This window comes from Trachymyrmex cornetzi, unplaced genomic scaffold, assembly GCF_001594075.2.
Source record: "Trachymyrmex cornetzi isolate Tcor2-1 unplaced genomic scaffold, Tcor1.1 scaffold61, whole genome shotgun sequence".
Taxonomy (NCBI): Eukaryota; Metazoa; Arthropoda; class Insecta; order Hymenoptera; family Formicidae; genus Trachymyrmex; species Trachymyrmex cornetzi.
Window position 1 is genome coordinate 2359507 of NW_017299926.1, and position 63482 is coordinate 2422988.

Here is a 63482-nt window from a genome sequence, read left to right on the forward strand (position 1 = left end):
ATGCTATTATTGCTCGTTATGAGCAATACTGACACAACGAGTTCAGTCGGCAGTACTCGGACGTATACTTTCATCTGCGAAAATTATCCAGGATTATCGAAATTTTCAGAGATGCTCTTTCGTATTTTATTACACACAAAATGATTATTTTCTTTTTATTTCGTTAAAAACTTTAAAAAGTATTTTTTTTTTTTGCCAATGTATCGAGGCGGAGCTGAGGTAATTGAAGTTGAGATTTTTGAAATAACATTATTGGCTATTGAATGCAGCTGCGTCTCTCGAGAAGTAGGCAGCGATGCATGAAACGTCGAAAGGTTCGCGGGGACCCATAAGTTTGCAATTTTCATTTTTCTTTCGTTACAATCTGTGATCCAAAGTTTCCTTTCGAGATCAGTGCATCACGACACGACCCGCGTTCCTTTTCCGCTATATTGAGCAATGTTCCGCCTCGAGACAGCCACTCCAATCGCTATTCAACTATTTCATAAATAGCCATTATTGTTCCGTTTACTATGGCGATCAACTCTTCAGAAGAGTAAAATTCGACGATCGTATTTTCCGGATAGATTTTACCAATCAAAAAATATGTCCTGTTTGCTTGTCACATGTCATACCTACTTCATTTTAAATTTCCGTCTCTCCCGAAGAAACGTAACGAATCAACCTTTTAAAGGATCGAAACGAATAAGATTCACAGCTGAAGGACGATTGGATATGGAGAAGAAAATATTATATTCACGGTTCATACACACTTTCACTTCTTAATATAGTAGGGTAAAGTCCATTAAGTTTGTAAGATCTTTATGGTACTACCTGTACCATCAATATATTATGTGTAGATGTTTTATTTCCATTCTATTATTAATCGGCAAATTAAACAGGTGGATACCAAAGCAATCGATGGAAATCACGCAATTGCAATGAGGAAATAACCTTTAAACCTAGTTCGCTCATACATATTTCTGAAGACATAAATCTACAAGCGCACTAAAAAGCAAAAACCATTCAAATGAAAAAAGTTCAAAACCGTAATATCGTGCACGTTCTTCGCGCCTCGTCAGCCGTAACATAAATTTATAGAAATCAACAATTTTTAATTTCTACCGTGACTATTAATTCATTATTTCATCTCAAATTTATCATCCATTGTATTTGATATTAGCCACAATGAGCAAAACGTTTTGATTAAAACCAACAAAATGTATCAATAAGAATAACATTTTAGTAAGACTAAACAGAATATTATAACCATAAATTCTGATCTCACTAAAATATTATTCTTGTTGAAACATTTCGTAGGTTTAATAAAAAAAAAGTTGTATTTCATAGATTATGATTGAATACAATTAAATAAATATTTCTTTCGCACAAAGTTAAGTCCGAGCGAATCGGAGCAAGTCAAAGCGAAACACAGCATCCGTTCGAAGGGCATTCGCGTGCCCATTTGTATCGCCTGTAGGCGCCGTGGAATGCTGTATCCATCCCCCCAGTCCCGATTATTTTCGAGCTTACGAGAAAATTACACATTCCTCCCACCCCGTCGCGAAGACACGCACGCCAGGATGTTCTCTCTTTCTCTCTCATGGTTGTTGGAGGACGGCACGGTAGAGTACGTGATCACCGGCAGCCTCCATGGCAGCAGACATTGCCCAAGGGTCGGAGGTCGTCCCGCCTCGGCTTACCGGGCAAGCTGCAAGTAATTGCAGCCGATTGCAATCCCGGGAAACCGCATCCTGTTCTCTCGATTCTCGGCAGACGAAAAATTCGACGCTCCGCGTGAATGGACTCGATGTAGGTACATGCACACGATACGCCGATTGCTTCGCGGCAGGATGAGAAAGTCGAATGGGATCCACCGGCAGCCGCCGCTGGAACAGGTCTAAAAGCGGATTATCGTGTTCCACGTTATACGGATTATATAAGGCGGCGCGCATTCGATTTGCGAATGTATGTTAAGAAGCTAGGTGATTACGCGAGTTATGCTCCACTGCTATTATAAGTACCTCAATTGCTTTATTGTGATTATAATACGCGATGTTCGATCAGTGTAAACCTTGAAGCTGCAAGAATTTTTTTCTAATCTTTTAAATAATCTCTAAACATATATGATGTACATAATATTTTTAAATTAGTAAAATAATAGTAAGCTTAAATTAAATCATATAATCAATATACATATATATATATATATAACCATCCGTATTAAAAATTTGTTTTTGTGTAAAGTATAATTAACATTAAAGAGGACCTAATAAAGATAAAAACATTTGTTCTATATAAGATTCGTTAATAATAACACAACACACAGCTTTGGCTCATAACCGTGTTTGTATATTAATATATATAATATTTATGTAAAGTAAATATATTATGCTATATTACGATAACTATATATTTTTTATTCATTGCTGTTATATACACTTCTTTTATCTTATTGCATTTAATAAAGTCATCATTGTTACTATTATTCTCTTATCATCATCATCATTATTATTATTATGAAATAACGAATATTATGCATTCAAGATCGACACCAGATTTCCTCCTTTAAGCGCACCATATCGTTAAACAAAAACAGACAATCCGGGCCTTCGATACTTATCCTGTAAAAATTGATTGGATAATGAAAAATAATGTATGCAAAACCTTGTTCTCCTTGCAAGAGAATATTCTGTAGTAAACCATCAGGAGATAAAGCACACCGGTCATGATACCAAGCTCACGAATATCCGTCACTAAGTACGAGCCTATCAGCGATTCATCGTGCTTGAGAAATTGAAATGCGCGTATAATTTCCAATAACTACCGGCGGCGCGAACTCGTCACAATGATGCCCGCTAAATAACAAGCTCTCGATAAGCCCGCACGATTGACCGGCCGCTGTAATCAAGTAATTCGCACGATGCGAAGAATCGCTCGGAGGAACGGCGAGCAGTACCCGCTGTGCGAATACGTGAATCCCCCGATGCGACTTAATCGACCCCCTAATGATATCTCCCCTCTCGCAGTCTCCGATATCCGGCAACGTGTATATTCTTGGAGTAAGTAATAATAATTATCGATCATTTCCGTGCCGACGGCTCCAATGTACCGAGGAGGTCAGAAGTTAATACAAAACCAACGTCAATTCAAGCATGCCGCCGCGCCGCGCCTCCTTAATGGCGATTTCCGATGAAGCGATGAAGCAACGTGCGTTATTTCGCATATATCATCCATTATATTATTATCGCTGGATATATCGCATGATATTATACTTCTTTAAATCCGTCTCAACAAAAGTTATTTCTTGAAGCGGCGATGTATCGAAACGTAAAAATTAATAACGCTTCGTATCGGATGACTCAACGAAGAAAATGTTTCCAAAATATCCTTCGAATATCAACGTACTTACTAAGCTGTTTTCAATCCTAGAATTAGTTCCAGAGTATCTTGGATTTCACGCGTCACTTCTTTGATGTGTCAGAAAAGTCGACGATGACAATAGAAATATCTGCAAACGATGTCGCGCATTGTGATGTCCGAGGGCTCGAACTTTAAGAATACGCCAAAATCTGATTTTCGAAACGCGTGATGACACTCGCACAAAGCTCTATTAATGATCGAACATCTGTCGCGTTAGTCGGCAAAAATAAACGACATCACGACATAATGTCTACTGGTAGTGTCAGGATTGAAGCAAACGATGTACACCCACGAAAATTCGAGATTTATCAAAGAGAGAAAACCACACTGAAAGAAACGATTGGGTGCTGCAACAAATTAGATGGTTAAATATGGCATAGCATTTTTAATTGGCTGTAGCAACCAATTGTTGGTTGCGTTAGCCAATCGAAATCCAATACTGACATTGCGGATAGGCTAACACAACCAACAAATGGCTGCAGCATCCAAAAATTGGCTGTTGCAACCAATTAAAAATGCTATGCCATATTTTACCATCTAATTTGCTGCAGCAGTCAATCTTTTCTTTCAGTGCACCTGTATCATTTTAAAAGTTTGAAAAGCGGTACTTTTAATCATATCAAATGAAATTTTATTATAGTACATTAGCATATAATTCTCGATACGATATTCAAGAATATGATTACCCATAATTAAATTGCGTACATTTACATACGCAATTAAACCTTAATTAATCTGGTGAAATAATACATTTCTTATGTAGACCAGGCTTTCATCGAATCGGAACTTATAAAGCGAAATTTGCTTTCTTCGATATATACCGTCCATCATGCTGCAGCTTATCAGAAATTTAAATAAGTCGCGCGCGAGAAACTCGTATAATTTGTATTCCAATTAAGAATCATCTTACATATATCGCCGACGATCTTTAATCGCGGTGCTCGTCGTATTCGGAAAGGCCTCTCGAACGAATAATAATTAAACGGCGACGCTCAATTTCGCGAACGGTTAATTCAACAACGTTCCGCAACGAGCGCGAGGAAAACAGTTATTTTTACAACGACGTCGATAAACCGCGCCACGAGTTATAACGCGCGTGAAGATTGGCCAATCGCGATTGATATGCAAATCGCTCGCATCATTAGCACTCTGAACGTGCGTCGTCAAAGAGAGAGGCACCAAGGAGGTGTGACCATTACAGGAAGAAGAATTCAAAGGGTGCCATGTGCATTCAGTGGCGACAACGATGACGACGACGACGACGACGATGAAGAGGAGGAGAAGGCCGCACAACCGGTGGTCATCCGTCATTAAGATGAAAAATTATGCTCTCCTACGATTGTCCTCGTCGTCCACCGTCTCTGCCATGGATCGAAACGGTTGCATCTGCGCCATGGTCAGCTGCGGGTCAGACCAATTAGACTCTCTCGTGAGAAAGTGTCGGGGAAAGAGTGAGCGAAATGGAACTCCTTCAGTACAACGGATGTATAAATAACTCGTGACTGTAAATTCCAAGTACTGGGATTGGGTTGGGACCCGGCATACTTTCACAATTTCGATTTATATGCCAGTCCAAGTGACTTGTAGAAGATGCATAAAACAAGCACTGTCCCTTTTTCCGTTAATTTTACTCGCTCAAGTGTATCGGGTACGAAGTATATTGCGTTCAAAAGAACAAAACAAGCAATTTCAAACGATCCTCATTTAATCTTTAAAGCTGTCAATTCCTTCACGGTATGATGTATGAGGCTGTACTCTCGTTAAAGCACTACTTTAAAAAGTATCTAATTACAAAGTGCCATCTTTGCACGACGCCACTGGTTCCAACGTGGCAACGTGAACGAATGAACGAACAAGACATCGGGAAATTTACGTAACTTCGTTTTCATCAGAACAGATAAGAGACGGGAGTGGCAGGAAATAATCCTCGGCGAAGTTACCTTCGCGAGAGCTGGCCATTATCTCGAGCTCGTTCTAGATCGCGGGATTCCAGTCGGCTAGAGCGTAATTATCGCTCCGCTTTTGCACGGTATGCCACCGCACGGCTTCATCCCGGATCCAGCGAGATAGCCGGCGCGCAGCGGGAATAATGAACGCACTTCTGGTATTTAGCGTGAGGGATGGCGTACGTCAACTTGATAAATAAACCCAGTTTCCAGCCGTATTTTATCGCGCGCCAAAGGCGGAGGCGAAAATACAGGTGGCCGCGACTACGAGTATTATTCGTGCCATACCGGCACCTGAGCGAGAGCTCCCGCAGGAATGATTAGAGATATTCGTTTCTGCGTTACGAAAAACTTAAGGAGGTTGTAAGGCAAATGCAATATGTTAAGAACTACTTGAAAAAATTACGGACTATTCTAAATTTCATTTAATAATAATACAAAAAAAATAGAAACAATTGACCATCTGAATCAAAAATTATTTAAATAAGTAATAATATTTTTTTAATTTGTACTCTAATATAAATATATGAAAATGTATTATAAAATAATGATAAAAATCTCAATTTTTTTATATAAATACTCTAGGAATTCAACAATATTTTTGTAAAGTTATCTTGAGATGCAGACATTAATTGTTCGGTAAATAAATAAAATTTGTTATTTGTTATAAACTAATGGTGAATCTCAACGAAACTTTGCATAAGTCATGTTTAGTACTTAATATATTTATATAAAAACATTTAGATTTTTCTTATTATTTTAACAATTTTTGTTTGTAACGATAAAATTAATAACAAATAAAATAAATAACCTATAAAAATGTGTTGCTCAATAAAACCAGAATATTATAAACACAACTTTCACATGTATGTAGTTTGTTTAAAGAGAAAATATTAATATATGTGTTTTATGCCCTTACAACCTCCTTAACTGCTTTTCGCTCACACCAGTGGCGAGAAAAAACGAATCCGGTGAACCAATGTTCAAGTCGAATGATGAAACGGAAAGAACGATTTTATTAAAGTATTTAAGAATTTAGCTAAGATCTAAAAATAGTTTTGTCTAAAGAAATTCTTGCGAGAAGATTATAACATTATTATATTATTACTAAAATTATTACACAAGATTATATTCTTATTCGACTATTTATATATTATTACACGGGGAAAGAACCATCTTGCTAAAGTATTTAAAATTTTAATTAATTACAGATCTGAAAATAGTTTTGTTGGACCATCAAGATAATTACATAGAAAATTCAAGCATGACGAGCAATACTGTAAAAAGTTTTAATATTCTAGCAACCTAGTGGATGTTAAAATTTTTTAAACATTTTTTGTGCTTTCTATATAATTTTAATGGTCTAACAAACGTATTTTCAAAATTGTATCTAGCTAAATTTTTAACTTTAACAAAACCATCCTTTTCGCGTATTTATTATTAAAATAAGCGAAATCAAAGTTAATATGAAATAATCATTGAGATGCATGACGTAAGAGGATTTCTCAGAAATCGTCGTGAAGTCAAAATCGGTTTCTTACTCGAATCACTTGATTATACTAATCCTACATATTTTAAGCTCTGTGGCCAAACGGTTGACCTACTTTGTGGCAGACCGCTACACGCCGCTTTCCCCATGGGTATCCTGACAGGATGACAGGATAATGAAGCATCCTGCGAGCGTCGAATTACGTCGAAAGAAATGACGGAAAACAAATCGATATGGGCCTGCAGTTATTCTTCCACCGCAATTCGCAGTTATAAAATAAATTACCACAACATAACGATGTATCCCTGCTATTTCACGATGTTATTACTGTTGTAATTTCATGTCAAGGTATCGCATAAATATACCATGCTTGGAAAATTCTACGGAAAATTCTTTTCCACTGATTAGCAGCGAACTGCCGCAAATAAGACGCGTGTTAAAATCACTACGAATTTTATTGTGGACGGAGGTCGTGAGAGGAAGTATAAAAAAGGGAAGAGTCTCGTCCGAACAAATCAGATCAAAAAAGCGGCCATCCGGGAGAAAGCCGAACAATAAGCAAAAGGCATTGAACCGCTCGATTGAATAGGCGCTTACGGAATAGATCAATAAACCACTCGATATCTTTTAGCGTTCCTATGGAGATGCGAGATCGGTCGGAGGGAAAAAAATTCAGCAGAGATGACCGGATGTGAATAATCCTCGATCGTGTTCTCAGTATGAAGATGCGAGAGAAAGAAAGAGCCTTACTAGAACGTCACTAAAAAAAAAAAAAATAGACGACACACGTTTTGCAGGATCACAGGAGAGAAAAAAAGGGAGGGAGAGAGAATGGTGTACATCGTTCTTGAGATTTGGAGAACGCCTAATCCTGTTTTGAAAACTCGGTCTCGCATGACCGTGACAAACTCGACACCTTAAGATAGTTTATGACGATCCCTTGATCCCCTCGGCCTGCGCACCGCTATTATCTTACACAGCCTGTCCGGATCTTACCGCCAAGGAGAGAACGATGGTCTCCCTCTATCAATATTAATCTGCCCTCTCTTTCTCGACCATTAATTGGGTCGCTATCTGTTGAAGGTAATCAAGCTCGTCGAGCTGTGCTGTTGACCAAATACACGCAGTGTTTTACACTTTTTAACAAACTCCGCTATAAATCCTATATACAAGATTTAAGAAAATTGTTTTCTATGCTTCTAAATTTGGAATATTCTTAACTACAGCCGTAAAAAATAATTACATCCATATAAGTTCTAATGCGTTCTCTTTGAAGCACAAAATGTTAGTAAACCTCCACCATACGGCGATTGATAGAGAAAGATTCAGTTCTTTGTACAATACTAATTGTACAGATTGTATAATCGTCCAAAAATTTTTGTCTCAAGTCCAAATGACGGTTACCAGTCGAGGTAATTAATAATCCTTTAAAAGTACTAATATAGAACTTCTTGCGGATTTTGATATTCTTAAGTACTTAAATAAAAATAATGAAGTAAATAAAACAAAATGAATAGAAAAATTAAGGAACGAAATAGAAATTCGACTGACAGTGTTACAAAGCGATGGATGGCAACCACTGGTCCGTTCTCGAAAGGCGGGCATTGTGTCGGGCATCATATTTGTAAATTTTAGCCGTGCGGTTATATCCCTCGATTTGCAAGGCGCCGTGGAGAAAATTGAATCCGGCTTGAAAGGAGAAACAAACGAGTGGAAGAGCTGGGCAGTTGATTTAATATGGCCGTCCGTCAAGGCGCGTACGCGTCACGCTCGATTCACGTGTAAGAGACGGACGTCTGCTTTCTTCCCTCTCCGAAAACTGTCTAGTCGCGTGGCACGACGCGGGCGTTACCCGCCGTGCCTTTCAAAGATCCTATCGTTGTTCGCTGACGTTCCTTCGCTCGGTTTGCTAAGCTGAACTAACCACCTCGATGGAAAAGAAATTTCGCGAGGCCGACTGCGTCGGTCGAATGAGAATTGGATTAATTACTACGGCATGACCGCAATGCGAAATTTACTCTCTACTAAAGACCGTCTCTCGTAAAATTACCTTATGATCCTAAAAAATTATTTTAATGGAACGGACGAAGATGAGAGATGCTCTTGGGATAATGTGCATAAAGATTGTTGTAAAATATTGTAAAATATAATTGGATAAAGCGGGGTAATTTAGATAATAGAAATTTGCAAATTGCATAAAGGATTGAAGCCGCATAGTGTATTTAATTAAATACATAAAACTTTATACATTATGTTGCACCAACCTCAATTGCATCAATCTTTACACAATTTGAAAGTTGTTATTAATCTATTCAAATTAATTCATTTTATTCTTATATGTATAATTCAAGTTTCCATTGTATTGTATATTGTGGCAATTGTATGAACGATTTATAATATCTAGAAAGGATGATTTTGCCAAAACATCTAAAAATTTATGTACAAAGCTAAAAATAATTTCGATGGATGATTAAAATAATTTGCAGTATTTTTCTAATCGATGTTTTTTTATTTTCTTCTGAATGACTACACAGTAAATCTGACAATTAGATGAGCAATGTGTTCTACTTTTTGACATAATGTATTGAACTCCGTTCTCATTTTATGTAAGTTTATATCATTGTATAATTATTTCCAAATTGACGTAATGTTATCTACTTGAAATTCATATTATTTTATAAATTAATATTTCCATGCGGTTACAATGTATTTGACTTAATTCAGGTAACTTTACATTTGAATTAACTTTCAGTATTTCAATAATTAACGCATGGTTTTTGACTCTAATCGCAATTCACATATTTGTACAAGTTTTTATTTCAATTTGATGTAATGCATATGACTTTATTCTTAATTTTTAATTTTTATAACTTCAATTTTTTAGTATTAGTACGCCAGCTTTGATTTGAGGTTTAGTTTATGTAACGTTTTATTTATATTAATTATTATGCTAGTATGAGTTGTTATATTGATGTGACTACTTCGTACACAGCCAACTTGGAAATTGGATAAAGAAGAACGAGCTGTATCGTCACGTATCGCAATGTTGGAATTTGCGTATAGTATGTAAGCGGATTTAGGTTTTATATTGCATCAAAATAATTTGTGTAAAACACTCAAACTGGTTGCTAGAATGTCAAAACTTTTTACAGCATTATCATGCTTAAGATTTCCATGTAAATATTTTGATGGTCTAACAAAATTATTTTTAGGTCTGTACCTAACTAAATTTTAAGATACAAAATTATTCTTTCCGTGTATACGGAAACAAACAAATTGCTGAATTCGTTAACAGAATGTTCAAAACTTCATTCGTCCAGTACCCATGTCAAGGCAGATCCCGCTGTTCTGACAAGATGCGGTGTCATGTTCGCATGGCGTGACCTCAGGCCGCGGTTCCCAGTTTCTCGTAACTGGACGACACGTGGCGTATCTTGGCGTACACACGGCATCTGCATGCTTCATTGAACATTCCGCGCACGAACCGTTGCTCAAGCAAACGGCCCCACGCTAGACCACATAACGTCGACATCGGTGATATTTATGGATGCAATTCGGAAAGGCGACTGTACAATTGAACACACCCGTCGATTCCTTGCATTCACCTCCATTCGAGTACACGCGCATACTCCAAGTTATCGGCACGTGCTTTAATTAAATTTATCGGTTTCGCGAAACCGTGCAATGTGCACACGGGCGTGGGATATACGGTTCGCTGTAAATCTCGATGTTTGCGATCATTGTGCCTCGACAATGTGTACTGTACGGCTTTAGTTGGGCCTTATAGCGCATTGTTTGCAAATAAAAGCCGAATGGGAATTAAACTTGCCGACAGGTCTGTGTAAATTCGTATCGGGTTGCATCTGCCGTAAAGTTGAATAACTGCCTCTTTAAATCCCGACAGAGGCTAATACATTCTGATTAATGCAAAGGCTTAAATATACAGGAAAGATAACACCTTTACGGGTTTAAGAAATAAATTCAATCTATATGGTGGCTGGATTTTTGTTTTCTTTTCAAGAATTTTCTCTCTCTCTCTCTCTCCTAGCGATCAAGCTCATATGAATATTCGGCTAACAGAGCTGTTGTAGGCTTTAGCGCGATCAACTCAACCAAGTCTCTCTTCGTGGATTTATCACTGGAAAGAGACTCACATTTTCGTGATCCCGTCGTCGGTCCCTTTGATGCGTGGGCGTGGGCCGCGCGCAAATCGAATCGCCCAGAGTCTCATCACGTTCCCCGTTGTAATCATGGCTATCCCGCGCTTGATCCGGGGCTGATTATAATTTATGTTTCGTATTCAGCCGCGTTGCATATACCGCTTCCGCCGTTCACGGATCCGCTTCTGCGGCTTATTCCGTGCCGTCGGTGGCTAGATTACGTGGTAACATACTGCCGCTGCAATTTCAGCCTCCGTCAAAGGTAGAGACTCGCCATGAACGTTCACGAGAAAGAGGGACGGCTCGCTCGTCTATATTGCCGTTCTCCCGTCTGCCATCGTTTTTATATACACGCTGCCGTTATTATTACGTCTGATTGAAGTTTTTGTATCTGTCTCGCTAGAGATATTTTTCATCTCTAATAAAATCTGTCGCCGAGAGTAGCAAGACTCACTGAAAGCCGGAGTACAAACGGACTTAATTTCCCGGCGCTACGCAGCTCGCAATCATCATCGCTCTTTGCAATCGCGCGACTCTGATTATAATTTATTAGTTTCCTATCCGAGTCGCTCTCGGCCGTCAGCGCAATTCGTGTTTGTCCCTTCAGGCGTATGCCGGATTACATGCCAATATATGGCGACCGTAATCTCCGCCAGTAACCAAATATAATAAATTTATCTGTCTCGAGACAAGCGGCGCTTTTTCGAAACCCGCGAAAAAAAAATCCACGTTCTATTCCACTGTGCTCTTTTAAAGGAATTTCAGATCGACAATCGTTTCTAAAAATCAGATCAGATCGGTTCGTCAATCCGCCTCTTTTCGTCGACTGGCACACGCACGCGCTCATATATACGTGAACATCTCGTCGACACGCCGCGGGCATGTTTTCTCAGCTGGTGCCCCTAACCCTCGGTGGTTAGGTTGTTCCCCTCCCGTTGTTCCCCGCCACCCCCACAAGCAGATCCTGGAAGATCCTTTCAGGACACGGTCGGCTACCCACAAAGGATCCGGCCTTTCATACGCACGTTATTATACTCTTTACACAATATCGTTCCAGCTCGCCCCCACCATCGGCAAGGAAGAAATACGCGTTGCCCATACACCTCGGTACTGTATACCCTACGCCCACGTATTGTAACAGGGAACCATAGGCAACGAGAGACGTCGGCGTAGCCGACGAAAGCCTCAAGACTTTCTCATTTAATTTGTTGTTGTAGCTGCTTGAGACGCGGATCGGGCCATTCGTCCGTCCTCGGAATCCCTCAAACATTCATTATGTTTTTTCTTCTTCTTCGTAACGCGTACGACCGCGATTCGCGGTGGTGGGGTTGCGCAGCAGCCCATCTCGCTCGCAAGAAAGGTCTATATTTGTTCCGTATCTCACGAGCGGTCTCTATTAATCGAATGATCGCGGAGCAGGTGAACCGGCATGCGATCCAAGCGATAGAAGAACAACCGAGTAGATATCCTTCGAGATCCCCTTCTGTGTTTCCCCCTTTTCGCGCTTTCAGATCGTATTATCTTTTATCTTACAATGTTTTTACAATGTATAACTAATAATACTTTGCAAAAATACCGTCACGACCGATGTATCACGATAAATAGCACGTGCGCGGATATATGGATATCGATCATCTATTTACGTTGATCATAGTAATAAGATTTATGACGATCGCGAGGGTTCATTAAATGATCGATTCAAGTCGCCCGTGGTGATCGTATCGCGGATGCAGCTTGATGCGATTAGGATGTGGCATTATCGCGGTCCATTAGCTATTGTTTGCGAAGAAAACGAACGAGTCAATTGCCATCGTTCGGTGAATCGTAAAAGCCGTACGTTGCGTCGATGGTCTTGAAAATTTATTGGAGCGTCACTCGTTCAGGAGGATTTTTCTGTCTGATTTGACGCGTTTGCTTGTCTGCTGCATCGAGATGCACTTTTGGGTTTTCTAGCTTGAATAGTTCCTGACAATATAGTCCAAACAGTCTGTTCATATTTTTAATATACAATATTATTGTTGCAATATTACAGTTTTGACAAGATGAGAATAGACGTTACCAAGTATGCAATTATATACAAATGATAACTTTCGTGAAACGTACGGAAAATCAAAATCGTCCAAGGCGATCCGTAAATGTGCTCAGAAATGTTCGTCGCGCTACTCTAGATGGGAACACCGGTCCCAAAGATTCTAGCAACAGTAGATTTCTCTCTTTTACGGCCCTGTAAAATTCTTCTTCGGATATTACACCGTCGCGATCGACGTCGAGCTTTTTCAACAGTGAATCAATCAAATCCTATGACACCATAAATATTATTATTTTATGTAAACTTTATGCTTGAAAGATACGCATTCTAGTGTCGCATTGATAATTGATATTTTATTAGTAACACTAAGATCAAGACTTATCTCTGCTGTTGTTAATTAATTAACCTTCACAGCTTCATCGGGATCTTCGTCTGTTTGCAGTTTGATCAAACAACCTCGCATTGATGGAAATATTTGCTCTTTCTTTAATTTGTTCGTATGCATAAAATCATATATCTGCATTTAATAAATATTATAATTAAAAATAATTATTTTTAATTAAAAAAAAATTTAGTCTTTCGGAATTAAAAAAATTAATTTTAACTTTGTAAAAAATTTAGATGCAAATTAAATTTTTAAATAGTTAGAATAATTATAGAAACATTAAGATTACACTAAAAGCAAAATGTATCTTTTCATTCAGATTGCCACGAAGAATTGTGGAGAGCCCTTCAATCCACTGTTCCAGATGAATCTATATACTCACATAATTATAATTTTAATTATTATAGAAATATAAAATCTTATAAATTACTTTATATTAATTTCTCATACTTGCAACACGTTCTTCTTGTCAAATGCAGAGAAAATTCTGTCGATATATAGATGCCGAATGTTTTCAGTAAAATCCAAACCAGAATGCAAAACATCTCTAAATACCGATCTTGTCATAGGACCCAAAGTTTGTGTTATTTTTCTATGTATAACAGCTAACGCTGTAGTAAAATTAGAATTTATCGAACATATATATAGAAATTACATTAAATCTTTAAAAATGTATGAAGGTATGTGTGTGTGTTTATTTTATTTTATTATTGAATAACCTTCGACTTCTCTCACATTGAAATGAGTCTTTCGAGCTAATTTCTTGAATAAAGCATTATTTTTTCTTCTGAAAACAATCTCCGACAAAGGTTTATTTAACATATCAACAGGCAATTCGACCGGCATTTTGCTCTTGTAAATTAATTTAATTTATACTTATAAATTTATCTAATAAATTTTGAAACAATTTTGATGGCCAGAAATGCCAATACATCTGAAAAAGAAGACTATCGATTCTTGCAATACATTTTTTAATCATTTTACAGAATATCTCTGATTATATATTCTTAATTATATGAATATTTTGATCTATTTATATTGATTTCACGATTATTATTATTTAGTAAATTGATTCTCTAATAATTGCATTAACGTTTAGATGACAAGTATATCATAATCTGACAAAAATTATTTTACAGATTGTCTTAGATGTTTATGTTCCATTCTATCAATATTTTGATCTACTTATATTAATTTCATGATGATTATTATTTAATAAATTGCTTCTTCAATAATTGTATTAACATTTAAATGACAAGTATGTCATGATACATCTATGTCGGAGAGGAAATTACTAAAGTTGTACCTACCATTCAACAGGCCCATTAGCTCAGTTGGTTAGAGCGTCGTGCTAATAACGCGAAGGTCGCGGGTTCGATCCCCTCATGGGCCAAGTTTTTTTTAAATTTATTTTGTAATATTAGTATCTTTTTGATAATAGCTGTCTTCACGAATAAAAATAATTAAATTAAAAAATTACATTTTCACAGCTAACCGAGATAAATACCTACTTTTTTTATGAGACTTTCGAAAGAGAAAAAATGAAGTTATCGTGAGTTTTGAAAGAACGTTCAAAATACGGATAAAAAGTATCTAAACAGAGATAAGAATATCAATAAATATTTTTTAATAATATATATATGTGCTACGCTGTGCTATCACAGAGATACAAAACTGTTTGCAATATTCTACTCTCGTCAAAGTTTACTTAATTTACTTATTTTACTTAATTAACTTACTATAAACTTTATTTATTTCACAATTCACACCAGCTTCGTAGCAAGTCATTGATCGGACAACCGCGTTAGTTTCTCATATTCTAAAATCCATGATTCATCATCCATGGATACTTTGGACTGACGTTTTCTCGCATTCGAGATGCATGTAACGTACAAAGGCTTATCGTAAAAAGATACGCGTGTACAAGACGCATAGTTTCACATGGAAAGCTGCCACGAAATATTCGGCAATAAAACAGTATATCTGGTTCTCACGTGGTCGTGAGAAGAAAGAGAAAAAAGCCGTGAGGCAACCTGTCCAAGGAACGTGAGCGAGACAGCAAACAAATTTCGGCGTGATAACCGATGAGTCGTGAACGCTCAGCACGAATTCGTTTCACGGAAGCCGTCCGGCATAAAAGACGACAATAAAGCCCAGCCTAAGTATATCTAATGACATCATTTGGTTGGCAAACGTAATAAACGGACACAAAGCCGCGGGGATTTCGTCGAGAATGTAAAAACGCGGGAACGGCTTAAGACGACCGAGAGAGGGTGAATCCGTATCTGCTCGCGTATGTTTTGCGAACCGCGCGAGAGGACATGGAAAGGCTGTTGGACGAGAAGGAGAGAAAGGAAGATGTTTGGAATTTCGTGTGCGAGACCAAAGTCCCTCGCGAACAAAAAAACCAAGGGAATACCCACCTCCAATCCTTTCTGTTGCCACACGTGAACGCTCGCGTCGTTTTAAGAGAAATATGAGAGAGAAAGAGAAAGAAAGAGAAAGAGAGAGAGAGAGACTTGGCTCTGATGGCGCGCTTCAGGGCGTATTGTTTGACCGGCCGGGAGCAAATCCTATCGGTAAACGGAATACGGTTGATCCTCTCGAGATCATCAGGCCTTAGTTCGTAAATAATGGCCCGAGATCTTTACACGAAGTCGCGTAATACGGTGAATTTTCTTAATCTTTTCAAGTGGGAGATAAGAACGGGGAATCCTGAAGTGAGCCCCGCTTTTGCGTGGGATTTTTCATCTCAAATAAACAAGTAGATAATATTTTACATTTCGCGTGAGAGCGGCTTAAAGATGTTCAGTCGGATAACGATGGTGAGACATACAAATCTTTGTTTTGGAAACATCATGTATACCCCGTAATAATTATGAGAATCCTCTCGAACCCACGTCACTTTGCTAAATCTAATCGAATCCGACGCATCCACGCTTGATTCCGGAGCCACGGAAGGCCGGTTGCCCATCGTATTCATCCTACCTCGTCGGGGAAAAAGAAATCGCGTATACATTTTAGGCGCAACAACGAACGTGGAGATATATCACCAGCGTGAACATCATCGTGCATTCGCAAGAACGCCCTTTTTTATCCCCAGTCCCTATAATCACGAGCTCATTAGTCCCCGCCGGCGGATAATTTACGAGCTGGACGTTACTCGCGCGGCCGATCGCCGAGGGACCACATTGTTTCGCTTTAAGTAGGCAACGAGTCCGCGAGAACGGCGAGGGATCGCTTTCGCGAAGGGCGCTGTAATATCCCTCGCGAGGGAAAGAAAACGAAGGGCGAGAGGAGAAGCGCCTTGCGTTCCTACAGCGTAGGAACGAGCTTGGAGAACGACTGTAATCTTGGGCTATCTAACGTTGTAAATGTAGCGAGGTGATGATTTGCGACCTCCCTGCAGCTCCGTGGGGAGGACTGGCATGTGGGGATACACTCGGACCTTTAGATTCAATTTCGCGGGGCGTCAGCCGCTGACGCGACGTCCGCCCACCTTCCGCGAGACGTTGATGTACGACACGGTAGACCGTAGTAGACCTCCTCTGGAAATTTTCAAACGCTGGATCTCGATGGTGTAAAATAGGATAATTCTGATCCATAATGATCCATAAATTTGATGGACCTTGTAAGAATTAATTTTAATTTCACATTTTCAAGAAGATTAATTTATACCATATCATTCGCTCAAACCAAAGCAAAACTTAGCAACCTGTTTTTTTTTTATTTATTTCTTATCCCTCTTTCTCTGCATATTTAGAGAGCAAAATGTATATATTATTGCCGCGTATTTTGAAAGAACGCAAAAAGAGGGAAAAAAATAAATGTATCTGACAGATATGATACATCTAGTGTGATACTATCATTTAGAGATTACGATGAGTAACCGTGAGAATCAAGCACGTTCGTTCGGCATCCGTGCTTGAAAATATCTGCATGAGAATCACCCTCCATCGATGCAGCCGATGCGGACGCATCGATTTCACTTGGTATGCCAGGAATGCGAAGCAGAGATGCAACGATCCTCTCGCGAAGCTCGATCATCGAGAGGATCGGGAAAGGCTATTCGAGTTAGCCGAGCGTTACGCAAGAGTCAGACACGGCAAGAGGCATGTCTATCACTCGACGTACATACATAAATATACGCGTCAACACGCCGCTAATATACACGTGCAGGTAGAACACGATATTAAAGTCGCTTCAGACGCGTGACTTAATCTACGAGGTTTCTCTTTACTTTATTATTCACGAGTTTCAAAGACAATGCTAGATAGAAATTTAACGAAATTGATTAAAATATTTGAATTAATCTATTTGATTCGAAATTTAACGAAATGATTAAAATATTTGAATTAATCTATTTGATTCGAATTCGTGCAAACTTCTTAATGCACGCTCGACTTTCGTGCTCCGCTTCGAGTGGCAATATTCATAGCTCGGCGCGCGCGAACGAGCTCTCTCCTCTGCGTCATTTACAAACGGCAAGCGGTCCATCATAAATTTAGCTCGCTATCGCCGGCTGCGATCGTATTTATCTAACAAATAATTATTCCTGATTATCTCGCGGGTGATGCATGCCTCGGCAAACAGAGATCAAAGATACGGCGCCCGACATCCCGTGGGCCTTTGTTTAACGCTTAACCAGCCGAAAGGTACCGGTCAACAATTTCGTTTTATTTACGACGTAGCGGTGATGGTAGTGGCGGAGCTGGTCCGAAGCTTAGTTCGAGAACGGAAAGAGCGTGGGTGCGAGGGTTGAGGGCCTATTACCACAGTTGCCTTGGGGGTAGCCCCTATCCCGATGTCTGCTGCAATCAAATTTTAGAGTTATTGCCATATGAAAGACTCCACGTGGGTCAGCTCGGAGCAACCTGGACCAGAGAAGCATAGACTATTTTAGAATATTTTGTGTCACGAATTATTCTCGTATTAATTTCGATGAATAAAATAATGAAGCTTCGGGATTTAAAGATAGGCAGGAATAAAACGCAGGGATTAGGACTATTAAATGACGGTTGGGATATTATAATTATATTGTGTGTTATATATTTGAAAAAGAGATTATATAACTTCTCTAAAATTACTTTTTTCGATATTAATTATATAGCACTCATAACAAACAAACCTACTTTTCTCACGCAAGTTTTTTATGCTTTACCATCATTTAAAACGTCTTTCTATTGAGTTCACTCGGGACTATAATTATGGGCAGAACCGGCCGCGACGCGACGGAATCCGATGGTGGTAGCTCCGAAGAACTACTACTAGATTCGAGAAGAAAATGAAACGGACTACCCATACAGTTTACGTTAACGATCAAGAGCAGTCCGAGGAAAATATATGCCGGTTTACCGACGACGGGTGGGATTTGATGTCTCGTGGACAGAGAATCGTTATGTAACAACATCGAAGTGAGTTGTACGACAAATGTCGAGGGAAGACTCGAACTAAGTGAACCGTGAATCGATGGGATCAGCGGGCAGAGGGGACCATAAGGGATTTCTTTTCCATGCCGTATTCCGCTATTGTCGATGGAACACCTTGGACGTCATGCCGCGGCTTTGTGCAACTGCGAGACTCACGAGCAGCGATGGACCAAACATCCGAGCTTTTCGGAAAATTGAATACGTGGGTGGCGGAGTCACTCCCTGGCTGATACCTGAAATCCATCCTAATCAAGGAGCGGAATCCGAAAACGTGACCGGACAGATTTGTGTAAGATGATGATTGAGCAAGAACATTTATATTCACACGCGCCATCAAATATTGATAAATGTAAATATGCTAGAGGCGAAAAAGTTGAGAAGATGGACAAGCTAATTCATTTTTGCGAATACAAAAAGAACGATTTTGCTAGAAAATCTAAAAATTTTGCTAAACGCAAGTAATAATTTTTTTGGACTATTAAAATAATTATGTAGGACGCTCAAGCATAATAAACAATACTGTAAACAGTTTTGGTATTTTAACAACCAACTTGAGCGTCCCACATAATTATTAATTATCCACATATTTTTAAATAAAATTATTTTCAGATCTATCTATATCTACCTAAATTGTTGAATACTCTAGCGAAACTGTTCTTTCCATAAAGTAATGAGAAGAAAGAAATTTTCCGATAATCAATATGTAAAAATACAGAATATATGTTTTTGTTAAAGGGACGATTTTGCGATAAAATATTATTTTCTTTTTTAAAAATTGATGATGTTTCGTACAAACATAAAACCAAATGTTATTTCTGAAATCTCTAAATATCTTCGAGATAAAAATAAGCCTGACCATGTCGAGACACGGATGAATGTTGAATAATTTCCGGTTTATATTTTTATCCGTTGCAGGAATTTGTTCAACCCTTTTTATAAATGAGCGAGAGATACCGACAAATGGGGTGTTAGATGCTTGTTATCCCGCATCTTGGGGAAGGATAGCTTAGCTCATTCCAGCATATGGGGATATTTTTTCATATCACCCTCTATCGATGTAGCTGAAAAATCACGTCACCTTTATCACCACACGCTTGACTTGACTAACGCAGACGTGTTTCTTAAATAGTAGTAGGCGTCGACGTGTAACATGTCTAGTTGCGGAGAAGCTCGTGAACACGAGGGAGAGCTGAGGAATGGATAAATCGCTTAAGTCAGCGAGAAAAATGAGAAAATTATTTTGGACCTCTTAAACACGCATTCGTGTTTGCCTTCGCATTAACTATCCTGTTACCACTCTATACTCTCCCTACTTGTTATTTGTATACGCTAAGATTGAGGTCCAAAAAAAATTTGTATTTTCTCTATTTTTCAATATTATATTATCAATTGTATATATCTAATATAAAATATTTACATTTTATATACATATATCCATCATTTAAAAATAATAAAATACTAAACTCGATAAGAAAATTTTAGCGCTTTTTCTACGAGATCTTTTTGATTTACAATAAATCTCACGAGACGAGCAGATAGCAGATGTCCTTCCTTGAAGGAAATATTTAGCATACGAATGAAAGGAACACGTTTCTAATTTTCAGTCTGGCCTCCCAATCCATGTATCCGAATGCCACAATAGCGCTCTATTTCCTTGACGCGTATACAATCGCGTCATAGTAATCCTGTTAGTAGACGCTTCGCTGGTCAGAAGACTCCCTGCTGAGAGGGTAAAGAGAGGGTGTTTTCTCAGTCGTATCCAATCGATATCACAATCTGCATTGCTCGTTGCGATTTTTCGCAAAATAAATTTTAGCTCCCTGCCAATTTAAATCCGACGTTGGAAATTGCTAACTTTAAAAGTCCATTTCTATAAATCAAATTATTTGAGAAGCGAATTTATATTTCAATTGCAGATATATAATCATTTCATCCATCTGATCTGATATATTAGCAAATATTTCATGAATTTTTCTTAAAGATGCTTTTCAATGTGCTCAATCACGAGATTACCGATACGCTTTCAGTTTAATTCGCATATTGTGAGCGCGTAAAGAACGCATTTGGCAGGCGTCTGGCGAGAAGCTTTACTTGTTGGATGGATTCTCTGCGCCGTATAATCCTTTCGTATAGTAAATTACACTTTGGAGAAGACTTTCGCGGAAATCGACCCGGAGTCGCATTAAATCCCTTACGTCCCGTATTGTGGAATTTGCTTGTAAACAAGATTTAGGGATTTGTCCCATGGTCAGAAAAATATGATAAGCCTTTCGTTTTTCTGGCGTCTTCTCTTCTATACCTCGATCTCTTTGCATGTCCTGCCGCTTCGTCGCCGTGTTTATGAAACGTAAAACCGTGAAAAAGCTTTCAAAGAGGATTTTGAACTTAACCGCGAAGATCATCGCGAACGGAAGGTGAATCGTAGGGGGTTCGGGGACAGTGAAGGAAGCTACAGGATTCACCCTACGACTTGCCCGCCTCACGGCGTATAAAAAAAAAATGTCCTGGAACATAATATTTTTAATCCACTTTTTTTATCGAATATCAAGCACATTCAAGCCAATTCAGGAAATTCAATATACGATCGACGGTGTCGTGTTCCGGCCGCATTCGTATTATTTTCGCCGCGCGAGAAAGGATTACCGTGAATGGCTGAATTTTTTAATCCCATCAGCGGCGGCCTGCATCACGTAACTGGATAGGCTCGATAGATCGAGGTTTATCGATCTTAAATTACCGATACACCGTCGAAACTGGGTCGTGCATTCGTATCAACGCGTTGCGTGGATCTTCTTTTCCTGCATATGAGTGTTCCGGGAGGAACCCGAGAGCGGCTTTATTGAGGATTATCGTTGGTGAACGTCGATTAGTGTCGAAGAAAGGCCGGTTACAAAGAATCCTTTTTAAGGCCGACGAGCCTATCGTCAGACAGAGATCTCTGGATTAAGCTTTTGCTTCTTAAATTGCAATCGATGTAATTCTCACCGGATGTACGTAACTTCAGTTTAGTTCTAAGGCTATGACACACACATAAAATTTAAGTAATACGTAAGCAAATTAATATTTTGGATGTCCTATTGCTTTCGTTATTGCTCTATTATGATTGGTTTATTTATTTAACATTTACGTCTTACTGCTTACGTTTTTTGTGTTCCGTAGTTTTACGAAATAACACTTCGTCGTTAAAAAAAAGTATGTCGTAAAAAACATGTCTGAAAGAAAAAAGCGAAGCGAAAGAGAAATACGGATGTTCATATACGAGTAATCGTAATACGGGTTAATTCGTCGTAATGGCTTTCATCCGAAGTTAACCTTCGATATTCGATAATTCGTATAATTGCGACTTTAGACCGAAACTTTCAAATTAATGGTTATTTCGCAATGGTTACCTGCCAAGAAATAAATCGATGCCCGGATCGCCAACCTTCGCCACCGAGACTATTTATCAAGCGAATACGTGTGTGCGACCGAGTCCTTAATTAAACCTATGCATATGGAATAATTAGAAATACCTCCGCGCCTGTGCTTGCCATGCTAGGCAAACAATTTGTCTTGAGTCGGTGTTAACGAGCGTCTGCGAATTAAATATCGCAGAAATTTATTTGCATACTTAATCACAGTGATGCGGTTGAAGCTCATCTCGATAATCTGTACACGTTATTAAAACAATCATCATTATATATTTCGGCAATATTACATCTCTAAATAGCTAAATAATTCTATTTAATTTATATTTATATCTAAATGACGAAACATATTTTCTTCTTTAAAATATTATGTAAACTGCTTTTACATTAAAACGATTTTATACGCTAAAATATATGCATGTTTATGTATGCACTTATATGAGCTTCAAAAGGCCAGAGAAATGTTGCTGAGAAATTTGTACCTGGGCCACGAGTATAAAATTAGTGGGACGTTATCGAGCGATCGTTTAATTGACGGCTAAAACAAGTGTTAATTTGATGGTGCTAAGCAGACGTCGGTCGATACGCATCTTTAATTTCGTCCCTATCCGTTGGTAATTGCTTCGACGAGATAAGCTCGGTACTCACAGGTCGTGTATCTTCAGCTCTCTGTTTGCTTTGTTAATGTAGTATTTGTCTCGATAGGCACATTGTACCAATACTATCTTACAATGTCCAAGTCAGCATAATATTATTATCAAGATGTTGCACAATGACTAGCAGCATAAGTCAAACCTAATTATAAGCAATTATCTATTGCCATTATTTGCAACACTGTGCAGTATCTACTAATATATTTAAAAACTAATTTAATAATTATTATTAATTATAAAATTGTACTATTTTGTTGAACATATGTCTTTTCAATGGAAAGTGTCATTAGACACAAAAGGTGAAGAAAGTCCATTGCAGTGTTCTCTCTTATGACTGCATATAAATCGATGAATTAATCATTCCGTGTACGAAAAAATCACAAATCATTGATACATAATCCAAGCTTCGCTCTGATTTCGCGAGGATCCGGTCAGTCGCGTGAAAGTTTCTTTAATTTTAAAGGTGACACTACACACAACACTACGCGAATGAGAAATATATCAAAAGTGAAATTCGTCTGGAAGCAAGGCGCGGCCTTTCCTTTACCGCCTTCTCTGTGCGGTGCCCATTCCGCCTCCCGTTTCTTTTTTTGATATTTATGTACTGGTAATCACGGTCCGGCCTAATCTCTCACGGTGAGCGGCGCCATTGATCGCCTCGATGCAACCAACGCCTTCAGGGTCGCGGTACGTTATCCATGGCCAGAGTGGACCGGTGCCATCTCGATAATTTAAAATTAATGTTTTTGATCCGGGACAGGCCAATGTGATCTTGATTATTTCGAAGCACGATCGCCTTCGCTGTGAGAGCGCCGCGGGACGGACTGCAGTGGCGCTCGTCGTATTTTTTTGCGAAGGGCTATACGTGAGAAAGAAGACGTGCGAAATTCTCCTTAGCTCAGAACAACTTTATATGTATATATAATAATTTTTTTAATAGTGAATTTAGATTTTACATTAGAATTAACTACTTTTATTTATTATAAACACTGTGACTTTATATACTACATAAATGTAACTGATTTTTAAATTTTTCTATTACATAATAATATATAAATAATTATTGATTTTATTAAAGAATTTTTGTGATAAAAAAAGTATCGATTTACATGGTAAAATGAATATCCTTCCCATTCCAGTGAGAACCTCTGAAGACCTCGTGGAACCTTAGTATTACATTTGTGGTTGTAGTACCATAATGCAGTTTTATTGACCGTATTAAACAATAATAACCTTCAATCTCGCGGTACATGACCGCTCGACAATGGATTTCATCGAAGCGAGTGCGTGGGTTGTCAGGATTGCACATGAAAGAAATCTCTCGATCGAGACGAAACGAATGAAAATTACGGCTAATGGAATCGGCAACAAACACGTGTATCACACGCGACGCGAAGCGACGCCATGAAACTCGATCGATCGCTGATCGATGAGATTGATCTTGGATTACTCTATCATTACTTCTCCTTGACCATAGTAATAGCACGGCGAGATAATTTCGCTTATTTCTAGTCTTCTTACCCTTCGTTCAAGATATATCTTTTTTCAAAATAATGAGATATCGATGGCTGAAACATATACTATCACCGATGGCTATCATAGGAAATTGCACCTTTTATTAATATTACATTCATGAAACTGTTTAAAAAAAACTAGTTGTTCATAACAATTGTTTTCCATAAACAATATTACAATTTTGTTAAAAAATAAAATCGTATTTATACACTGAAAAGAAAGATTGATTGCTGCAACAATTTAGATAGTAAAATATGGCATAGCATTTTTATATGGCTGCAGCAACCAGTTTTTGATTGTAGCAACAAATTTTTAGTTGCATTAGCCTATCGAAATCATATACTGACATTGTGGATAGGCAACTAAAAATTTGCTGCTACAACCAAAAACTGATTGTTGCAACCTAACCTAACCATATAAAATTGCTATGCCATATTTTACTATCTAAATTGTTGCAGCAACCAATCTTTTCTTTCAGTGTAGCCTAAAAAGATAAAATGCGCAAAGAATACTATCATCGATTGCTACTATAGGTAATTGTATTTTTTATTCATATTATATTCATAAAACTATTTAAAAAAACCTAGTTGTTCATAACAATTATATTCAATAAACAATATTACAATTTATTTTGTTAAAAAATAAAACCGAATTCACAAAGCTTAGAAAGATAAGTGCACGTAAAAGGTATTTTTTCTTTATCTTTATCCTCATTTTTAATAATAATTTCTTTATCTTATGATCAACGTTTGCATTGTTCATTATAATAGAGAAGATATAAAATAAACAGATCTTCTAAAGATTATTCAAAAATACGTAATCCGTTGAAGATCTTCAGGCCTTGTAGAAACTAAGCGGTAGAACAATAAGCATTCTTGCAGAGATTCTTTAGTTATGAATGCGGTGGTTATAACATTCTGGTTTCGAAACTTTCCAGATTTCGACGCGAACTGTGAAATGCATTTTGTTTGGAAGAAATCAGGTAATATTTTGAAATCCCGTCTCTCGTGTTATCTCTCTTTTAAAAATATCTTTCCCAGTTATCCCAGTTATCTGCAATCAAATTGACGCATTTCTCCAAAAGATACAAAACACTGGAGATAAACGTTGGGAATAAGCGAACGTATCAAGCTGTGTTTATTTGTTTTTGCCGCTGTAAATCAAACGGATCTTGAAAAATCGTCGAATACTGCACAATGGGAATTGTGTGAAGTATAAATGAATGGAGAGAAAGGAGAGTCTTTTCGAATGATGGCGTTTACTGCCATAATATAATCGCAAGGAGACGTCTATAGATCGCAGAGAGATGTCCCGACTTTGTTGATTTATGCCCATTTATTCTCGCCTCTTCGCAATCCGCTCAAGATGGAATCAATAATTATAGATCCGTTATTATAACCCGTCATTATTCCGACCGAGAGATGCACAAGAGTTTTTATTTCAAGCAATCATGCGTGAGCTTTGTAAAGCTTCTTTAGCTTCTGAGAAAACTATAGATTCGATCTTGCAAAAACAATATGACGCTATAACAGTATTAGTAAGAGGATTGTATAGAATTGTATAGAGTTGTACATTGCTTAACATCGTATCGCTCTCCTCCACACAACTATTTTTTAATTAAATTCCAGGTCACGAAGTCTTATATACTATCTTACTTTTCCCTTTGTTATTTTTCCTTCCCTGTATATAATCTTCAACAATTCTATTTTTCCTCCCATTATTTGCAATCTGGGTCTCTTAACTCAAATATAAAATTTTAAATTATCTTTATTTAAACCTTTATTTAATAAAAATTGAAATTTGAGCAAAAATGAGGTAAAAATGGAAATTTGTTTGGAAATGTATAACTTAGATTAGTAATAATGTTTCAAGCAATAGCAATTTCTTAAACAAAATTAAAAATCTGAGAATAAAATTTCATGCAAAAAAGATTTACATTGCAGACGAAAAATTAAAAGAAACTTATTTTTTGTAAATTGCGAAAATGCATAAGACTCCGCGATACGCATGAATCGCATCGAACGCCGATGACGAACGAAAAGAAAAACTTTATTTCTATTCTCTATGGAGAACTGGTTTTGCTATTGGGAAGAGAGGCAAGCGCGCGCCGCGCGTGCCACTCGCGTGTGTCACGTGTCCCTACGTGGAGGTAACAGGTAAGAGGCTAAGAGGTAACAGGTAAGCGGTGAAGTCTAGAACCGCAGCTCAGGTAGAAACGCTCTCCCTCTCGATAAAACGCAAGTGATCATAAACAAAGCCTCGACGGGCATAAATTAACTAGTACTATCCATACGTATTTCTAGCGCAATCGATTTAATTAATACTGATTAATGGTCTATTACCGTGTCTTAACGATAATCTAACGCGATAATCTAACGCGTACGATTTACGATCTTTTTTTGCGAGCGACACATAGACGCAGAATTCTCTTTTTCTTTTTCTTTCTACGAATAGATTCTGCACAGTTTGCGATTCGCGGAAGAGGTGCGATCGAGACACGATAATCATTATTCCAGGTAGACCAGCCTCGTAGGTACCTACATGCGTACCGCAACCGTGGGAAGCTACGTACGGCGCCGGGGGAATGCTAATTTTATGCGAATTCACGGACTCGACTCGGCTACGCCTTCACCTGACCGGCGCGCTGCTTCGCGCGTGCTTTGCAACATTACGCAATAAAGTCGAGCGACGGATGTGAGAAAACGCGGAGCCGGAGAACGCAACCGTTGCGGTTGTCGTTACGACGCGCGACGTCGTGTCGCTTCGATGGACGACGTTTCGAGTTCCAACACGGAGGAGAGATTGCGAGCCTGTTTACGAGGACAGGAATAAAGGAGAGGCGTCCTTCGTCGTGTACGAGATTTCGCGACACTCGATCGTCGCGTGAGTGAAGTAAACGCTACCGTATCTCTTCATTAAATGGACCCGTTGTGGAACGCACGTAAATCGACGCTGGCGGGTAAAAGCGAGTACCAAAAGCCGCGCCAAAACGTCGGGCGAGCTTCAGAAGCAATATTTCGTTTACCTTAATCGAAAACTTAACTTGGCACGAAAGTCTCCTGACATACGCCGCGCCACGCGTTACACTGGCAATAAACCAGGGAACTCTATAATATACTGGAACGAGATTCTCTATTTAAATAGAAAATTACGACGGAGGAAAGAGTTGACAAATAAATACTTTTCGATTCCTTTCTATTTATGGTAATAAAACGACATTAGCCAATCAGCCCTGACGCTTCTGACAAAAAAAAAACAGTAGGCCTGTTTTTTTGGCTGAATTTTTGCACCAGTTCATCTTTCTTCCCCCCTCCCCCTCTCTCTCTCTCTCTAAATCTGAATCAGTGGATAATCACTGATATCAGTGCCAAGTATGCCACTGATAATCAGTGAATTAAATGTGAGATCCCCCTAGTTAGCTAATCTTTATTATGTGATCTAACTAACCTTGTTTTAGTGCTTAAATTCAATAAAATATGGTATTGGAAGATTAAAATTAATTAACATGCAAATATCAGTATTTTAGTTATATAATGCTTAAGCATTCTTCCTTTTTTAGTTGAACTTCACCGATTATCAGTGCCAAGTATGCCATTAGGTAATTAGTGACTATCCACTAATTCAGAGAGCTTCCTTCCTGGAGAGAAAAGGAAGAAAGATGAACTGGTGCAAAAGTTCAGCTAAAAAAACACAGGCCTAGTGTCATCTTTGCATCAGAGTGTCCTTGTTTAGGAAATGAGACACCCCCATTCTTCGACTTGCTCCAGTATATTATAGAGCTCACTACAATAAACTCGCGTGATTATACGCAGTATCTAGAAAGTAGTAGGTACCTTCCTGTATTTTTGATCGAATGTATCGTGAGATGAACGACGATTCGCTTCCAACGGCTTCTAAGAATGCCCCCTTTAACTATGAATATGCATGAGATCCGCGCGACGGGGAAGGGAAAACCGAAGTGCACCCTTTATGGCGCGTCTCCCGCGGCTTCTATAGCGGTTTTATTTTTCTATAATAATAGCGTTTCGAATGGGGGACGAAGGGCACGACGGCGCTTAAACATTTTATCAGATCATTTATATCTCATGAAGAACCATAAAGACACGCGCGGAGGGGGGCGTTTTGCATGAGAAGTGGCCGAAAACACATAGGAATTAATTAAGCCTCCATAAATAGCGGACCTACAGTTTTTTACGGGCACACTTCGTCGATTCCCTTCAACCGCCCCTTCACGTCCGAGGGCGCATTGTCGCAAACAGGGACAGAAAGAGGGTGGCGTGACTTTTTGGCACTCGAGAGTAGGCGCAACGCTTCGCGACGAGCGGTTAAGTGCAATTTGTTTAAGGAGATAACGAAGGCCAATCTCTATCTGTTTCTGACTGGAAGGGTTCACATTCTTATAAGGGTCCTTGTACTTTATGGATGATCGTTAATGCACGCGACAACTAATGTGTCGACTAGCGACATCAATTTTAATATGTCTTTCGCGGTTGCTCTTAATTTGCCCGAAGATCTCGGTCGAGCCGATAACATTTTGATTTGCACCTATATGAAGAAGTGCAGAAATATGTCTTCGCGATTTCGCGAGCGATACTCTTCCACGGAAGAAGTCGATCAAAAATGCGCAATTTGATTATGCAGTAGTCAATAATCAGAAGTTCCTTACAGACTCAATAATTACATAGTCACTAATATCTTCGCACCGCAATATTCCCTTATTCTCTTCGATCACCTTCGATTTCGCCGTGTTAATGCATATTCTTCACAGCATCACGCATGGTTCATATCTCGCGTGCCAATCAATTTAATTACAACTTATCATGTACGGTGGCAAGACTACCCAAGAATGTACAATGCGGTCGCTCGCTCCTCCCTTATTGCGATGCAAATTTATCCTTAATATTGTTAATTACAGATTGCCGTTCAAACACTTTCGTTATCGACGCTTCAAATCAGCTATCTGAGACCTAAATCAAAAATGACAGCCATGACGTCTATCTCGACAGACAGATTTTTCTTCGCTCTACCATTTCTTACTTGCATGTTAAGCTTGACATGGGATCGATCGAAGATTCCTAAATTTGATATGCGAAAATGTGTGAGATGAGATCGTCCTGGAGCTTTTTAGATAGACATCTTTAAAATATGTTTTTATGGTATTAATTATAGATAAGTGTGATCTAAGGATGCTTACCTAATTATCGAAACATCAAATCTCAAAGAATCGAATAAAACATCAAAAACTCTGAAATGACGCATTAGATTTTTAGAAAGAAGCCTTTCAAGCACTCCGTCATCGCTGGATCATTCTGTATGTTAAAAAGAAACTAATTGAGATTCTATCTTAATTATTGTGCATTAAATTACAATACAATTATTACACATTAAATTCTAAAGATCATTGGATTTATGTATGCTATTTTTAAATTAGTGAACACATTAAATGCAATGCATACTTGAGAATCGTTAAAAATAATAATATATTTTTTGTCTCCGTAAAAAGTATTAAAAATATATATCTATTTTTTCCACTGCAGCTCCATCAACTTTTCAGAATAAACCGCAAGGATCTGATACTAGTCTCCTGCATTCTACTCCCTGCTGAAACTATCGTGTTGCTAAACAAACGTCGTGCTTCCTTTCTATCTATTTTTTAACAGCATCCGCCGCCGCAGGCATGCCGAGAAGCGTGTCATTACGGGAGCATAAAAGAAATCATCGATAAGGAAGGTGTTGAGAGCGAGATCGAGATACGCAAACTGTCTTAAACCGTATGGCGTCCGAGGTGCTAAGCGGCTCACGGCGAGGTGTTATATGCATAACGTAAGAATATTGGATACAGTAGGTGTTCGCAAGGTTTTCTTTATCAGACCGGCACACAAATCATTGCTAACCGCGAGTTTACGATACTCGATCGACCTATGAAATTCTATAATATCGAGATAATTTTCAACGATAAAATAACGTGGCGAAGTCAATATAAAACTATGAGCGAAAAATGCATCAACATTTATATATTTAAATTTAGATAGCGATATTTTATATTAACAGCTTTAAAAGAATGGAACTGATATAGTATGAAATTATATGTTAATTTTACATATAATTCATAAAAATATTTATGTAAAAATATTAATTTGCTATTAAATTTGATAACCTTTATTCCTTCTTCCAACGTTTATATCTTTCTACAATATTGACATTTTTGGAAGTCTAAAATTTGATCTACGTTCTGGTTTTAGCTGAGATTCTCACACAGCGCGTCGCCTAATTTGAACAGAGGAACTCGTAGCCTCAGGCGGCTTTTTGCGCGGACTACGAAGCGTGGAATTAACCGGTGCTTCCCCCTTTTCTAAAACCAACACGTAATTATCTCACCGGCGGTTGCGTTCGGCAATTCCTTTCGCCCTGGCCTCTTTTTCCGCCGACAGGTTCGGCAAACGACGATACCCGATATTTACATGGCAGGTGATATCAATTATCGCCCATGAGCCGCCAATGCCCCGAAGCCGAGATTGCGGCTGAATCCGAATCTTGAATGGTTCCTCACCAATTTGCTCGATTCGCGCCTACGTCATTTTTTTTTTTTTTTTCGTATCGCTCTAGTATAGTTTGCACGATGTATCATAACTAGTGGTTTCATCGACCATTGCAACGAATCACAAACTTGCATAGCAGAGATCAATGATGAAGGAACGCTCTGTATGATTTCCTCCCGAAATTTCTTGAATATAATCCTGCACAAATTCTCAATGCACGTTTGTCGATTAATAAACAGTGAAATAAGATAGAGGAATTATCTGTCTTAAAATATATATGCCATTATGACTCTCATGAGAAAAATATAAAAAATAACTTTAATAGACATGTCAATCAATGCTTTTCAAACGCAAAAAGTGTATTATCATACTTTAGACGAAGGAAATTGCGACCCCCATGAATGTGTTCGTAGGGACAACAGGACGATTTTTCTTGTTTTCTTCGAAACTGGGCGTAACGTTCCGTTGTAGCTGAAGCAAACGGTGACTCGATAAGCACCGTGATGGTCCCCCGGGGCAAAAACAAATAATAATTCGGCCACGAGAAGAGGCCCACGGTTAGCTACAACGTCCGGCTGTGGTGCCCATCTCTTGCCTTATTTGTAGGCGACTATCGCAATTTTGAAAATGGTTGTCTCATCACGAAGGGAAGAGCTCGGTCTGGGACGTTGTCGATTACAGGGCGCGCCAATGCTCGTCGTATTTCGGTGTTGGTTTTCGAGCCTTTTGTGTTAAAAAGACGCACGTAATCATCTCTCCCCCTCCTCTCTTTCCTGTTCCCTTCGATACTTTTGCGGACACGTAAAATCGAGTAGGGATCCAACGAAGTGGGGAAAGAACGCCCATAGTCTGCCCCCCTTTCGCTCATCCCGTGCCGCTTCCGATCGCCCCCAAGCGGCCCCAGGGCCCACATTGCCCACAACGAGCCGACTGGCCGACTTTTTGCCACGTCGCGAGCTTAGCATAGGGAATCATCAAGCTTATACTTCGACAACAGGTGTCAGGGTGGCCGGTTTTCGAACGAGTGCGCGAAATTGCAGACTCGCGCCGCCGTCGCCATCAAGTCGGTCGCGTGAGTGACTTTGCATGCACACGCGATTACGCGCTCGTGAACGAGCCCATGTCCGGCCTCATTGCGCGGTTTCTGCAACGGAGATGCAATTCATCCGAGGTGGCGTGATAGCTTTATTTAAGGGCCGGCGATGCCACGAATAAAAGGGAACATTAATCTCGAAAATCACTGTTTTCAACAAGCGAAGATCGATATGTTCGTGAAGATGATATAAATCAGTAAAGATTATTCATAAAAAGTAATCTTTGCGCTGATTTCGCGCGATTTATGTATACAACTATTTTGCGATGTTTCGTTATATGTCTTGACATAAAATGAAATGACTTCTTCGAATTGGTGGCCTTTGTCGAAATACAAATTTACAAAATCGTAGAGCGATTTTCAAAAAAAGTATCTTGAGGCCTAAATACCCTACTTTCACATCCTCTTCAATTTTGTTGAACAGCACCCTTTTTACGTTATTATGAATTCAAGTGCATCGAAGAAGCATCGTCGAAAAAAAGAGTAATTTAGTACCTTCGGACGAGAGGGAATTTTTCGGCCGCGTTACGCTACGGTACGGGGTCTAAACGCGTGGTTTGTTTTATGATTTATAGGATTTGTCATTGCGTGACCGCGCACCGCGGAAAGGAGAGCCGTTGTTAGCGCGACACGCCGACAAAAGAATGCACGCACACGCGCGCACCTGTGCACCATCAGGCGGAAATTGCGGACGCTTCGTCGGGCCTCAAGTATGTTTTAAAAAGATGCGATCCGTTTTTGCACGCCAAATCGGTTTGTCCGCAGAAACGTCCTCCGTTGAGCGCGCACACGTGTGCACGTCCAAGCGTGTGAGCCAAAAATGGGCTCGTTTGGGGCTACAGCAGAACGAAAGAGCGAACGGGGGTAGAGGGAAGCCAGGAAGTGATTCGATGAGACAAAAAGGTTGAGCACAGCTACAAATTCGTTTCTCAGCAAAGTGGCAGCTGTGCTCACGGTCGTGGCCATATCAGCTTTTGAATCACGATAATAAAGATGGTACCGGCGACGTATGTATTATTGATGAATTCGCATTTATCAATTTTTTTGTTCATTCTCTTTCGAAGTGCATTTTTTTATAATCTGAGACTATATCGTTTTCAGCGCTTTAAGTGTATATGCGAGTTAATCGCTCGTGTGCAGACGCTTATGAAATTTAAATTACTATCGTTTGCAATCGGAAACGCATCGACGGATCCAGTAATTTTATAATTAAATATAAAACATGAGTTTATGTCATTCATTTATTTATATTATTGAATTAATTTCATCAATCAATTTAATCAACCGGTGACACATAATTATCTGTTTATTATCAAACGTACAGCTCTAATGAGTGCTTATAAATATAATTTTCGTTGGACGTATTTCTTCTTCATTAATATGCCGTGGTAAAACTTTGAAAAACAGCGTTATAAAAATGGAAAAATAAATTACATGACCGCGCGACGATTATATCGTGACGGGAAGACGAGACGAAGGATGGACCATATCCTCCCCTTCCCCCGTCCCTGTTTCACTTTGCATTTTCGCGCCTACTTAGTAAGGTCGAAAAGAGAAACGGATGGAAGCGAACGGATGATCGGGCAGCCATTAAGGCGAATCGTGAAGCTAATCGCTGTCGTTGATGGGACATGGGACTGCTCCTCGGAGTCCGCCGGTGAGTGGCTCGGCTGACACGTCAACAAGTGAAACACTTTTTAAGCTAAAGAGTATTTCGCCAAGAGTGCACTTAAGGACAGATGCAGTTTGCTACTGCATCCACGGACACCGTTGTGAGACGGATGATGGAGAAATGGATTTCTGATGGAAATGAATTCATTAAAATAAAATAATGTATAAAATTACGCAGTTTCTACGTTAACTTACCGTACGAAGTGCTACGAAAGCTACGAGATATAGTCTTCACCCGACGAGCACTAATTACGAGCTTCAAGATTACCTGCTTCCTAGTAACGAAGGTCTGCCTTTCAAGGGCAAAGATCGTGTAATCTAGAGGAATCGTTCCTCGTGGACGTGGATTGACGGATGATTGATGAGGGCTCACGGTGCCGAAGCACCGCCTACACGATTTTTATAATTAAAGACCGGGATACTAATAGTTATTTTGTTATCTCTCTCTTGTATAAGGAAGCGTATAAGGAAGAATTTGTATTAACCCTTCCAAGATGAAAGAAATGAAGTATTGAATTAAATTAATTCTGTATTTTAATTTTAAACTTTTTGATAAATACATACATAATGACACGGTTAACGAGTCATTATGCATGTACACGTGTATATGATTTTTGACAGTATATATAACGCATAAATGTAATTTGATATTCTTTTTATTTATTTTTTTTATTAAAAATAAGATAAATCTTATTTTTATTGTTTCATGTTATAAAAATATATATTATCATTTTATCGTATAATTTTGATTCCAACGGCATTATTATTGTACAATTACTACAGCTTTTTCTTTTGATTGATTGCTTTTGGTATAGTGCTTCGTACATGGGCGTATTTTGGATTTTTCGTAAACTTGGGTCGATAATCGGATGAACCCACTGGTTTATACGGTGATAAATCTATATTTGATACTGAGGAGGATTGATTTACTTTTGTAGATTCGTTAGATTTTTTAACACATGTAATATTTCCAATTGCACCAGTACTTTTACGTCTCTCGGAAACACTATCTTTCGTTGCGAACTGTTTAGACGAATTTGGTGTTTTAGGGGAAGTAATATTTGATTTGCGATTGTTAAGCGATGTTCTGGTCTTAATTGAAATGCCACTGGAATTGGAATAGCTATTAATTAAAGATGATTTTTGAGCTTTTGACGTAACTTCTTTTGGTGATCTTGTCAATTGTAAAAATGAATGCTGTAAAATAAATAAATATATGCATAAATAATATCTTGTTACACAGATATTTTATCTTAAAATTATATTGCTTATCATATTATTAATATTACTATCATTCTTACTTCTAAATGATTCAGTTTTGTCATAATGTTCATAACAGACTTTCGTATTTCCTTCAATGATATATGAAAAAGATCACTTGATATATCAGAGTTTCGTACTTCGTTCAATGATAGTTGACAAAGATCACTTGATGAATCTGTTTCACCAAACCTTTCAGCATCTGTGAAATCTTTAAAAACGTCCTCGTCGTTAGTTTTCTTCGAGTGTTCCTCGCGAATAAAAGTATCAGATCTGCTAATGTTGTTGTTAACGTAAATCGCAGGATTCGATCGTGAAATAAACTGTAGATAAGTAACAAATTGAAATTAATAATGTGCTAGATAACTAGATAAAGTTAATTTGTCAACTATATATATATATATATATATAATAAGTAAATTACAATTGATTAGTAATTTGACTTATATTTATGTATATATAAAATTATGAAAGTTAGATTACTCATCAATTAGTGATAACGTTTCAAAGAAGTAATGCGATAACGAAATTTACATTCTTTTCCAATATAACGAAAGAATTCTCTCGTTCTTTTTTAATATCTTTTAATGAGATATCAGAAAAAGAAGACTCCTCATCCGTAGTAACAGATCGAACATCTTGAGGTCTAAATATAAAACTATTGTCATAAAAAATGTATATTCATAAAGAATCGTTAGACTATGTATCAAAATTTCAAAATAACCTGCGCATATCCTCAATGTTAGGTTCCTGTTTCATCTGTACGGCCGAAGTTTTTAGGGTGGCAGCAGCGCTTGCGTTATTACATACTTGTAACGGATTATTCTTGTCAACGTCCTTTTTTATGAGTACCAGAAGCACATGATGTATAGTAGACATTATTTGTTCTTCGGTTAAAGGCGTTACGGCATTCGTTACATCGTTCTGAAATATACACGTAACAATCACAAATTGTATGAAAAATTTCACAGGACGTGCGATAACTTGTACTCGTTAAATACATGTATACATAGAAATAGAATAACAGTCGTTATTCACGTGGACATTATATATTTTACTCTTGGTGATAATATATGGTTCTTAATCGAACGAATACTTACATGCGGTGAAGAAGTTCTTGTGTAACGATTGATTAGACGCGAAAACTCTTGCGCAAAATTTAGCACGCTCATTTTCGACTTTCTACTGCACGACAGTCTCGAATGATGTACGCAAACGAACTAGTTTCAAATGACTGCTTGATCGAGCGACTTTGTATACAAATTCATCATAATGACCTCCTGATATTTATTATTCGCAGTAACGGCGGATAGTGTTGATAATTCTCTTGTTCTTTTCAACGCACATTTTCGAAGAATTACAAACATGTTTCAGAAAAGAATAAACACGATTTAATAATTAAATATATTTCTGCGTACTTTAGAAACTACTTGCCTGTCTCTTTCTTAAGTATTTTTGCGACACACGTGCCTTTCAATTATTACATTTTCTTTAAGTTTGATTTATATAAGACGCAGAATGCGAGTCGCAGGTCGCAAGCTTGTTGTGTCAGCCAATCCGATGCGTCAATTTTAAAAGTGACTTCGTAATTGACTAAAGCAACAAGCGACCTGCGACTCGCGTTCTGTGTCTTATGTAGATTGGGTTTTAGACTAATTCTTTAATAAATACGCGGTAAAATATTCGTCCAGATAAAAAGATTTTAATTTTTTCGTTATTTATAACATGGTAATATTAGTATAAAAATTGTATAAAATCTACTTAAATTAATTAATCAACTTAATTTAATAGATCGATATCAAGTGATCAGATACACAATAAAATTTTTGAAATTTATGCAGGTAACTGTATCTATATTTGTGGAAATCATCATTTTCTCTGTAACTGAACTACTCTGCTCTCACGAGCCATCTCCGAAGTAGTTTCTAAAGTACAATGTGGCCACTCCTCCGCTCTGCCAATTATTCCCTGCCACACGTCGGGCACTGATGGAGCAGCCCGCGAGAGAAGAGGCGTAGGGACATGATAAATCTCCCTCGGGGGAAAAACTAGCCGCCCAAAAATATATGCACGCCGGAGATGGATGGGTGGAGTGCAAGGGCGGTGCCCGGGTACGCGGAGAGAGTTTCGTCTCAGTTTGTTTCTTGGGACTCCTCCGTAACCTGGTCCCTTTCTCTCCTTCGTCCCTTGTCGCCCTTGCGCACAGCGTGGTGTCTTTTTGTGAATTTTTTGGCGATCGACCGATTAGGGGAAGGCGGCGCTCGTCAGTCAACTCGGTGGATGAATCTTCGGCGTATGCAGATATGCGCGTCGCCACTCTTGGGACTGACTTAAAAAATAAAATTGTATGCGCGATAAAATTTAACAACGCGTTCGACACCGCACCAGCTGCTCGTTGAGAGCGCGTGTGATGTCTTCCATCTGGAAGCTGAGCTAGTGATTAATAAAAGCCGTGACGATCATTGAAAAAGGTATTAAAAGACTCTTATAAAGTGTTAACTTTTCTTATGCGAAAGATTCGAAAAGTGATAATCTCATTATAAATTCTAATGAATTAAAAGGAAACGATTCATACATATATGATAGAAAACTAAATAAATATACGGTGAGTGCAAAAAGTATTCGTACAGAAAAAATATTTTTTAAAAGCTTTACTTTTAAAAAGTAAATATTATCCAGCGAGAAATGATTCGAATTGATGTCGAATCGATATCGATACGATGATTTCAACACCAATTTGACGTCGATTCGACGTTTAATTGACAATCTCATTTCTTGCTGAGTAATTAACCATTTATTCATGAAGAATAAAATAGACTGTATGTTCCTTAAAATTATATTTACCAAAAAGATTTGTATTAATTACAGAAAATATATCACCTGAAAAATAAGCGAAAATTAAAAATTGTATTATTAGGTGTTAAACTTAATTGCTGCCGTTTTTCGTCTCCAAAATTGATTTGTTTCGAAGGGAAATACGTTAATCAAAATATTATTAATAAAGTATTATTAATTAGTAATAAAGTAGAAAATAGAGGAAATTATTTTGATTAAGGTATTCATTCATCTTCCCTTCGAAACAAATCAATTTTGGAGACGAAAAACGGTAGGAATTAAGTTTAACACCTAATATTTGGATGCTCAAAAAGTATTTATAGAGTCGAGAAATTTAGCTTTTATAATCAGAAATACATGCAAAGCTCGTTTGTTTATGTTAGAACAGAATATATTCATTATATGAAATTGTTAATTAATGTTTATTTTCTACAAATAAGACTTTTATAAAAAATTTCCTTGTACGAATACTTTTTGCACTCACTCTATATGTGAAATCAGTTTAAAGAACATAAAGATATATAATTCTATACGTTAAGGTTAGATACAGCTTGCAAGGCTAGTGTTTGAACGTTCGCGCTACTCAGTCCTAGCAAAATATTCTCCTTTCTCCATATATCTCTCATCGTTGCTTCCGATACACTAATTTCGGCATGTCTTTACAAATGAAAGGCTTCGCTGCGTCTGCATCGTTCCGTAGCAGCTTCTCAAATATTTATTATTTCCGATGCCGGATGTCCTCCGGCCAAAGCTCGAAAGGATACGACACTACGGAGGCACATTTTCCTTCGCCGTTGCGAACCGCTAATGCACATGCAGCCGCATCCTATACGAGATATGCCGGCGGTCGTTTGAAGTCTGAACATGTTTGAACAGCGGTCATTGTCTTGTCTTCAGTTTCTTCGTTTTTTGTTCTTCGTCACTGCCGCTACTGCCTCAGCACAGCAATCTCGGTTCAGATAAGAAACGAGTCAAGAGCCACGCGAAAAGCATTTTTTACGACTTCGAAGAAGAAACATTTCGAGCAACGATACGTTATCATGCAGATTCTTCGATGATAATGAATGAATATATCGCGTATGATTGTAATCATTTTTTTACACTGCAGCAATTTTACTGCCACATTAAAACAAATAGATGAACAAAAGAAAATCATTACTATTTGATTTAAATATATTTAATATAATAAGGAATATCACAATTATATAGTGTCGGAAATTTTTGAAAATTACTTGGAACACCACCATAAAATCACTTAACTCGACCAGACACAAAGCACGTCTTATTTCGTGACCTAATATTTGACTTTCGCCACATTGGACTACAAGTCCTCCACGTTCGACTGCCGCCGTTTGTTTGCAGTCTGCTTTCAGTTTCGGCTCGCGCCGGGTTGATTTAGGATTTAAGGATTTCCACGTTTGTTATTCGACGATCACGTGGATAAATATACTTGAGATGATTCCTCTATTTAGGCAACCGCGGGTGGGCTCGCCTATTATTCGCGCGTAGAACTTGATGAACTACTTGCGAATTCGCGAAAACAAATTTATCGAATCCAAAATGAATGGAATATAAAAATTTTGTCAAGTATATTTAAAAATATATTTAGGAATAAGTTTTGCATAAAGCAAACATCAATTTTGAATTTTTTCAAGAATAAAGTATTACGAATCTTGCATATTATCTATTATTATTTTCCTGAAAGATCAAAAATTAAATTTAAACTATTATTATAAATTCGACCAGTGATAGTTCAATATGTGAACACAAAAGATTCGATTCTTCAAGCGGAAGACTTCGAGTCTAAGACACTCGGTCATGAGAAAAAAGGAAGACTCGGAAGTTCATCGAAAGAACCGGTGGTATCGTCTGTTTGGATAGTCTTTAACTGACCATTACACCTGAATGGACCGCTTCAAAATGAAAAAGGGCAGCCTGATCCTTGATCCGACCGGCCTACTTCCTGTGGAACCCGAATGGGTAGACCCTAGAGACCAACGGTCAATGGTAATAATGACGAATGTTCTCTCACTATGATTCCCGACGAGCCGCGCGTTTCTACGTTTCCAACTGGTCTTACCTGATCTCCTTTTAAGCATATTCGTCGACTCTTCGGGAACACTCGAAGAATCAACAAGACGCGCAAGAATCTCGGATCGCGTGATCGCAAAAACTCGCAGTATAGTGTCTCACTAACCGCGAGACACGATTTTTGATCTTCCAAGAACGATTCGTTCTACTCTTATGAAGGAAATTCACATCACAGAATTGGCTTTAATCTAACAACGTTACATATGGCTGATGCCTTTGACCACATTTACCCATTATGATTTTTACGTGATTAGGTGTGTCTTTCTACCGACAGTGCACAATGGGAACGTCGTTCACTCCCAAAAAATAATGTAAAACAATACACTTAAGCGCTTTTTGTGCACACAATCGGTCACGTTTGCGAGTGAGAACTGCAATTTCGAAGTAATGATGAACATCCGTTATGGCGCGTAGATTGTCGCTATTATCGTTTACGACTGAAGATATAATGTTATATCGAGAGCAAGTGATCCTTCCAACCACAAACCACATTCACCTTGAGTGTATTAAAGTGTCCAGCATCAGCTACGCTAAGATAGAAAATAACGACCTTTAAAAGTAAAGCCAATTTTGCTTAAATTATATGAGTACACATTATTTGCATATTGTGTAAAAAAATAAAATATATATTATAGTAAGATTGACATTGATATTAAAGTAACAATAATTTTATTCGTTAATTTAATTTTTTTCTTGTGTTTGATATATTAAAGAAAATAATAAACGCGCTGAGTTTATAAATGCAATAATTTTGCAAATTTTAAGTGCCAAGTATTATGTGCTCCTCGTAGCAAACAACTTGTCTCATCCATCATTTCCAGCAAGCTGCAACCATCGCTGCTCTGCTTTCGTCTCGTCCAGGGAGTTGTCGGGTTTTAAAAGAGACAGCTCAGTGACATAACACGTCTCGTAAAGGAACACGTTCGGTGCGCGACGAAAACGAGAAGGCCGTTCGAAGGTAGCACCTTTTCTGCTCTTATATATGAATTCATCCTTCTTTCTGCAAATCGAAGGGCCGATCTACTGCCCTTGTACAACACTACCGGGCATTGTCGCTTTCCTCCCTTCCAATCGCTTGGGAGGTTGCTTCCAAGGAATTGTTCGAGCACGAAGAAACTACGTCGTAACGTGGTGGGGACGTGAGTCGTGTGGCCGCACGCGTGTTTACTTAGGATCATCCCCTTCGGCCACCGGGATAATTCCGGAATCCCGTGTAAATCTCCGCGGCAGACCTGATACGGATTATAGTATGAAAATCGTTGGTAAAACGTGCATTAGGCAAGGAAGTTGAGGCTTCGAACATAATGCTTCATTTTTCCTATTAAAAATCTTATAAAATTCGTTATGCAATAATGAAATGCAATAAAAAATCAGGACATCTATCATCCCGCGTCACGTTTTTCACAATTAGGTGTGAGATTGGGACTAATCGACTTCCGCCAATAAATCAGCCGTATCAAGCTAAGCTGCGCTTGTAACCTGATAACCGTCCCGCCCTTTGCAGTTCCTGTTTGTTGTCGATACCGTTGGCTCGGTGTTCTCTTACAAGTCTCCACTTGCTGTCCAGAAGTTCACCGGTTAGTTGGAAACGGGTCTCGAAACCGCTGGAAAGTTCCGCTTGTAGTTTCTCCCGCTTCATCCGACACAAAGAACGCCAACTGTCGCCAACACAGATACTGTCCAGATCACCACCGCCGGTGGTTCATTAAAAATGTTGGAGCAGCACTTGCGGCTTGGTCCACCTGGTTTCCTGTCGCATTTCAGTCGATAAATTGATGCTGGATGATGACACTTTAAACGAGCGCTATCATCAAGACGATTATCAAATTTACACATATATGTTCGCAATGAAGATGTTACATAAATTTGCATAATGTTCATAATTCGCGTTTGCGTATCCCGCAGATGTTTCTATCGCAATATAAAACAATATTGACAAGTGTTTGGATCAAATATATCGTGAGTTTATTGAACGATTGTAGCAAGAATATCTTTTGTTGTAGAATGAAGTATAAACCACTAAGCCAACATCGTCATTAGACTGTATTCGCGATTGACGAGATTGTGTTGTTATTACAGAACCTCGTAATAACCTTTGAAGAGTATACAACCAATTTTGGAACGATTCGTGATGTTGTAAAGCCGTTCAGGTTCCGAATGATTTGTCCGAAACGAGCACGAGTGCATGCAGTTTCCATAGATGTGCGACGCTCGTATCTTTTACGAGGTACCGTGCCATTCCGTTTATGGCAGATCGAGCAATAAAACGGAATCGCAAATAGAAGTGCCGGAGCAAAGTGTGCAAGATAAATGAAGCTGGCATATCGTCCTTGTGTCTCGGATATCGTACGGGTTGCAATGTACATGGAAATCGCCATGTCTAAATTGAATCGTACGTACTTCAACAAATCGGATTGTACGATTATATAGACTTTCCAATAAGATATATATATATATATATATATATATATATTACATAATTTAAAGCCGATCAAAATGAAAATACATGATAGAATTGAAAAGAGTATCGAATAACCTATTTGAAATCATATAATCGATATATACTAACTCAATATGCATTGAAAGCACATTGAGTTAGTATACAATCCGAATACTAAATTAGATTTGACGTAGGAGTTGTTAATCGTTAGAGAAGTTACCCGGCTTCTAATAAGTGATGGTAATTATAATTTAAATTTGCACAGTAATGAAGCGTGGCCTTTGTAGCCGAGCGGCTTTGTACTCTTGATCGCATGGTTTGCGCGCACTTGAGGCAACATCATAGTTATCGCTTGTTCACACTCCGTTATCGTGGGCATAATTTTCGAGAACGACGCCGTAGGCTGCACGTGCCCGTTTTGTTTTATTCACACGCCGCACGTGTTCGCCACAACTAAGGTCTCGTGTGTCCTTTCCAGAAAATAATACGTCCGTTTAACTTCTTACGGTCCGCGGTGTCCCATATCCAAGCTGGAAGGGAAGTAGGTGTTACGGGGTGTGCCCGACCTCGGCATGGCGAGAGCACGATGTTCGAGTAACCGTAATAAAAACCCTCGAATAGAGAGGATCGCGTAAGGGTAGAAAAACGTTTCACTTGCTTTCCGCCCGCGACGATTCGTGGGCGTCAGTGGGCGGGAAGAAGCTCTCGGCAATACACTATATAATACATACCATAAAGCCACGGAGTTTATATTTGCAAACGTAGAGAAACTCGCGGAAAGCGGAGCGAGGGTATCGCGACGTAAAAATTCACTTCCCGTTCGATCTGAGACAAAGCGAGGATTTGCATAATGGCTCCAAGGAAATTTACCATCCCCGTGTGTGATCGGGTATAATATACTCTTCCTGACATTTTTGAAACGTCGATGCTACGAAAATACGCGGCTTCGAGTATCTGGTAATCGTACACTGCGCGATGAACACTTCTACTGGACTGAAAGAGGGAAGAAAAAAAAAATTGTACCGGCAAAAGGACATGTCTCTACGTTTCACGTGGCTTAACTGCTAAGGGTAGTTAGACGAGTCGAGAATGCATTCAAGGCCCGGAAGTGGGCGGAACTGCAGCCTGCGCTTCAGCATTGTACACAAGGACTCGGTTTTTCCTCGCTCATGGGTCGTCCTGTATTATGTGGAGGATAGAAAGAAGGAGAGAGCGAGATAGCCTCGGAGTACCGGAGGCACTAAAAGGACATCCGATATCCGTAAATGCCGTAATAACAAGCGCCGCGTTATCCTCGAAAACTTCAATATCTTCTTTTGCGAATCGGGCAGATGGAAGAAAATCTCTGCGGAGAATTCGTGTTCAAGAAATGATGTCACGACGACAATACCAATGTCGGTGAGATTTTTTAAGTTTTAACATGTATTAATAGAAATTATATACGACGAGACAATGGTGCGTTAAATCGAAATTTTATGCACAAAGTGGCGCCTGTTTCTCGTTTATTATACTGAAATAAGTAATGGCTTGGTTTATCGAGTAGTCAATCAGAGGCGTCAGGGTGATTACAATATGCAAAAACCAATTTCTCCTCCAGGTGCGGGTACGCTACCGTGCTACCGATTGGCAGAAAAAATATTGCAAACAATCTTGATGTTATATTCAACCGCCATAAAAAGCCAATTTCGGATACAATGGACCTCTATCGAGGGAAGGCAGATCATCTGCCGTTCGATATACGCGGAGGAGGTTCTCTATCTGCAAGGAGCGCGATCGAGGCTTGATTAAAAATGAGATTGCGGCAGCGCGATTTCAAGGTGGAAGATTAGACCGTGCTTCTTATTTGATTTGCAATTCGATATTTTTAGGTTCTTTTTAGGGTTCGAGCATGGTGCGGCCTCGAACCGAGGCATGATTTCGTAGAACTATGACGATCTTGCGGTTTGATTGTGCGATACCTGGAGAAACGGATGTTGTGTAACAATAACTTCGAATCTCTAATATATTGAAACTATTCGATGTTTCGCACATTTTTATTGTTTGATAATTATGTTGAACTTATTCAGTAAAGAATATCATATTGCAAGAACTGATGAATCTTGAAAAAAAAATGCTAGTTAATGTTTGATAATATTAATATAGATATTATGTCAAAGTAGTATAAAGTGGAGGATTTTCTCGGTATTCTTTGACACGCGCATATATTGTGACAGAAGTATTGACGCGCTGACAAAATACGGCCGGCTGCGCTCATTTTTGATGCACGAGTAACGGCGAGCCAGATAATCTCCGAAGCTCATTTCGAACCCGTTTCTTTATGCCGATGCTGGTGAATGGTTTCCCGCAGAGCGTCTCATTGCGAACTGCCCGTGCCGAATTAGAGCGGACATTTGGAGAAAGGATTTACTTTAATTCGTGCACAGAGTTGCTACGAATACGCTGTTGTCCGTTGGCAGGACAATGCCAAAGAGTAATCCGGCGGGAGATAAGTCTATCTCGTTTTAACAACGATTCGTATCCTTTCAAGTGCCGTCAGGCTTCAGCTGGATTCGCCGGAACCTGATCACTCTCGTTCGAGTCTAATTGTAGCGCGAGAACTATTTTTGGTGCTAATATTGAAACTTTCAAAGTTTAACCTGTTAACTTAGAACATGATTATATTTTTATGTGAGATCTAACATACGTTTAAATTTAAATTACAATTTAAATTGCGCGCCTAAATAACGAAGTATATACGAATGCTCGCACATGTATTGTTATTTAGGCTCGCAATTTAAATTATAATTTCTCATTCTCAATGTTAGACGATTCGAATTAATACTGGTAACAAATAATGCAACAATAAATTAGAATATTCGCATTTTAAAATTTAAATAACGCAATAATACTCGATTGTTAAAAAATTGACTGAAGTAAGAAGAGGCAATCTGACCCAATTCTTGGAGAAACAATCTCATCAATCACAATTGTAGGTGTTTGTTAATTACATTTAGTACTGTTATATGTGTCTTTAGTAATAATTACTCTCAACAACAGAGTCGGCTGATACGGAGGAATTACGTGTAATTTAAATATAAAACTGTTTATAAAAACGTCATTAGCACAAACATCCAGCTTGGTTCGTAGTCCTTTTATATTATTTATTTATTAAATTTAAATTTGAACGCCCTTTGTATATTTAATAAATATATGTATTTTAAACAAATATATATATTTTTTACGAAAATGTCCATTTCAAAACTCGTTTAAACAGTTATAATGGAGAACTCTATAAAACTCGTGTTAAATCAATATTTCAAATATATAAACTCGAAAAAATCGTGCGGCTCAGTAGCAACGTAAACGTGAAAAACCGTAATTATTGCTGCACCATCAAAGACTAATTATCTGAAGCACACGCCTTCCCAAAGGCGTCTGGTCGTCACCTACGATGCCAGTTCGCCGTTAGACGCAATGATTAGAAGGCGCCTTTCTCCAATTAGTTTATTTCCAGTTGACCGTGGCCTCTCATTAACGTAGCTTCAACAGAAAAGGGCAAAAAATGCCTTCTGCTAATAATTAGCGGCTGCGTGTCGAATCCATCGAAGACTTCAACACACCGATTCCGCGTCCCTTTTTCGGTAAAGGGGTGGAGTTCTGGCAAAGTTTCGACGAGATTAGCCGGAATGACTGGACTGCGTGACTCGGACGCCATATGTCCCCATGAAATCTCTGCGCAAAGGGAAGGTGTTTGTAAGCCGAAAATAATTAACGGAATCAGGCGTGAAGTCGTCATAAGGTAAGGATAGCAAGGAGTGTGGCGCCAATTTGCGAAATGGACTTTCAACCTCGCCGCAGGAGATTTGGGATCCTTCTCTCGTTGTCCAGATGTCGTAGTCTACACGGAAGGTGTAACTAATAGACAGCATCTTCTACTGGCAGATCTGCAAAAATTTATTGACTGGCATAGAAATATATTATGAGAGACTTTGAGCAATTGAAATCTGATATAAAACAAAAATAGCAAAAGGAATGATGTCTGACAAGTACAAAAATATGTAAAATTTTTTCATACATGTAAAAAGAAGAAAATCAATTTATTTCCGCCAATTCTATATAGAGTTCTGTTGAATTAGTATCTTATATCCTTGACACCATCTGGATCCGAGTCTAAGGGAGACAATAAGCGGAGAAATCCAAAAAAATATAAGAAGAGGGAACTGTTGAGCGGTAAATTGACTGCGAACCAATTCCTTCGATGCCACCAACAGCGCTAATTTGCTCATTACATCTCTGAAACCATCGAAAATGTAACATCCTTATCACCTGCTTCTGTCATTTTTGAATGATCCCATTGATCGACCCGCAATTCCTTGGAAGTCACCGCGACGATCCTGAAATTTCGATGCCCGCCAGGCTGACCCCTCCGGCACTGAGCTTCCGGTTCGCGCCAGATAATGATAGGTCACGAATTTGAAAACCGTAGTTCAGAACGGAGGGGAGAAAAGACCCTCGAGACTTCCATTATGCCACTATTTCACCGCGAAAAATCTGACCTGCTAACATGCAATAGATCGAGGGCAAATTACGCGCCCCTGCAGGGATGCATGCACCTGCTTCTCTCACGAGGGAAGGGGATGCTTCTGTAGATTCTTTATTTAGTGAGAGGGAGGTTTCTCAAGCGTTCATCAATGACTCGTTCCCTAGCTTTGCGCATACAATAGAATACACTTCTCCAAATACCTAAAAATGCACGCTAAAGAATTAATATCTTTACAACAATTTCTATATTATTTTAACCTGCAGTTAGTATTTGCAAACCAAAGTGCGAATTAGTATAATGCTATTATCAGCATATTTACGTGTGAGAAAAATTTTATAATTACTTTATGATATATTTCCGAAAATAGCATCGTTTCCCCGAACATTTTGATGGGATCAGCAGACGCGTCTAAGAGTCGTTTCGCTCGTTTTTATTAGACTCTGTCAAAAAGCGAGCTTTTACTGCCGAAAATCGATGATTTGTTCCCGACGAGCTCAGCAGGGCAGCGACCAACTCGAGGCGAGCGAATCTCGTGTCTGTCGATGATTTACACACGCCCACGTAACGAATCTATTAATTATTTATGGACTTGCAAAATTTATTTACGGCACGCCGCGGGGAACCGCACTGCCCTATGCCCCCGAGGCCCTTCCTTTGGAATATGCGCTTAGCATAATGGCGATTCCTTTACGTGCTCTTATAAAGCTCAGAACTCATTCCTCGCCTCGAGCGCGTGTTATCCCCTTTTTAAAGGCAGGATGCGTCATATTAAAACGGCAAGTCGTTTTCATAAATAATTTTTAGTCACAATATCCTTATCTGACGTTATGCGAGAATTATACTAATTTAAGCGCACTAATTTAATGCTTTTATTACGAAAGAAGTGGAAATGCGCGTTAAGTGTAAGTCATTAAGCACGAATGCGAAGCCATATGAAAGAAGAATGAAGCAATTAAGCTGGTAGCGAAAAAACGGCGAGAGGAGATAGTATTTAAAAGCAATTCACAGTAAGCCAACATCACGAATGTCGGCGAATTCTTCAGGAGAGATCTCGGCACGACAAACGATCACACGCCCATTTGACGAAAAAGTTCACTCATCGAGTGCAGCGGCAGCGAAACGTAAGATGCACTTTTCTTGCCCGATGCACCACCTTGGCATTTATGGTGTGACACGCCAATTGCCGCGGCAGATGTCTGACGTAGCGGCGACATTCCGTTTCAGTGACAATTTGACGTCTACGGAATTCCGAAATTACTTAGTTAGGGCAGCTCCGTTACAAAATGCATCGCAACGTTTGTCGGTGTCTCGTTATACGCAATTCAAAAATTAAAATAATGATGTATAACGTATGTTGAGTCTTTAATTTATAAACATAAAATATTAGCACACAAGATATAAAATATATAGTAAAATTGTAAAATATGTAAAGTATTGAAGATCACAAAATTCCCTTTTATAACATTTTCGATTAAACTCAAGGAGAACCGCATATTCTTTTGAAGAAATCACTTAAGTCTTGTAGAGTATAATTAATTAGTCATTAACGAATATATAGACACGTAGTAATTTATCCTGTCAAAATTAAATGCCTTCGAACGTTCAAAAAATATGTTTGTGTAAACAGAAAAAAAGAAAATATATTCATGATATATATATTCGTAAATGTATTTATACTTTTTATGAAGATATATTTATTACCGTTAATTATATTAAATTAATAATTGTATAATTGTAATTTACTTTGAAAATTTTAATGTCAAAGCTTCGAATCTTCAAAGCTTCAAATTCGAGTATCAGTACCTTCATTCAAAGAAAATCACTCTACTATAAAGGCATCGTCGACAAAACGCTATCTCATTATATCGTAACAACGAATTATTTTGAAAAATATTAATCTTTATTACCACATATTATCATGCTCCTTTTTTCTTCACGATACTTTTGATGTTTTAACGAAAAGAAGAGATAATTCTTATTTGGCCTCATTAAAGAATCCTCTTCGTGCGAATCCATGAAACGGCAAAGTGGCTCCAAAAGCAACGACGCACTTATAATGCACCACGTATAATCACTAAATGACGCATTATACTACCTTGTTTGCTAGCACGCGCGTTTACGTGTTTCAATTACAGAATAATTATCGTGCCTGTCTGGCGTTGCGAAGAGCGCCGCTTAGTTTGAACGACGTTTCAAGATGTTGCCTTTGATGGTTCGGCTGGAGGGAAGCCGGCAGTTCAGACCCATCGAAAGGCAACCGGTTAGACTTGGAGGTACTTCGGTTAGACTTGGAGGTACCTCTTCCGAAGCTTTAACCAGCAGGTTTGCGCAATCGGGTAGGATTTTTGAAATACGCAAAATCGTAGACTGTGATGTTAAGACTTTGATAGGTAAATGAAACATGCAATTTTTCACGAAGAAAATATACTCGAGCAGTATAAGCGTTTAAACGTCAGGGATACTTTGTTCTTCGTTACTCGCGAAGTAGATTGCGAATACAAGATGAACGTTGATTAAGAATTTTTTGCGTGCGGCGAAAATCGCGGACGAACCGGTACGTGACGTAAATCACCGACGAATTTTCTGAACGAAATCGCGGGCATTCGTCAGGTCTACTCAAATTACCCAATGAGGCTGAATCAGGCCGTCGGTTTTTCTTCGCGGGTTTATCGTAGTATCGGCGACAAGAGAACCGCGACAAAAAGCAAAATTGCCGTACTTACAAATGATGCGCCGAAACGAGCGACAAGGGGCACCTTCGCTGTTGAAAAACTCTTCGGCCGCGTGATCAAAGGATCGCTTTCGATTCTCGTGTAAGAACATAATTTGCTGTAGTTTTCCTCGCTGCCTGTTGAAATCTCTCACTGTTTCTTTTATCGGATTATTTATGTGACGAGACACGTGCGTACTTATACATTTAAAGATTAAATATAATCGAAGCAATTTTACGCAAACCTTTAAATTTAATAAAAGTATCCCGATGATTCGTAATAGAGATATTTATCTCTTTTATTGATAATCCTTTCATAACCAGACACCGCTGTGTGTGATGAGTGAATAATTAATTATTTTCATCGAACGATTTTAGTTACCTGTAGCATATTGTAGCAGCTCAAACATCAATATCGACATAATACTTCCATTTAATCACAATATTTTAACATAATTACATGTAAATTTTGATCCCGACCGCGTTGTGTGACGGCAACGAGCGAACCGGTTTCAATGAGATGACGTTAATTAACGGCCCGTTAATATAAATCGTTCGACATAGCGACGCGCAGTTTGAAAGCATCGCGATACGCGAACCGACAGAATTTCAATTTAACGGAACGTAATCGTCCAAAATCTCATACGTTATCCATGTGCGTGACAAGTAAGGATCATTAACGCGGCGACGTTTAATAAGTGCTCTCATTAATTACCTCCGCGCCGCACAGAACGCCACCAACAAACCAAGCCAAGTATTCATTGTATGAATGGTTGAAAAACTGGCTCCGCTACAATTAATTATTTTCGCAAAATGAATTAAAAACATACATATTTCGTTTTGAAAAAAACTTTACATAAAAAGATTAAAACTTCACACCGATACTTTAAATAAAGGACCGAAATATTATATTAATCAATCATTTTTTTTTATATAAATAGTAATCTTATATCAATAATTTTATTGTATAAATAGTACACTGAGAAAAATGGTCTGGTTGGAGGAAATAGTAATTTTTGATGGAAAATGGTCGAATCAGAATTTTCTGATTAAATCTGCTAAAATTCTAATGGAGATAACGAGAATTTTAATTGATATAATTATTCTGGTAAAAATAAGGATTCTAGTAGATTTTACCAGAAATATTGTATCAACCAGAATTCCGATTATCTCAACTAAAATAATAAATTGACCTTCTCTCTCTCTCTCTTCTCTCTCTGGTCAATAAAATTCTGATTTGTCCATTTTTAACCAGAAATTTTTTCAGTGAATAAGATTTATTCTGAAATAAATCCGTGAAATAAAATTCTGATCTTATTTTAATTTCAACGTTAATTTTCTCGCAGCTGATCAGTTTTTATCAATGGTATTTAAAGCTCTTCGATCATGAAAAAAACCCGATCACCGACCAATCTGGATAAATGCTGTTTTTTGCTCAACACCCAGTAATACCTGCAGAAGAATGATACCGCGAATGACGGGCAACCGCATTAATTCTAATTAAACGGCGTCCATTCGCACGTCTGCGTTGCTCGGTGCTCCGATTGCCATCGAATGTGTGAGGGAGATCGAGAGGGCAATCGACCTGATCCAGAAGGTAGGCGAGCAACTTTCACGCGCACGCGCTATGGATCTCGTTGCGCGTGCCTCTCTCTTCTGAATCTTCGCGAGCACCTGCGTCGCGTTGCGTGACTGTCCTCTCTTTTTTTTCCTCCCAATCACGACCGCACGATCGCGATTTAACGTCAGGCTTTACGATTGTCAATGCGCATCTACGGAGTGCTCATCAAGCACAAATGATTATAAAATAATTAGGTCGTAAGGTATTTTTTTAACGTCGTACGTGTCAAATATAAAATCAATCGTGCAATTTACTCTTGTACTTTATATAATGATCAGTATAATATATCACACTATATAACAGATAATAGAAAATATCTTATACATTTTAAGAAAACAGGCATAAACTGTAAAAATTTATTCCTCATTATAAAGATAACTTATCATAAATAAAAGATAAACTATACGGATCGTAAACAGTTTCACGTGCGTGCATAAAAAAATTCAAATTGACGATTCCCTTTCTATACAGAAAATATTTTTACAGTATTCTTACAATCATAAATATTAATATACCCCGTATACGACAAATTCGTTACGCTAAGAAACACGAGGGACCGTATTTATATATAATGTACGACGTACTGCTTGCATTCATTAAGTTCGCATTTGCGCGGGTAATCGTATATGTGGGAGCCATTACCGGCGATTCTTATTTATTTATTAACCTGAATACATCAGTTGCGGATTTTTTTAATACACGGAAACGTACGCGGAAGCCATTTCAGAACGATGGATCTTTAATGAGACACGTGAATCGTGAAAATCACTCCCCGAACAACTCGATTCGCGTATCGGAGTAGGTAATTCATTTTATTCGTTTCCTCGACGTAAGAGCTCGTAGGTAGCCAAAAGTACAGAAGAGGAATATAATAATTTTCATCTTCTAAAATTAAACTCACGAAACGCGTGAATTGCTTCGAGGCATCAAAAATCAAAGCGAAGCGACCTAATCAATCTCTATTACTTCGTACAAATCGTGATCACCGATAGAAGAAGCTCGGCCTGTTTCGCTCGGGAATGAATATGTATCAACGGTCGCGAGATGCCCCCCCGAGGACCGCACCCTTTGAGAGGTACAGACCAGGCAGGTGTTCCGTTCCCGAGATCATTCTCTCGCGTTTATGCGCGCACGTGCTTTATTGCTCCGTCTCTCGGGCACATCTCAGTGACTCCGGTGCTCGTCAATCAGCGAAGGATGCCGGCCGTCTCTCTTGATCTTCCTCCGCCCCTCCATGCCCTGCGAGACTTTTTCTCGGGGGGCACACCGCTCACTCCTTCTCTCGTATGCGCATAAGGGGTCATGGCTCGTGAGCAGGTGCCCAAAACCACGGCTCCACACGCGAATGTCCGGATGCACGCAGACCGATACGTATTCGGTCATGCGTGTACGAGCCGTTACGTAAATCTCTGCTTGATGGGTACGTGTCGATCTCTCTGCCTCTCCACTTTTCCGCGTCGCTTCACCAGGCTCGACATTTGCCACCGAAAGACTATAATTTCCAATGACGGAAGCGTCATAAACTGATCGTATCGTAAAAAATAGTGTTGGTTTGCAAATAAATTACGAGAAATTCGCTTGAATGCCGAATATTGATTGTCGTCATATCATTCGTTATCATTCGTTGTTCTCTGTGATGAGTGGGTCGTTCCATAGCACCACAGATAAAATTTTCCAAAAATAATTTCTCTCTATACATCGTTTATCATTTATTACGTAAAATAGAAGCAATATGTCAACAATGCGTCAGCAGCGCATCATTATTTGCTTGTTATGATATTCGCTTATTATGATAATTACAGAAATTTTCCAATTTCTAGAAATATTAAAAACTTTTCTATCTCTGTATTCCGAGATTCCATGATGGAAGAATATTGATTATCCTAATAATTTACTTGCCCTCGCTAGGTCGAGAACAATAATGAACGATTTATCGCACTTCACTCCCATTAAGGAACGTACACGCGGGCCGCGGTTGTCCTAGAACTGAATATCGAGTCGCTACATCCGCAAGACTTATGATCTTACTTCCCTGAATGAACATCCAGAATGCTTTAAGACGATGGCCGACATAAACTCGCTTACGGTCTTTGTCGCGCTGAACACGGCGCACGTCCGTCAGGCTTCACGACGGGGACAAAAAGCGCCTGTCTACGTGGAGGCCGGTGTTGCGTTTCAGCTCGTCAAGATGCACGCTGCATTTACCATTAATCAACGCGGAGAGTAAATGATTACGCCGATGGCACTCACGGAACCGTTGGCGTTGGCCCGTGATTGGCGGACAGACGACCGATGACGGATGAGGGTTTAGCGATCTTTCTCATCTACTTAGCCTCGTCCTCTAGGAGATAAGTGGCCACATGGATGACGTGGTCCCAAGGTGGCCCAGATTTCTTTCTGACAACTACGATGGTTGGGCGTTTACAAAAAGTGATACCTTATAGATGGAACAGTTGCTTCAAGATAGCGCGTAATGTCCGTAGGCGACAAATTGAAAAACACCCAGCTCATTACGTGTATCGTGCATCATTCTGCATGTAGGAAAATAATTTTTGATCCGTCCAGCGAAGCGACTTGTTTTATTCGCGCGGACCAACGCGAGAGCGTAGCACGGCACCTTCACATGCACCTGTAATAACATCGGTGGGTTTATAACAATGACCTATGACCCTGCCCGCGTTCAAGATAGAGGCGAGCGACGCGTCGAAAGGAGCTGTGGTAGTATATCGATTATCCAGTCATTTTCCCAGGCCCCTTTCGTGGATGCTCGACGCGTCCAGCTTCGTCGGAACATTATATGGAGGACGTGCACGTGTGCTAGTGGGTGTATGTCAGAGCTATTACATTCGGACTCAAGAAGACGGCGAGTAACATAGAGGTGGGGAGCTTCTCAGAGTGGACTATGAAAGGAAGGGGTAGATAGTATATACTCTTCTTTTCTCTCCATTATCTCGCTCCTTCTACCTCCTCCAGAGTATCGAGCGAGACGAACAGAAAAAGAAAGGGAGGGAGAAAGAGTCTGGATGAAGCGGGAGACTCAACGGCCAGTGGCGTAAACGTTGATTAAATAAGTTTTCATTACAGTATATGTACGTTACAAATCTTAGATTATCTTTGAAATAGAAATGGTTTGCTGTAGTCGACGCAATTTAAAAATATACGAAAAACTATCTCTCGAATAATCCGATAACAACTTCGAGCCGAAATATTCAAGTTAATCCGGCACGTAATTTAATTAAGCACTGCAGATGAGGCAAGATGATTTCACGTTTATCTGACCGCATCTGCTGATGTAAGGAGTGGAGGCTCCTTTTTAGGGGTCTCTCGCCGATGTCCGCGCCGATGTCGAGGCGGCCTCGTCTCTCGCCATGCACATTAAGAGGTCACGCTCCGGCAGGTGGTGGCGCGCGTGATTCACTCGGTCGCTCGCTCGCTTCGAGCTAGGTACACCAACTCCTATTCACTCACACGGGGCAAGTTAATTGTCGCGAGGGACGTTGATTTAAAGGCCTACTCGGCCTAGTCCCCCTCACTGAGATAATGAGTAGCGAGCAACGACGGAAACCTCGCGTGGCTTAGATTACGTCTCATCTATGCTTTGCCGCCGACGTGCTTTTTACCAAGGATAGAAGAACACCCTTAGGAGATAACATCTATAAGGCTCGACCGAGTTTCTTCACGGTTGGAATCTTGGAACAGTGATAACACGAAATCTCAACGTGGTAAACTTTTAGCTCACTTATCAGTAAATGTTTCACGATAAATCAGGAAGGACACACGGAAAGAACGGTTTTACTAAAGTATTTAAAAACTGAGATACAGATTTGAAAATGGTGTTAACGTAGCAAAAAATTTTAACATTCTAACCATCGATTTAAGCGTCCTACATATTTTGATGGTCCAAACAAAATTATTTTCAGATCTGTATCTAGCTAAATTTTAGATACTTCACCCAAAAAAAAAAAATAATTTTAATATTAGCAGAAACCGCTAAATCTTAGAGGATTTTATTCTTATATACGGCTTCAAGAGGAATCTTTTGAAATCAAGAGGAAAATATGCTAAGCACAATATTCTTACAGTTAGAATACTTTCGTTTTGCATCTCTGCAGTAAAAACCTTGCTGTTCCTAATATAATTTACTCGTAAGAAGGCACTCCGCTTTCAGTAAATATATTCCTCTTCATACAAGAGGAAAACTGTTAGAATAATTTCCAATACATTTTTGATGAATAGTCCAATACATTGGAAGAGGAATACTCTTTCTGTAAAAGTTTCTGCTTAGAATATGAGGTTACCGGAAATTTCACTTTACAATTAGATTTTTTTTTTTTTTTATATTCAACAAAACCTTTTTTTTCATGTACGATTGTAACTAGACGCAGCTTTGCTTGAAAATATAAGCAATACCTATGTCAGACTACGCACTGGAGATTGAGGATTGTAATAGGAGCCTATAGAATTTAACCAATCAAAACAAAATGGATCAAAGTTCCACTTACCTGATTGGTTAAATTCTAATCTTCAATTCGCAATCCTTAATCTCCAATATATTTCCTGTACAGTCTGATAAGGGCTTAAGTAAGTTTATCGGGCGTTCAGCATCGCGTTTCGAGCAGCAAAACCGCGAGTGCAGTGAAAAAGTGCAGTCAAGGTAACAACGGCACTCAGGCTGGGTTCTACCGCTCCGTGCCGATGCGAAGATGACACCGCCGTGGTTCGTGGCCCCGAGGTATTACCGGGAGCTCATAAATCTTCTTAAATATCTTCTCTATCTGTTCATCATCCGTACGCTGAGGTGCGGTCCCGAGTTAAGCCGCGCATCGAAACAGCTGCCGCTTAACAGTAGTTGTAATGGGCATGCAGAGTGCGCGGGAGTGCAATCAGACTTCATCTCGTTGCGGGGCTCTGACCGAGCATACATCACGCGTACGTTTCTCCGGAGGCTGTCACGAGCGGCTCCTTCATTGTTCCCCGGTTACGGCCCCCGTGGCCATCTCCGGCCACTCGTTTTCGCTCTATTTCTTCCGCCCTCCGTCGAGGATTCAGCGTTTTTTGCGGTGGTGCGCGCGCGCGGGGGCGCATTAGCGCTCGGTAGTGCTCGAGGAATCTCCCTCTTCGGAGTTTCTCAAAGCGCATTCCTTTTATCAAACTAACGCCATGTTCTCTTTTTGCTTCGCCGCATCCGCGGCAAGATTAATATCGTAACGATCTCATAGAATAACCTTTCTTAATTCGAACGCGTACGCGCAGCAGAATCGAAGGATCGGTAGTTTTGATAATATTCTTCAACAAGAGTATTCTTGCCAAGTATTAAAAAGCAACCGTAGAGATTCTAACAAAAATGGCAAGTTGTAATTGTAGAACGAAGTGCGCCTCGCTCTGCCGTATATAACTCGGCGAAATGAAACTTCGCGATAAGCCTCACGGCAGAAATAACGTTACCTCGATCTTGCAACAAGACCTTCCACTTCTTCACGTACACGATACCCGCGATACGTCCCGATCGATCGCGATCGAGAGAAGCCGAGGCACGCCGCCGTGCTAAAGGTTAAAGAATCTCCTCCTCGCGCGCGCGGCATTCTCCACTCGTCGTAAAGTTCTCCGGGATTTCTCTCTTCTCCTTCCGCCGCGGCACCAAAGTATCAAGGCTACACCTCTACCTTCGTGGTAGACTTCAGCCGAAGGTGAACACCGAGACCCTCTCTCGATCGAACACGCCGCGCCGCGAGACACGGTTGCGCGATAGCGCCCGCTGCCGTTGCCGCTGCCGGATCTCCGTAACTTCTCCCGTTCCACCTTCTCGTCGATCTCTCTGTGTTCTTTCTTGTCTCTCTTCCGCGAGTCTTACTTCGCGCTGTCCCTCTTCTCGGAAGAATCGCGGCGCGAACGGGCAATCGCAACTGCAATTGCGAAACGGCACGAGCGCAGTTACGGCTGCGCCCGGCGTAATTTATTTCATGGACGATCCTGGCATCTGCGAGATATCGCATTTGTCCGATATTTTAAAACTACCATCGTCGCTTTACGTAAAGTGAACGGTTCACCCGGTTCAACTATTTATCGTTAAATATTTTTTAAATATCGTTCTCTCTCTTCTCTCTTTCTCCTTTTTTCTTCTATACTGTCAACGTATGATAAATTGCAATAAAAAGAATAATTGCAACGAAATGGAAACAGTTTTACCACATGACAGTGCAGTGCATTGATCACAGATACGCTCGTCATCTTTCACTTTTCTCTTTTTCCTCTCATATTATATACTTCTCATCCTCTCGATCTCTGAACAATCATGGTGGGATGTGTGCATACGATTGCGCTTCGTTGCGGCACGAGCAGCATGTCAGAGACCGCACCTGTGCCCAGTCTCTTTCTTGCTCCTGAAAGTGCGTTCCCCACCTCTTTGTCTCATCGTGACATTGACTACCGGCTACCGACACTGCGCCAGCGATGTACTCGTTACTTAAAAGCGTTTTTCTCTGTACATTGTTAACAATCATTGTCAAAACTGTGATCGAATCAAGAAGGTTATATGTGTATGTGATCAATCACAGTTTTATAAAGTAGACACGTTGATATAAAGTTAAAACTACCCACATCTCGGGGATTCTAAATGGACCCGCATGTCTTGTTATTACATTGTATTGTATATTTACGATAATAATCTGCATGTACATGTATAGTCGCAAATAAATCGATATAAATTGCAACGAAGCATCGGCTCGCTACAGCCGATCAAGACTGATGATAAATTTGACGAACAACTTTTATTACGAGGACAACAAAAATAATTATTTAGAACACTAATGCCCGTTTCCACCAATGTAGATTAACTTTAATCTCGGTTCAACTTACTCATCGTTTTTTTCTAGTTCTAAAGATTAGAAATGGGCATAAGGCCCAGTTCCACAATTCACGATTAATTCTTAACTAATATTCAACTTATTCTTCATCTCTTTCCAATTCTTGAATATATTTAAGTATTGAATATATTTAGATCTTGAATATATTTAGACCCAATTCCACAACTCGCGGTTTCCAATTCTTGAATTGAAAAAAGATGAAGAATAAGTTAAACCTCTGAGTTAACCGTGAGTTGTGGGTCTAAATAAATTTATATTTACAAAAAGCGAAAGTTTCGTCATGTATATTTTGAAATTTCCCCAGAGAGATCCTTCACCTTAGGTTGCCTCGACGACGCCCGTAAAGTCATTGTCACCCACTTGCCAAGATCGCGCATTTCCTATCTCTCTCCCCTTCCCTCTTATACATTTTTCAAGGTGCATCTCTTGACCGTAAAATAGCTAATGCGATGGGGATGGTGTTGTCTATCTGGCTGTGCCATCTCGGACTTACTAACACCTTGGGTGGCACTACGTTTAGTGAAGATATCACCGGTAGATCTAGGAACCACCCGGGACCGAGTATTTTGTCTGCTGTCACGGTGTGGTTCCACTCACGAGAGTGTAATTTATATGCTCGCCCATAGACGGGCACCGCGATCGAGGCGTGTAAAGGCTCGAGTACATGAAAAGTCTCAAGTACGACATCCAAGTCATCGTGAGTTGCAGGATCGCGCGAAATCGGTATTCGCTATCGCTTGACATTCTGCGTTCCGTTACCTCTCGTTCGACGAAGACCGGACAATTTCAGCAAGCTGTAAAAATTTCGACGAGCATAGTCGGCATTAAAATGTTGAGAGGCCTTTTTTGTCACTCTTAAATCGCATCTGTTATTCAGGAGAACTTGTTTTTCAAAGATAAAACGATAACTAGAAAACTTTAAAAACAAATATATTACATTTTACACACTCGAGTTATTAAAAGAAAAACGCTTCACCCTCTTCAACCGATTATAAAATAATAATTCATTAAAGTACGCACTTAGTAAATAATAATCTAAATTTGAGACACAAATTTAATAAATTTTCTTGAATTATTTAATTCCATTGTTAAATTATTATTAATTTAGTTAAATTAACAACATATATTGTGAATAGTGGCGACTTGTAAAAATTATTTTAAAAAAATTATTATTAATTGCGTACAACTTGACATTTAACAGTGTAGTTGTGATAGTTTTGCAGTTTGCCATTTTAATAGTAAAACTTTCAAAAGGGTACAGTGTTACCAATCGTCTTTACGTTATAACATTCTCCACGCGCAAACATCTGCCGGTGCTTGAAGTCGACGATACGGACTCGTGTGGAATTCCATAACTAGATAGGAGAAATAGCGAGTGCGACGGGTAAGAGGCAACGATATATAGGATATACAGGAACAAAGAGAGGCGCGTACGTGGCTCTGCCACCTGTCCCATCGTAGGCTAAGAATAGAGCAACGTAGCAGCGCGAGAAGAGCAGCATCGTCGACAAGATGCTGCGTGCTCGCCGGGTCATGCGCCGGTTTTCTTTCTCCTTTTTCTCATCTTTACGCCCTATCCCCAGAGGCAAGAGTCGGCTACCTCTCTGCGTCTTCAAGCATTTTCCCTGCATCGGGTGGCTTTCTTCAGGGCGTGCGCTTAATGAGAGAAAAAAATCAGATAATAATTGCTATCACCTCGTGCCGCCTCGCCCAACAGCGGCCTTCGAACAAACCATCTTCGTCGTCGCCAGTCACTATTAGCTGTCGTCATTCTTTGGTGCAAATAAATAAAATGTACGTGCTTCGCAGAAATTTTCAAAATATCTCGGTGTAGTTGGGGACGATGATGAAAAAAAGGGTAACAACTCTCGTCGCAATTTCTTTTGTTGTGTCTTATAGGCATTGTACGAAAAAGTAACGTAAAATATTTTTTATTACACATTTAAAAAAATCAAAAACTTCTAAAAGAATCTGAAAACCAGAATCTGGAAATTTCGTACATATCTTTCTTATGTCTCCAAAAGCTACATTACTATCTTATTTTTTACATCTTCCAATGAAAAAAAATGTAACATACAGCTCTACGATGAAAAGACACGCGTACATGACCGACCCTGATCCGTTAGTAGACCGACAACCTTTCAAATCCCTTCGGCGTCGAGGATTTGCAATTTTTACGAGCTATAATCTTAACGAATCGCTAATCCCGCGGAATGACGACTATTTTTCAAAGTGTTCTTCTTTTTTCTACTCGCAACGAATCTTTCCACCGCCACGGGCACGGAATCTTGGCGTCGCGAATTTGGCGTCGTATATGTCTTATGGCCCTATATATTCGGCGGACGAGTGGTATTTAAGTCTTTGTAATCCGGCAAAGTTTTGCGGGGGAGCCGAGCGGTGAGTCATGGCAGGTGCTGCCTGAAGAACGAAAAGAAGACGAGGCAAGGACCGCGTTCCTCGCTCGCAGTGAGCGCATCTTCTCCCTACTCTTGAGCTTTTCAGCCGTTTAATGCTCCAGTATGAATATCGCGACAACGGGGAGTCTTGCATTATTTATCGACGATGTTGTATTCGATAGTTATGTCTTCTTTCGTTTCGAACGCGTTTGCAATTTACGTCACTCACAATAATAAACAATTGCAAATTATTAATTATTATCTTGAGTTGATCTTTCTATCCTTCTGAAAACTGAGAAAAATGATTGAAGAGAGAAACGAATAAGAAAATTCTGATTTTTCATTTTTAATCAGAATTCTAATTAATTCAATTAGACATTTTTCTCCGTGTAGGATTAAGAAATGTAAAGTACTTTTGTAACAAGAGAATCTATTTAACTTTGAACTAACTTCTAACATTTATCAAAGAAATAACTGTAAAAAATTTTATTACATAAATATGCACATTTTTCGAAAGTTTAGCTTTTTTTATACTTTTTGCTAATCTAGCAGGTTCAAATTATCCGCAATTTTCCTTATAGTTAAACATGGTTTGTTTCTTGGAAAAAATCTGAAGTCAGTTTTATGTTTCCAATCGTATCTTTTCACGGTCACCTTAAAAATTTATCTTTTGGCTTTACTGTTAATTACTGCTCAAAGAAGACGTTTCCAATGCAGAAAAGTTTTGCTAAGCATTCAAACCGTAAACAATTAGATTCGCGCAATTGTCTTTAAGTTGAACCAACATTGAAGAATCCTATTGTTCAATAACCCGAGAGTTCTGCTTTCTTTCGCATTCTCCCGATTCGCTTGGTTGCATAGCAGACGAGCCCGCAAAATTATTTCGTCATGGTCGCGTGCAAACCTATCGATGACATTTTACAACGTTATTCAATAGGAGTAAATTATGACAAAAAGAAACTATGTACCTTTTGTGCTGACAATGAGTGTAAACTAACATATCGAACAGCTTTTAAATATTACTGGGAAACATGACGAGCTACGCGGCAAAAAAAATTGATCATAGTTTTTCACGTCAAATATTATTCGCGATTTTTTAGATATTCTCTTCATAATCAGATTGTTTTAGTGTAAGAATAATTTTATTAAGAAAAAGATATATTAAAAGGAAATAAGGACTATATTAAAATGTAAACTATAATAATACTGATTAATATTATTATAAAAGTTTAAGGATCTACGTTTCGACCTTTTTAACATGGTCATCTTCAGTGATCTTATTCTAAGTCGTTCTATCAAAAACCTAATGATTTTAAATTCATAGTCGTTCGATTAAATACCATGTTAAAAAGGTCGAAACGTAGATCCTTAAATTTTTGTAGTAATATTATTAAATTACTGTTATAAAAAAGTTTTTCGCAAATAATATCCAGCTCGAATAGCCCGATAATTCGCATTTTTTAAATTCATATTAAAATGAATTAAGGGAAAGAGAAAGAATCCCACTTCCTGTAAATAATTCTACAACGCATTAAAGAAAACATTGTAATACGTGTTGCCCGCGAGGTCAAGAATACGACCCTGTCATCGGTCCCCAGAGGCCGAAAGTCACGTCACGTGCAGGGGGACCAAGTGAGTCCTCTCGACTCTTCGTTGAAAAATAAACTTTCGTGCCAGACGGAGTCGTGCATTTACTTGGTACACGATATTCCATGGGATACTCGTAAATACTGAAAAGCGCGATTATTTTCTCAGAGCCCGTCGCCGACTGGACGTGCCGGGACACTAAAGTAATCCTTGACTTCGTCGTCATGCCTAGGGACATCATTATTTTTCTACTACAGAGAGAGAGAGAGAGAGAGAGAGAGAGAGGAAAAGAGAAAGAAAACGAAAAGGAAAGAAAGAGAGTGCGGGCGACCATCCGTCAAAGGAATCGCACGCGGATGAAGATTCCCCTTCTGGGACCAATAAAAACAAACTTCGCCATCCGTAGCCATCCATGCCGAGTCCACCTTCGGGCTCTTTTCTTGCCAGTCAGGCACCTTCGAGCTGCGTGATCCTAAAACAACTGAATCGCAGCGGCGGCTTACTGCAAGACACACGACATATGACGGAAATATATTGATGATTGCGGCAAGCTTTGTGAAGATTCAACGCTTAATATTACATTTAACGTAACGTACTGCTTTTATGACCATCGATGCTGATGAACGCTGAAGATAAACCGTTAAGATAACACTGCTGCCAAAACGAAATTGATTAACCCGTTTGCTAAGCGGGTGGCGAAACGAACTGCGCGGCCGAAGCATGATTTATTGCGCGTAATAACGTAACGTCCTACCGCAGCATCTGGAAACCGGACTCGCTCTGAGTCTAGGTATTTAATTCTGACCGGAGTAACGTTTGCCAACATAAATGTTAATAAGCTGCGCTAGCTCGTTAAGTAATGTTAGCGCTTATCGGCAAATTTAATTAATGGAACGTTCTCTCGACTCCCACCGATCTCAGGTAGGCAAAAGCCAATTTATCACGCGAAGGCGTGGACACACGCGCTAGTGCACAATTAATCGAGTCCAGCTAGTGACATTTGAATCGTGAGCCAGGTAGACCGCATACCGTCGAAAGAAATAAATAACAAAAAAAAAAAAACATTAATTCGCAATAAAGTTCTCCGCTGCGCATCCGGCGCGCGGATCCAGCGAGCTTCATTATGCGGGACACCACGAGATTTAAGAAAAAAAGACACCTCGGTGGTGGGGTGAGAGGTTAAGAACCACGGAATAGCGAACTGACGGCCGTGTGGGAGGACATTATCTTCACCGTAGCCGTTCACCATCGTGACATCGGGACACGTTGCCCAGCGTGACTCCGTATTATTTGGCGCGGCAGTCGCATACAGGGCCCCATGACGCGGCTCGAAGTCGTTAGGCACCATTCAAAATCACCTTAAGTCGCCATCAAGTAGCGACTATTTTGTCCTCCTCTCCTGGAACCACAGAAGAGTTCTCACTACTTACCCCCGCGGC

General features: G+C 39.2%; 2 protein-coding genes and 1 non-coding gene across 5 annotated transcripts; 1 reads left to right on the forward strand and 2 right to left on the reverse strand.

The window, feature by feature from the left end:
• Nucleotides 1-12612: 12612 nt before the first annotated feature.
• On the reverse strand, nt 12613-14277 carry LOC108766677 (EF-hand calcium-binding domain-containing protein 1). Of its 3 annotated transcripts, none has more exons than XM_018516101.1 (6): nt 14131-14277; nt 13862-14022; nt 13701-13781; nt 13433-13543; nt 13101-13295; nt 12613-12962 (listed from the first exon to the last, which is right to left on the reverse strand). In XM_018516101.1, the coding sequence occupies exons 1-5, from the start codon at nt 14255-14257 to the stop codon at nt 13107-13109; spliced, it is 669 nt and encodes a 222-aa protein (XP_018371603.1). In that variant the 5' UTR covers nt 14258-14277; the 3' UTR covers nt 12613-12962; nt 13101-13106. The 3 variants fall into 3 exon arrangements, with proteins under 3 accessions (XP_018371603.1, XP_018371604.1, XP_018371602.1); XM_018516102.1 differs by having other exon boundaries at nt 12613-12984; XM_018516100.1 differs by lacking the exon at nt 12613-12962 and having other exon boundaries at nt 12989-13295.
• A 453-nt stretch (nt 14278-14730) lies between these two features.
• On the forward strand, nt 14731-14804 carry TRNAI-AAU (transfer RNA isoleucine (anticodon AAU)). Its single transcript has one exon. It is a non-coding gene; the product is annotated as a tRNA-Ile (tRNA).
• A 19691-nt stretch (nt 14805-34495) lies between these two features.
• On the reverse strand, nt 34496-36152 carry LOC108766681 (uncharacterized). The gene is made up of 5 exons (XM_018516106.1): nt 36079-36152; nt 35709-35902; nt 35509-35636; nt 35020-35303; nt 34496-34915 (listed from the first exon to the last, which is right to left on the reverse strand). The coding sequence occupies exons 1-5, from the start codon at nt 36148-36150 to the stop codon at nt 34496-34498; spliced, it is 1098 nt and encodes a 365-aa protein (XP_018371608.1). The 5' UTR covers nt 36151-36152.
• Between the last annotated feature and the right edge of the window lie 27330 nt (nt 36153-63482).

Bases quoted from the DNA above. Each gene is read 5' to 3' on its own strand.
- LOC108766677 (XM_018516101.1), bottom strand. From the start codon at position 14,257: ATGCCGGTCGAATTGCCTGTTGATATGTTAAATAAACCTTTGTCGGAG. The intron at 13,782-13,861 runs GTATGAGAAATT...GTGAGTATATAG, and splicing joins ACAAGAAGAACGTGTTGCAA to ATTCATCTGGAACAGTGGAT. The intron at 13,296-13,432 runs GTTAATTAATTA...ATGGTGTCATAG, and splicing joins ATCCCGATGAAGCTGTGAAG to GATTTGATTGATTCACTGTT.
- LOC108766681 (XM_018516106.1), bottom strand. From the start codon at position 36,150: ATGAGCGTGCTAAATTTTGCGCAAGAGTTTTCGCGTCTAATCAATCGT. The intron at 35,903-36,078 runs GTAAGTATTCGT...TGTATATTTCAG, and splicing joins CAAGAACTTCTTCACCGCAT to AACGATGTAACGAATGCCGT. The intron at 35,304-35,508 runs ATTTCGTTATCG...TTACTTATCTAC, and splicing joins TATATTGGAAAAGAATGTAA to AGTTTATTTCACGATCGAAT.